The sequence below is a fragment of the Martes martes genome (genome assembly GCF_963455335.1).
Source record: "Martes martes genome assembly, chromosome: 11".
NCBI classification, from domain to species: Eukaryota; Metazoa; Chordata; class Mammalia; order Carnivora; family Mustelidae; genus Martes; species Martes martes.
In genome coordinates this window covers 16,957,368-17,024,505 of record NC_137899.1, presented here as the reverse complement: position 1 = coordinate 17,024,505, position 67,138 = coordinate 16,957,368, and positions in this window count along the sequence as shown.

Genomic DNA, 67,138 nt, shown 5'->3' with positions numbered 1-67,138 from the left:
GCCGTCTGCGCAGAGGGGCCACCCCGGGCGACACACGCTGCTGCAAGGAGGAGGCCGCGTCTCCCGACATCGGCGAGGCCCTGGGAGCCCAGGGTCCGCACCGGGGCCCCGGGAAGCGAGGCCCCAGAAGCACCGACTCTCCCGCAACACTTCTCCCCTGTCGCGAGAGAGCGAACGCCCAAAGCCGGAGCCAGGAAGCAGCAGCGAGGCGCGGTCCGCTTCGTGCGAAAAACCTAGGCGAAAGCTCTGCCTTCGCTGGGGAATCAGGGTCGTGTCTGTGAGCTGCTGCTGGGTGCCGCAGCCGAGTGCTCAGCAGCGCTCTGGCAGAAACTACCCCGGAGTGAACGCCTCCTTGCCGGGACATCCCGCCTGCCCCAGACAGGAGCCCGGTCGCGCCTGGGGGACCGGCCTTCAGAAAAGGGACACGCCTGTCCCCTCGGTCCCCAGGAGCATGTCTGGGGAGAGCGCAGCACGCCAACCCGGCAGGGCAGCAGAGCCGTTGGCATTGCGCTGGGGCAAGTGAGGCCAAGCAGGAGAGCCTGCCGTCTGAGCCCGAGTGGGTCGGGGGGTGGGGACAAGTGTCACCCACTCACGGGGCCTGGCGCCGGAAGCCTGGCTGCCAAGGAGACACGGGGGGATGATGAGGGCAGGGGCGCGTGCTCCGGTCTGAGCCAGCAGTCTGGGCAGAAGGCAGGCCCGTCCTGGGCCTCGAGGCCCAGGGCGACAGCAGGGCCTCGGCCAGCAGTCCCTGGGGCAGCCTTGGGGGGGCTCCCAGGCGCCAGCCCCTGAAAGCGCAGAAACCACTCCCTGGAGCAGCGGGCCGTCGGCCCCCGTCTCCCTCCAGGGTGGGGCAGCGTTCTGGGTGGCAGGGGCGGCCGGGGAAGGCGCGGGGACAGTCCCCCCACAGGCTCCCCGTCCCAGGGCCCGGGCGGTGCGCAGTGCTCCTGGAGCCTCTCCTCTCTGCGCGGGAAGCCCCAGGCCTCTTCCCGAGTCGGCCTGAACGCGAGAGGAAGAGGCCAGGCCCCGGCGAGCCCGGGAGAAGGCCGTCTGCGCAGAGGGGCCACCCCGGGCGACACACGCTGCTGCACGGAGGAGGCCGCGTCTCCCGACATCGGCGAGGCCCTGGGAGCCCAGGGTCCGCACCTGGGCCCCGGGAAGCGAGGCCCCAGAAGCACCGACTCTCCCGCAGCACTTCTCCCCTGACGCGAGAGAGCGAACGCCCAAAGCCGGAGCGAGGAAGCAGCAGCGAGGCGCGGTCCGCTTCGTGCCGAAAACCTCGGGGAAAGCTCTTCCTTCGCTGGGGAATCAGGGTCGGGCCTGTGGTCTGCTGCTGGTTGCCGCAGCCGAGCGCTCTGCAGCGCTCTGGCAGAAACTACCCCGGAGTGAACGCCTCCTTGCCGGGACATCCCGCCTGCCCCAGACTGGAGCCCGGCCGCGCCTAGGGTATCAGCCTTCAGAAAAGGGACACGCCTGTCCCCTCGGTCCCCAGGAGCCTGTCCGGGGAGAGCGCAGCACGCCGCCCCGGCAGGGCAGCCGAGCCGTTGGCATTGCGCTGGGGCAAGTGAGGCCAAGCAGGAGAGCCTGCCGTCTGAGCCCGAGTGGGTCGGGGGGTGGGGACAAGTGTCACCCACTCACGGGGCCCGGCGCCGGAAGCCTGGCTGCTAAGGAGACACGGGGGGACGACGAGGGCAGGGGCGCGTGCTCCGGTCTGAGCCAGCAGTCTGGGCAGAAGGCAGGCCCGTCCTGGGCCTCGAGGCCCAGGGCGACAGCAGGGCCTCGGCCAGCAGTCCCTGGGGCAGCCTTGGGGGGGCTCCCAGGCGCCAGCACCTGAACGCGCAGAAACCGCTCCCTGGAGCAGCGGGCCGTCGGCCCCCGTCTCCCTCCAGGGTGGGGCAGCTTTCTGGGTGGCAGGGGCGGCCGGGGAAGGCGCGGGGACAGTCCCCCCACACGCTCCCCGTCCCAGGGCCCGGGCGGTGCGCAGTGCTCCTGGAGCCTCTCCTCTCTGCGCGGGAAGACGCGGGCCTCTTCCCGAGTCGGCCTGAACGCGAGAGGAAGAGGCCAGGCCCCGGCGAGCCCGGGAGAAGGCCGTCTGCGCAGTGGGGCCACCCCGGGCGACACACGCTGCTGCAAGGAGGAGGCCGCGTCTCCCGACATCGGCGAGGCCCTGGGAGCCCAGGGTCCGCACCTGGGCCCCGGGAAGCGAGGCCCCAGAAGCACCGACTCTCCCGCAACACTTCTCCCCTGTCGCGAGAGAGCGAACGCCCAAAGCCGGAGCGAGGAAGCAGCAGCGAGGCGCGGTCCGCTTCGTGCGGAAAACCTAGGCGAAAGCTCTGCCTTCGCTGGGGAATCAGGGTCGTGTCTGTGAGCTGCTGCTGGGTGCCGCAGCCGAGTGCTCAGCAGCGCTCTGGCAGAAACTACCCCGGAGTGAACGCCTCCTTGCCGGGACATCCCGCCTGCCCCAGACAGGAGCCCGGTCGCGCCTGGGGGACCGGCCTTCAGAAAAGGGACACGCCTGTCCCCTCGGTCCCCAGGAGCATGTCTGGGGAGAGCGCAGCACGCCGCCCCGGCAGGGCAGCCGAGCCGTTGGCATTGCGCTGGGGCAAGTGAGGCCAAGCAGGAGAGCCTGCCGTCTGAGCCCGAGTGGGTCGGGGAGTTGGGACAAGTGTCACCCACTCACGGGGCCCGGCGCCAGAAGCCTGGCTGCTAAGGAGACACGGGGGGACGACGAGGGCAGGGGCGCGTGCTCCGGTCTGAGCCAGCAGTCTGGGCAGAAGGCAGGCCCGTCCTGGGCCTCGAGGCCCAGGGCGACAGCAGGGCCTCGGCCACCAGTCCCTGGGGCAGCCTTGGGGGGGCTCCAAGGCGCCAGCCCCTGAACGCGCAGAAACCGCTCCCTGGAGCAGCCGGCCGTCGGCCCCCGTCTCCCTCCAGGGTGGGGCAGCGTTCTGGGTGGCAGGCGTGGCCGGGGACGGCGCGGGGACAGTCCCCCCACAGGCTCCCCGTCCCAGGGCCCGGGCGGTGCGCAGTGCTCCTGGAGCCTCTCCTCGCTGCGCGGGAAGCCGCAGGCCTCTTCCCGAGTCGGCCTGAACGCGAGAGGAAGAGGCCAGGCCCCGGCGAGCCCGGGAGAAGGCCGTCTGCGCAGAGGGGCCACCCCGGGCGACACACGCTGCTGCAAGGAGGAGGCCGCGTCTCCCGACATCGGCGAGGCCCTGGGAGCCCAGGGTCCGCACCGGGGCCCCGGGAAGCGAGGCCCCAGAAGCACCGACTCTCCCGCCACACATCTCCCCTGACGCGAGAGAGCGAACGCCCAAAGCCGGAGCCAGGAAGCAGCAGCGAGGCGCGGTCCGCTTCGTGCAGAAAACCTAGGCGAAAGCTCTGCCTTCGCTGGGGAATCAGGGTCGTGTCTGTGAGCTGCTGCTGGGTGCCGCAGCCGAGTGCTCAGCAGCGCTCTGGCAGAAACTACCCCGGAGTGAACGCCTCCTTGCCGGGACATCCCGCCTGCCCCAGACAGGAGCCCGGTCGCGCCTGGGGGACCGGCCTTCAGAAAAGGGACACGCCTGTCCCCTCGGTCCCCAGGAGCATGTCTGGGGAGAGCGCAGCACGCCGCCCCGGCAGGGCAGCCGAGCCGTTGGCATTGCGCTGGGGCAAGTGAGGCCAAGCAGGAGAGCCTGCCGTCTGAGCCCGAGTGGGTCGGGGGGTGGGGACAAGTGTCACCCACTCACGGGGCCCGGCGCCAGAAGCCTGGCTGCTAAGGAGACACGGGAGGACGACGTGGGCAGGGGCGCGGGCCCCGGTCTGAGCCAGCAGTCTGGGAAGAAGGCAGGCCTGTCCTGGGCCTCGAGGCCCAGGACGACAGCAGGGCCTCGGCCACCAGTCCCTGGGGCAGCCTTGGGGGGGCTCCCAGGCGCCAGCCCCTGAACGCGCAGAAACCGCTCCTTGGAGCAGCGGGCCGTCGGCCCCTGTCTCCCTCCAGGGTGGGGCAGCATTCTGGGTGGCAGGGGCGGCCGGGGAAGACACGGGGACAGTCCCCCCACAGGCTCCCCGTCCCAGGGCCCGGGCGGTGCGCAGTGCTCCTGGAGCCTCTCCTCTCTGCGCGGGAAGACGCGGGCCTCTTCCCGAGTCGGCCTGAACGCGAGAGGAAGAGGCCAGGCCCCGGCGAGCCTGGTAGAAGGCCGTCTGCGCAGAGGGGCCACCCCGGGCGACACACGCTGCTGCACGGGGGAGGCCGCGTCTCCCGACATGGCGAGGCCCTGGGAGCCCAGGGTCCGCACCTGGGCCCCGGGAAGCGAGGCCCCAGAAGCACCGACTCTCCCGCAGCACTTCTCCCCTGACGCGAGAGAGCGAACGCCCAAAGTCAGAGCGAGGAAACAGCAGCGAGGCGCGGTCCGCTTCGTGCCGAAAACCTCGGGGAAAGCTCTGCCTTCACTGGGGAATCAGGGTCGGGCCTGTGGTCTGCTGCTGGTTGCCGCAGCCGAGCGCTCTGCAGCGCTCTGGCAGAAACTACCCCGGAGTGAACGCCTCCTTGCCGGGACATCCCGCCTCCCCCAGACTGGAGCCCGGTCGCGCCTGGGGGACCAGCCTGCAGAAAAGGGACACGCCTGTCCCCTTGGTCCCCAGGAGCCTGTCTGGGTAGAGCGCAGCACCTTGCCCCGGCAGGGCAGCCGAGCCGTTGGCATGGCGCTGGGGCAAGTGAAGCCAAGCAGGAGAGCCTGCCGTCTGAGCCCGAGTGGGTCGGGGGGTGGGGACAAGTGTCACCCACTCACGGGGCCCGGCGCCGGAAGCCTGGCTGCTAAGGAGACACGGGGGGACGACGAGGGCAGGGGCGCGTGCTCCGGTCTGAGCCAGCAGTCTGGGCAGAAGGCAGGTCTGTCCTGGGCCTCGAGGCCCAGGGCGACAGCAGGGCCTCGGCCACCAGTCCCTGGGGGAGCCTTGCGGGGGCTCCCAGGCGCCAGCCCCTGAACGCGCAGAAACCGCTCCTTTGAGCAGCGGGCCGTCGGCCCCCGTGTCCCTCCAGGGTGGGGCAGCTTTCTGGGTGGCAGGGGCGGCCGGGGAAGGCGCGGGGACAGTCCCCCCACAGGATCCCCGTCCCAGGGCCCGGGCGGTGCGCAGTGCTCCTGGAGCCTCTCCTCTCTGCACGGGAAGACGCGGGCCTCTTCCCGAGTCGGCCTGAACGCGAGAGGAAGAGGCCAGGCCCCGGCGAGCCCGGGAGAAGGCCGTCTGCTCAGAGGGGCCACCCCGGGCGACACACGCTGCTGCACGGAGGAGGCCGCGTCTCCCGATATCGGCGAGGCCCTGGGAGCCCAGGGTCCGCACCTGGGCCCCGGGAAGCGAGGCCCCAGAAGCACCGACTCTCCCGCAACACTTCTCCCCTGACGCGAGAGAGCGAACGCCCAAAGCCGGAGCGAGGAAGCAGCAGCGAGGCGCGGTCCGCTTCGTGCGGAAAACCTCCGGGAAAGCTCTTCCTTCGCTGGGGAATCAGGGTCGGGCCTGTGGTCTGCTGCTGGTTGCCGCAGCCGAGCGCTCTGCAGCGCTCTGGCAGAAACTACCCCGGAGTGAACGCCTCCTTGCCGGGACATCCCGCCTGCCCCAGACTGGAGCCCGGCACGCCTAGGGGATCAGCCTTCAGAAACGGGACACGCCTGTCCCCTCGGTCCCCAGGAGCCTGTCCGGGGAGAGCGCAGCACGCCGCCCCGGCAGGGCAGCCGAGCCGTTGGCATTGCGCTGGGGCAAGTGAGGCCAAGCAGGAGAGCCTGCCGTCTGAGCCCGAGTGGGTCGGGGGGTGGGGACAAGTGTCACCCACTCACGGGGCGCGGTGCCGGAAGCCTGCCTGCTAAGGAGACACGGGAGGACGACGTGGGCAGGGGCGCGGGCCCCGGTCTGAGCCAGCAGGCTGGGCAGAAGGCCGGCCTGTCCTGGGCTTCGAGGCCCAGGGCGACAGCAGGGCCTCGGCCACCAGTCCCTGGGGCAGCCTTGGGGGGGCTCCCAGGCGCCAGCACCTGAACGCGCAGAAACCGCTCCCTGGAGCAGCGGGCCGTCGGCCCCCGTCACCCTCCAGGGTGGGGCAGCTTTCTGGGTGGCAGGGGCGGCCGGGGAAGGCGCGGGGACAGTCCCCCCACACGCTCCCCGTCCCAGGGCCCGGGCGGTGCGCAGTGCTCCTGGAGCCTCTCCTCTCTGCGCGGGAAGACGCGGGCCTCTTCCCGAGTCGGCCTGAACGCGAGAGGAAGAGGCCAGGCCCCGGCGAGCCCGGGAGAAGGCCGTCTGCGCAGTGGGGCCACCCCGGGCGACACACGCTGCTGCAAGGAGGAGGCCGCGTCTCCCGACATCGGCGAGGCCCTGGGAGCCCAGGGTCCGCACCTGGGCCCCGGGAAGCGAGGCCCCAGAAGCACCGACTCTCCCGCAACACTTCTCCCCTGTCGCGAGAGAGCGAACGCCCAAAGCCGGAGCGAGGAAGCAGCAGCGAGGCGCGGTCCGCTTCGTGCGGAAAACCTAGGCGAAAGCTCTGCCTTCGCTGGGGAATCAGGGTCGTGTCTGTGAGCTGCTGCTGGGTGCCGCAGCCGAGTGCTCAGCAGCGCTCTGGCAGAAACTACCCCGGAGTGAACGCCTCCTTGCCGGGACATCCCGCCTGCCCCAGACAGGAGCCCGGTCGCGCCTGGGGGACCGGCCTTCAGAAAAGGGACACGCCTGTCCCCTCGGTCCCCAGGAGCATGTCTGGGGAGAGCGCAGCACGCCGCCCCGGCAGGGCAGCCGAGCCGTTGGCATTGCGCTGGGGCAAGTGAGGCCAAGCAGGAGAGCCTGCCGTCTGAGCCCGAGTGGGTCGGGGGGTGGGGACAAGTGTCACCCACTCACGGGGCCCGGCGCCAGAAGCCTGGCTGCTAAGGAGACACGGGGGGACGACGAGGGCAGGGGCGCGTGCTCCGGTCTGAGCCAGCAGTCTGGGCAGAAGGCAGGCCCGTCCTGGGCCTCGAGGCCCAGGGCGACAGCAGGGCCTCGGCCACCAGTCCCTGGGGCAGCCTTGGGGGGGCTCCAAGGCGCCAGCCCCTGAACGCGCAGAAACCGCTCCCTGGAGCAGCCGGCCGTCGGCCCCCGTCTCCCTCCAGGGTGGGGCAGCGTTCTGGGTGGCAGGCGTGGCCGGGGACGGCGCGGGGACAGTCCCCCCACAGGCTCCCCGTCCCAGGGCCCGGGCGGTGCGCAGTGCTCCTGGAGCCTCTCCTCGCTGCGCGGGAAGCCGCAGGCCTCTTCCCGAGTCGGCCTGAACGCGAGAGGAAGAGGCCAGGCCCCGGCGAGCCCGGGAGAAGGCCGTCTGCGCAGAGGGGCCACCCCGGGCGACACACGCTGCTGCAAGGAGGAGGCCGCGTCTCCCGACATCGGCGAGGCCCTGGGAGCCCAGGGTCCGCACCGGGGCCCCGGGAAGCGAGGCCCCAGAAGCACCGACTCTCCCGCCACACATCTCCCCTGACGCGAGAGAGCGAACGCCCAAAGCCGGAGCGAGGAAGCAGCAGCGAGGCGCGGTCCGCTTCGTGCGGAAAACCTAGGCGAAAGCTATGCCTTCGCTGGGGAATCAGGGTCGGGTCTGTGGGCTGCTGCTGGTTGCCGCAGCCGAGCGCTCTGCAGCGCTCTGGCAGAAACTACCCCGGAGTGAACGCCTCCTTGCCGGGACATCCCGCCTGCCCCAGACAGGAGCCCGGTCGCGCCTGGGGGACCGGCCTTCAGAAAAGGGACACGCCTGTCCCCTCGGTCCCCAGGAGCATGTCTGGGGAGAGCGCAGCACGCCGCCCCGGCAGGGCAGCCGAGCCGTTGGCATTGCGCTGGGGCAAGTGAGGCCAAGCAGGAGAGCCTGCCGTCTGAGCCCGAGTGGGTCGGGGGGTGGGGACAAGTGTCACCCACTCACGGGGCCCGGCGCCAGAAGCCTGGCTGCTAAGGAGACACGGGAGGACGACGTGGGCAGGGGCGCGGGCCCCGGTCTGAGCCAGCAGTCTGGGAAGAAGGCAGGCCTGTCCTGGGCCTCGAGGCCCAGGACGACAGCAGGGCCTCGGCCACCAGTCCCTGGGGCAGCCTTGGGGGGGCTCCCAGGCGCCAGCCCCTGAACGCGCAGAAACCGCTCCTTGGAGCAGCGGGCCGTCGGCCCCTGTCTCCCTCCAGGGTGGGGCAGCATTCTGGGTGGCAGGGGCGGCCGGGGAAGACACGGGGACAGTCCCCCCACAGGCTCCCCGTCCCAGGGCCCGGGCGGTGCGCAGTGCTCCTGGAGCCTCTCCTCTCTGCGCGGGAAGACGCGGGCCTCTTCCCGAGTCGGCCTGAACGCGAGAGGAAGAGGCCAGGCCCCGGCGAGCCTGGGAGAAGGCCGTCTGCGCAGAGGGGCCACCCCGGGCGACACACGCTGCTGCACGGGGGAGGCCGCGTCTCCCGACATGGCGAGGCCCTGGGAGCCCAGGGTCCGCACCTGGGCCCCGGGAAGCGAGGCCCCAGAAGCACCGACTCTCCCGCAGCACTTCTCCCCTGACGCGAGAGAGCGAACGCCCAAAGTCAGAGCGAGGAAACAGCAGCGAGGCGCGGTCCGCTTCGTGCCGAAAACCTCGGGGAAAGCTCTGCCTTCACTGGGGAATCAGGGTCGGGCCTGTGGTCTGCTGCTGGTTGCCGCAGCCGAGCGCTCTGCAGCGCTCTGGCAGAAACTACCCCGGAGTGAACGCCTCCTTGCCGGGACATCCCGCCTCCCCCAGACTGGAGCCCGGTCGCGCCTGGGGGACCAGCCTGCAGAAAAGGGACACGCCTGTCCCCTTGGTCCCCAGGAGCCTGTCTGGGTAGAGCGCAGCACCTTGCCCCGGCAGGGCAGCCGAGCCGTTGGCATGGCGCTGGGGCAAGTGAAGCCAAGCAGGAGAGCCTGCCGTCTGAGCCCGAGTGGGTCGGGGGGTGGGGACAAGTGTCACCCACTCACGGGGCCCGGCGCCGGAAGCCTGGCTGCTAAGGAGACACGGGGGGACGACGAGGGCAGGGGCGCGTGCTCCGGTCTGAGCCAGCAGTCTGGGCAGAAGGCAGGTCTGTCCTGGGCCTCGAGGCCCAGGGCGACAGCAGGGCCTCGGCCACCAGTCCCTGGGGGAGCCTTGCGGGGGCTCCCAGGCGCCAGCCCCTGAACGCGCAGAAACCGCTCCTTTGAGCAGCGGGCCGTCGGCCCCCGTGTCCCTCCAGGGTGGGGCAGCTTTCTGGGTGGCAGGGGCGGCCGGGGAAGGCGCGGGGACAGTCCCCCCACAGGATCCCCGTCCCAGGGCCCGGGCGGTGCGCAGTGCTCCTGGAGCCTCTCCTCTCTGCACGGGAAGACGCGGGCCTCTTCCCGAGTCGGCCTGAACGCGAGAGGAAGAGGCCAGGCCCCGGCGAGCCCGGGAGAAGGCCGTCTGCTCAGAGGGGCCACCCCGGGCGACACACGCTGCTGCACGGAGGAGGCCGCGTCTCCCGATATCGGCGAGGCCCTGGGAGCCCAGGGTCCGCACCTGGGCCCCGGGAAGCGAGGCCCCAGAAGCACCGACTCTCCCGCAACACTTCTCCCCTGACGCGAGAGAGCGAACGCCCAAAGCCGGAGCGAGGAAGCAGCAGCGAGGCGCGGTCCGCTTCGTGCGGAAAACCTCCGGGTAAGCTCTTCCTTCGCTGGGGAATCAGGGTCGGGCCTGTGGTCTGCTGCTGGTTGCCGCAGCCGAGCGCTCTGCAGCGCTCTGGCAGAAACTACCCCGGAGTGAACGCCTCCTTGCCGGGACATCCCGCCTGCCCCAGACTGGAGCCCGGCACGCCTAGGGGATCAGCCTTCAGAAACGGGACACGCCTGTCCCCTCGGTCCCCAGGAGCCTGTCCGGGGAGAGCGCAGCACGCCGCCCCGGCAGGGCAGCCGAGCCGTTGGCATTGCGCTGGGGCAAGTGAGGCCAAGCAGGAGAGCCTGCCGTCTGAGCCCGAGTGGGTCGGGGGGTGGGGACAAGTGTCACCCACTCACGGGGCGCGGCGCCGGAAGCCTGCCTGCTAAGGAGACACGGGAGGACGACGTGGGCAGGGGCGCGGGCCCCGGTCTGAGCCAGCAGGCTGGGCAGAAGGCCGGCCTGTCCTGGGCTTCGAGGCCCAGGGCGACAGCAGGGCCTCGGCCACCAGTCCCTGGGGCAGCCTTGGGGGGGCTCCCAGGCGCCAGCACCTGAACGCGCAGAAACCGCTCCCTGGAGCAGCGGGCCGTCGGCCCCCGTCTCCCTCCAGGGTGGGGCAGCTTTCTGGGTGGCAGGGGCGGCCGGGGAAGGCGCGGGGACAGTCCCCCCACACGCTCCCCGTCCCAGGGCCCGGGCGGTGCGCAGTGCTCCTGGAGCCTCTCCTCTCTGCGCGGGAAGACGCGGGCCTCTTCCCGACTCGGCCTGAACGCGAGAGGAAGAGGCCAGGCCCCGGCGAGCCCGGGAGAAGGCCGTCTGCGCAGTGGGGCCACCCCGGGCGACACACGCTGCTGCAAGGAGGAGGCCGCGTCTCCCGACATCGGCGAGGCCCTGGGAGCCCAGGGTCCGCACCTGGGCCCCGGGAAGCGAGGCCCCAGAAGCACCGACTCTCCCGCAACACTTCTCCCCTGTCGCGAGAGAGCGAACGCCCAAAGCCGGAGCGAGGAAGCAGCAGCGAGGCGCGGTCCGCTTCGTGCGGAAAACCTAGGCGAAAGCTCTGCCTTCGCTGGGGAATCAGGGTCGTGTCTGTGAGCTGCTGCTGGGTGCCGCAGCCGAGTGCTCAGCAGCGCTCTGGCAGAAACTACCCCGGAGTGAACGCCTCCTTGCCGGGACATCCCGCCTGCCCCAGACAGGAGCCCGGTCGCGCCTGGGGGACCGGCCTTCAGAAAAGGGACACGCCTGTCCCCTCGGTCCCCAGGAGCATGTCTGGGGAGAGCGCAGCACGCCGCCCCGGCAGGGCAGCCGAGCCGTTGGCATTGCGCTGGGGCAAGTGAGGCCAAGCAGGAGAGCCTGCCGTCTGAGCCCGAGTGGGTCGGGGGGTGGGGACAAGTGTCACCCACTCACGGGGCCCGGCGCCAGAAGCCTGGCTGCTAAGGAGACACGGGGGGACGACGAGGGCAGGGGCGCGTGCTCCGGTCTGAGCCAGCAGTCTGGGCAGAAGGCAGGCCCGTCCTGGGCCTCGAGGCCCAGGGCGACAGCAGGGCCTCGGCCACCAGTCCCTGGGGCAGCCTTGGGGGGGCTCCCAGGCGCCAGCCCCTGAACGCGCAGAAACCGCTCCCTGGAGCAGCCGGCCGTCGGCCCCCGTCTCCCTCCAGGGTGGGGCAGCGTTCTGGGTGGCAGGCGTGGCCGGGGACGGCGCGGGGACAGTCCCCCCACAGGCTCCCCGTCCCAGGGCCCGGGCGGTGCGCAGTGCTCCTGGAGCCTCTCCTCGCTGCGCGGGAAGCCGCAGGCCTCTTCCCGAGTCGGCCTGAACGCGAGAGGAAGAGGCCAGGCCCCGGCGAGCCCGGGAGAAGGCCGTCTGCGCAGAGGGGCCACCCCGGGCGACACACGCTGCTGCAAGGAGGAGGCCGCGTCTCCCGACATCGGCGAGGCCCTGGGAGCCCAGGGTCCGCACCGGGGCCCCGGGAAGCGAGGACCCAGAAGCACCGACTCTCCCGCCACACATCTCCCCTGACGCGAGAGAGCGAACGCCCAAAGCCGGAGCGAGGAAGCAGCAGCGAGGCGCGGTCCGCTTCGTGCGGAAAACCTAGGCGAAAGCTATGCCTTCGCTGGGGAATCAGGGTCGGGTCTGTGGGCTGCTGCTGGTTGCCGCAGCCGAGCGCTCTGCAGCGCTCTGGCAGAAACTACCCCGGAGTGAACGCCTCCTTGCCGGGACATCCCGCCTGCCCCAGACAGGAGCCCGGTCGCGCCTGGGGGACCGGCCTTCAGAAAAGGGACACGCCTGTCCCCTCGGTCCCCAGGAGCATGTCTGGGGAGAGCGCAGCACGCCGCCCCGGCAGGGCAGCCGAGCCGTTGGCATTGCGCTGGGGCAAGTGAGGCCAAGCAGGAGAGCCTGCCGTCTGAGCCCGAGTGGGTCGGGGGGTGGGGACAAGTGTCACCCACTCACGGGGCCCGGCGCCAGAAGCCTGGCTGCTAAGGAGACACGGGAGGACGACGTGGGCAGGGGCGCGGGCCCCGGTCTGAGCCAGCAGTCTGGGAAGAAGGCAGGCCTGTCCTGGGCCTCGAGGCCCAGGACGACAGCAGGGCCTCGGCCACCAGTCCCTGGGGCAGCCTTGGGGGGGCTCCCAGGCGCCAGCCCCTGAACGCGCAGAAACCGCTCCTTGGAGCAGCGGGCCGTCGGCCCCTGTCTCCCTCCAGGGTGGGGCAGCATTCTGGGTGGCAGGGGCGGCCGGGGAAGACACGGGGACAGTCCCCCCACAGGCTCCCCGTCCCAGGGCCCGGGCGGTGCGCAGTGCTCCTGGAGCCTCTCCTCTCTGCGCGGGAAGACGCGGGCCTCTTCCCGAGTCGGCCTGAACGCGAGAGGAAGAGGCCAGGCCCCGGCGAGCCTGGGAGAAGGCCGTCTGCGCAGAGGGGCCACCCCGGGCGACACACGCTGCTGCACGGGGGAGGCCGCGTCTCCCGACATGGCGAGGCCCTGGGAGCCCAGGGTCCGCACCTGGGCCCCGGGAAGCGAGGCCCCAGAAGCACCGACTCTCCCGCAGCACTTCTCCCCTGACGCGAGAGAGCGAACGCCCAAAGTCAGAGCGAGGAAACAGCAGCGAGGCGCGGTCCGCTTCGTGCCGAAAACCTCGGGGAAAGCTCTGCCTTCACTGGGGAATCAGGGTCGGGCCTGTGGTCTGCTGCTGGTTGCCGCAGCCGAGCGCTCTGCAGCGCTCTGGCAGAAACTACCCCGGAGTGAACGCCTCCTTGCCGGGACATCCCGCCTCCCCCAGACTGGAGCCCGGTCGCGCCTGGGGGACCAGCCTGCAGAAAAGGGACACGCCTGTCCCCTTGGTCCCCAGGAGCCTGTCTGGGTAGAGCGCAGCACCTTGCCCCGGCAGGGCAGCCGAGCCGTTGGCATGGCGCTGGGGCAAGTGAAGCCAAGCAGGAGAGCCTGCCGTCTGAGCCCGAGTGGGTCGGGGGGTGGGGACAAGTGTCACCCACTCACGGGGCCCGGCGCCGGAAGCCTGGCTGCTAAGGAGACACGGGGGGACGACGAGGGCAGGGGCGCGTGCTCCGGTCTGAGCCAGCAGTCTGGGCAGAAGGCAGGTCTGTCCTGGGCCTCGAGGCCCAGGGCGACAGCAGGGCCTCGGCCACCAGTCCCTGGGGGAGCCTTGCGGGGGCTCCCAGGCGCCAGCCCCTGAACGCGCAGAAACCGCTCCTTTGAGCAGCGGGCCGTCGGCCCCCGTGTCCCTCCAGGGTGGGGCAGCTTTCTGGGTGGCAGGGGCGGCCGGGGAAGGCGCGGGGACAGTCCCCCCACAGGATCCCCGTCCCAGGGCCCGGGCGGTGCGCAGTGCTCCTGGAGCCTCTCCTCTCTGCACGGGAAGACGCGGGCCTCTTCCCGAGTCGGCCTGAACGCGAGAGGAAGAGGCCAGGCCCCGGCGAGCCCGGGAGAAGGCCGTCGGCTCAGAGGGGCCACCCCGGGCGACACACGCTGCTGCACGGAGGAGGCCGCGTCTCCCGATATCGGCGAGGCCCTGGGAGCCCAGGGTCCGCACCTGGGCCCCGGGAAGCGAGGCCCCAGAAGCACCGACTCTCCCGCAACACTTCTCCCCTGACGCGAGAGAGCGAACGCCCAAAGCCGGAGCGAGGAAGCAGCAGCGAGGCGCGGTCCGCTTCGTGCCGAAAACCTAGGCGAAAGCTCTGCCTTCGCTGGGGAATCAGGGTCGGGTCTGTGGGCTGCTGCTGGGTGCCGCAGCCGAGTGCTCTGCAGCGCTCTGGCAGAAACTACCCCGGAGTGAACGCCTCCTTGACGGGACATCCCGCCTGCCCCAGACAGGAGCCCGGTCGCGCCTGGGGGACCGGCCTTCAGAAAAGGGACACGCCTGTCCCCTCGGTCCCCAGGAGCATGTCTGGGGAGAGCGCAGCACGCCGCCCCGGCAGTGCAGCCGAGCCGTTGGCATTGCGCTGGGGCAAGTGAGGCCAAGCAGGAGAGCCTGCCGTCTGAGCCCGAGTGGGTCGGGCGGTGGGGACAAGTGTCACCCACTCACGGGGCCCGGCGCCGGAAGCCTGGCTGCTAAGGAGACACGGGGGGACGACGAGGGCAGGGGCGCGTGCTCCGGTCTGAGCCAGCAGTCTGGGCAGAAGGCAGGCCTGTCCTGGGCCTCGAGGCCCAGGGCGACAGCAGGGCTCGGCCAGCAGTCCCTGGGGCAGCCTTGGGGGGGCTCCCAGGCGCCAGCCCCTGAACGTGCAGAAACCGCTCCTTGGAGCAGCGGGCCGTCGGCCCCCGTCTCCCTCCAGGGTTGGGCAGCTTTCTGGGTGGCAGGGGCGGCCGGGGAAGGCGCGGGGACATTCCCCCCAGAGGCTCCCCGTCCCAGGACCCGGGCGGTGCGCAGTGCTCCTGGAGCCTCTCCTCTCTGCGCGGGAAGACGCGGGCCTCTTCCCGAGTCGGCCTGAACGCGAGAGGAAGAGGCCAGGCCCCGGCGAGCCCGGGAGAAGGCCGTCTGCGCAGAGGGGCCACCCCGGGCGACACACGCTGCTGCACGGAGGAGGCCGCGTCTCCCGACATCGGCGAGGCCCTGGGAGCCCAGGGTCCGCACCTGGGCCCCGGGAAGCGAGGCCCCAGAAGCACCGACTCTCCCGCAGCACTTCTCCCCTGACGCGAGAGAGCGAACGCCCAAAGCCGGAGCGAGGAAGCAGCAGCGAGGCGCGGTCCGCTTCGTGACGAAAACCTCGGGGAAAGCTCTTCCTTCGCTGGGGAATCAGGGTCGGGCCTGTGGTCTGCTGCTGGTTGCCGCAGCCGAGCGCTCTGCAGCGCTCTGGCAGAAACTACCCCGGAGTGAATGCCTCCTTGCCGGGAAATCCCGCCTGCCCCAGACTGGAGCCCGGCCGCGCCTAGGGGATCAGCCTTCAGAAAAGGGACACGCCTGTCCCCTCGGTCCCCAGGAGCCTGTCCGGGGAGAGCGCAGCACGCCGCCCCGGCAGGGCAGCCGAGCCGTTGGCATTGCGCTGGGGCAAGTGAGGCCAAGCAGGAGAGCCTGCCGTCTGAGCCCGAGTGGGTCGGGGGGTGGGGACAAGTGTCACCCACTCACGGGGCCCGGCGCCGGAAGCCTGGCTGCTAAGGAGACACGGGGGGACGACGAGGGCAGGGGCGCGTGCTCCGGTCTGAGCCAGCAGTCTGGGCAGAAGGCAGGCCCGTCCTGGGCCTCGAGGCCCAGGGCGACAGCAGGGCCTCGGCCAGCAGTCCCTGGGGCAGCCTTGGGGGGGCTCCCAGGCGCCAACGCCTGAACGCGCAGAAACCGCTCCCTGGAGCAGCGGGCCGTCGGCCCCCGTCTCCCTCCAGGGTGGGGCAGCGTTCTGGGTGGCAGGGGCGGCCGGGGACGGCGCGGGGACAGTCCCCCCACAGGCTCCCCGTCCCAGGGCCCGGGCGGTGCGCAGTGCTCCTGGAGCCTCTCCTCTCTGCGCGGGAATACGCGGGCCTCTTCCCGAGTCGGCCTGAACGCGAGAGGAAGAGGCCAGGCCCCGGCGAGCCCGGGAGAAGGCCGTCTGCGCAGAGGGGCCACCCCGGGCGACACACGCTGCTGCAAGGAGGAGGCCGCGTCTCCCGACATCGGCGAGGCCCTGGGAGCCCAGGGTCCGCACCGGGGCCCCGGGAAGCGAGGCCCCAGAAGCACCGACTCTCCCGCAACACTTCTCCCCTGTCGCGAGAGAGCGAACGCCCAAAGCCGGAGCGAGGAAGCAGCAGCGAGGCGCGGTCCGCTTCGTGCGAAAAACCTAGGCGAAAGCTCTGCCTTCGCTGGGGAATCAGGGTCGTGTCTGTGAGCTGCTGCTGGGTGCCGCAGCCGAGTGCTCAGCAGCGCTCTGGCAGAAACTACCCCGGAGTGAACGCCTCCTTGCCGGGACATCCCGCCTGCCCCAGACAGGAGCCCGGTCGCGCCTGGGGGACCGGCCTTCAGAAAAGGGACACGCCTGTCCCCTCGGTCCCCAGGAGCATGTCTGGGGAGAGCGCAGCACGCCAACCCGGCAGGGCAGCCGAGCCGTTGGCATTGCGCTGGGGCAAGTGAGGCCAAGCAGGAGAGCCTGCCGTCTGAGCCCGAGTGGGTCGGGGGGTGGGGACAAGTGTCACCCACTCACGGGGCCCGGCGCCGGAAGCCTGGCTGCCAAGGAGACACGGGGGGATGATGAGGGCAGGGGCGCGTGCTCCGGTCTGAGCCAGCAGTCTGGGCAGAAGGCAGGCCCGTCCTGGGCCTCGAGGCCCAGGGCGACAGCAGGGCCTCGGCCAGCAGTCCCTGGGGCAGCCTTGGGGGGGCTCCCAGGCGCCAGCCCCTGAAAGCGCAGAAACCACTCCCTGGAGCAGCGGGCCGTCGGCCCCCGTCTCCCTCCAGGGTGGGGCAGCGTTCTGGGTGGCAGGGGCGGCCGGGGAAGGCGCGGGGACAGTCCCCCCACAGGCTCCCCGTCCCAGGGCCCGGGCGGTGCGCAGTGCTCCTGGAGCCTCTCCTCTCTGCGCGGGAAGCCCCAGGCCTCTTCCCGAGTCGGCCTGAACGCGAGAGGAAGAGGCCAGGCCCCGGCGAGCCCGGGAGAAGGCCGTCTGCGCAGAGGGGCCACCCCGGGCGACACACGCTGCTGCAAGGAGGAGGCCGCGTCTCCCGACATCGGCGAGGCCCTGGGAGCCCAGGGTCCGCACCTGGGCCCCGGGAAGCGAGGCCCCAGAAGCACCGACTCTCCCGCAACACTTCTCCCCTGTCGCGAGAGAGCGAACGCCCAAAGCCGGAGCGAGGAAGCAGCAGCGAGGCGCGGTCCGCTTCGTGCGGAAAACCTAGGCGAAAGCTCTGCCTTCGCTGGGGAATCAGGGTGGGGTCTGTGGGCTGCTGCTGGGTGCCGAAGCCGAGTGCTCTGCAGCGCTCTGGCAGAAACTACCCCGGAGTGAACGCCTCCTTGACGGGACATCCCGCCTGCCCCAGACAGGAGCCCGGTCGCGCCTGGGGGACCGGCCTTCAGAAAAGGGACACGCCTGTCCCCTCGGTCCCCAGGAGCATGTCTGGGGAGAGCGCAGCACGCCGCCCCGGCAGTGCAGCCGAGCCGTTGGCATTGCGCTGGGGCAAGTGAGGCCAAGCAGGAGAGCCTGCCGTCTGAGCCCGAGTGGGTCGGGCGGTGGGGACAAGTGTCACCCACTCACGGGGCCCGGCGCCGGAAGCCTGGCTGCTAAGGAGACACGGGGGGACGACGAGGGCAGGGGCGCGTGCTCCGGTCTGAGCCAGCAGTCTGGGCAGAAGGCAGGCCTGTCCTGGGCCTCGAGGCCCAGGGCGACAGCAGGGCTCGGCCAGCAGTCCCTGGGGCAGCCTTGGGGGGGCTCCCAGGCGCCAGCCCCTGAACGCGCAGAAACCGCTCCCTGGAGCAGCCGGCCGTCGGCCCCCGTCTCCCTCCAGGGTGGGGCAGCGTTCTGGGTGGCAGGGGCGGCCGGGGAAGGCGCGGGGACAGTCCCCCCACAGGCTCCCCGTCCCACGGCCCGGGCGGTGCGCAGTGCTCCTGGAGCCTCTCCTCGCTGCGCGGGAAGCCGCAGGCCTCTTCCCGAGTCGGCCTGAACGCGAAAGGAAGAGGCCAGGCCCCGGCGAGCCCGGGAGAAGGCCGTCTGCGCAGAGGGGCCACCCCGGGCGACACACGCTGCTGCACGGAGGACGCCACGTCTCCCGACATCGGCGAGGCCCTGGGAGCCCAGGGTCCGCACCTGGGCCCCGGGAAGCGAGGCCCCAGAAGCACCGACTCTCCCGCAACACTTCTCCCCTGTAGCGAGAGAGCGAACGCCCAAAGCCGGCGCGAGGAAGCACCAGCGAGGCGCGGTCCGCTTCGTGCGAAAAACCTAGGCGAAAGCTCTGCCTTCGCTGGGGAATCAGGGTCATGTCTGTGAGCTGCTGCTGGGTGCCGCAGCCGAGTGCTCAGCAGCGCTCTGGCAGAAACTACCCCGGAGTGAACGCCTCCTTGCCGGGACATCCCGCCTGCCCCAGACAGGAGCCCGGTCGCGCCTGGGGGACCGGCCTTCAGAAAAGGGACACGCCTGTCCCCTCGGTCCCCAGGAGCATGTCTGGGGAGAGCGCAGCACGCCGCCCCGGCAGGGCAGCCGAGCCGTTGGCATTGCACTGGGGCAAGTGAGGCCAAGCAGGAGAGCCTGCCGTCTGAGCCCGAGTGGGTCGGGGGGTGGGGACAAGTGTCACCCACTCACGGGGCCCGGCACCGGAAGCCTGGCTGCTAAGGAGACACGGGGGGACGACGAGGGCAGGGGCGCGTGCTCCGGTCTGAGCCAGCAGTCTGGGCAGAAGGCAGGCCTGTCCTGGGCCTCGAGGCCCAGGGCGACAGCAAGGCCTCGGCCACCAGTCCCTGGGGCAGCCTTGGGGGGGCTCCCAGGCGCCAGCCCCTGAACGTGCAGAAACCGCTCCTTGGAGCAGCGGGCCGTCGGCCCCCGTCTCCCTCCAGGGTGGGGCAGCTTTCTGGGTGGCAGGGGCGGCCGGGGAAGGCGCGGGGACATGCCCCCCAGAGGCTCCCCGTCCCAGGGCCCGGGCGGTGCGCAGTGCTCCTGGAGCCTCTCCTCTCTGCGCGGGAAGACGCGGGCCTCTTCCCGACTCGGCCTGAACGCGAGAGGAAGAGGCCAGGCCCCGGCGAGCCCGGGAGAAGGCCGTCTGCGCAGAGGGGCCACCCCGGGCGACACACGCTGCTGCACGGAGGAGGCCGCGTCTCCCGACATCGGCGAGGCCCTGGGAGCCCAGGGTCCGCACCTGGGCCCCGGGAAGCGAGGCCCCAGAAGCACCGACTCTCCCGCAGCACTTCTCCCCTGACGCGAGAGAGCGAACGCCCAAAGCCGGAGCGAGGAAGCAGCAGCGAGGCGCGGTCCGCTTCGTGCGGAAAACCTCGGGGAAAGCTCTTCCTTCGCTGGGGAATCAGGGTCGGGCCTGTGTTTGCTGCTGGTTGCCGCAGCCGAGCGCTCTGCAGCGCTCTGGCAGAAACTACCCCGGAGTGAACGCCTCCTTGCCGGGACATCCCGCCTGCCCCAGACTGGAGCCCGGCCGCGCCTAGGGTATCAGCCTTCAGAAAAGGGACACGCCTGTCCCCTCGGTCCCCAGGAGCCTGTCCGGGGAGAGCGCAGCACGCCGCCCCGGCAGGGCAGCCGAGCCGTTGGCATTGCGCTGGGGCAAGTGAGGCCAAGCAGGAGAGCCTGCCGTCTGAGCCCGAGTGGGTCGGGGGGTGGGGACAAGTGTCACCCACTCACGGGGCGCGGCGCCGGAAGCCTGCCTGCTAAGGAGACACGGGAGGACGACGTGGGTAGGGGCACGGGCCCCGGTCTGAGCCAGCAGTCTGGGCAGAAGGCCGGCCTGTCCTGGGCTTCGAGGCCCAGGGCGACAGCAGGGCCTCGGCCACCAGTCCCTGGGGCAGCCTTGGGGGGGCTCCCAGGCGCCAGCCCCTGAACGCGCAGAAACCGCTCCCTGGAGCAGCGGGCCGTCGGCCCCCGTCTCCCTCCAGGGTGGGGCAGCGTTCTGGGTGGCAGGGGCGGCCGGGGAAGTCGCGGGGACAGTCCCCCCACAGGCTCCCCGTCCCAGGGCCCGGGCGGTGCGCAGTGCTCCTGGAGCCTCTCCTCTCTGCGCGGGAATACGCGGGCCTCTTCCCGAGTCGGCCTGAACGCGAGAGGAAGAGGCCAGGCCCCGGCGAGCCCGGGAGAAGGCCGTCTGCGCAGAGGGGCCACCCCGGGCGACACACGCTGCTGCAAGGAGGAGGCCGCGTCTCCCGACATCGGCGAGGCCCTGGGAGCCCAGGGTCCGCACCGGGGCCCCGGGAAGCGAGGCCCCAGAAGCACCGACTCTCCCGCAACACTCCTCCCCTGTCGCGAGAGAGCGAACGCCCAAAGCCGGAGCGAGGAAGCAGCAGCGAGGCGCGGTCCGCTTCGTGCGAAAAACCTAGGCGAAAGCTCTGCCTTCGCTGGGGAATCAGGGTCGTGTCTGTGAGCTGCTGCTGGGTGCCGCAGCCGAGTGCTCAGCAGCGCTCTGGCAGAAACTACCCCGGAGTGAACGCCTCCTTGCCGGGACATCCCGCCTGCCCCAGACAGGAGCCCGGTCGCGCCTGGGGGACCGGCCTTCAGAAAAGGGACACGCCTGTCCCCTCGGTCCCCAGGAGCATGTCTGGGGAGAGCGCAGCACGCCAACCCGGCAGGGCAGCAGAGCCGTTGGCATTGCGCTGGGGCAAGTGAGGCCAAGCAGGAGAGCCTGCCGTCTGAGCCCGAGTGGGTCGGGGGGTGGGGACAAGTGTCACCCACTCACGGGGCCCGGCGCCGGAAGCCTGGCTGCCAAGGAGACACGGGGGGATGATGAGGGCAGGGGCGCGTGCTCCGGTCTGAGCCAGCAGTCTGGGCGGAAGGCAGGCCCGTCCTGGGCCTCGAGGCCCAGGGCGACAGCAGGGCCTCGGCCAGCAGTCCCTGGGGCAGCCTTGGGGGGGCTCCCAGGCGCCAGCCCCTGAAAGCGCAGAAACCACTCCCTGGAGCAGCGGGCCGTCGGCCCCAGTCTCCCTCCAGGGTGGGGCAGCGTTCTGGGTGGCAGGGGCGGCCGGGGAAGGCACGGGGACAGTCCCCCCACAGGCTCCCCGTCCCAGGGCCCGGGCGGTGCGCAGTGCTCCTGGAGCCTCTCCTCTCTGCGCGGGAAGCCCCAGGCCTCTTCCCGAGTCGGCCGGAACGCGAGAGGAAGAGGCCAGGCCCCGGCGAGCCCGGGAGAAGGCCGTCTGCGCAGAGGGGCCACCCCGGGCGACACACGCTGCTGCAAGGAGGAGGCCGCGTCTCCCGACATCGGCGAGGCCCTGGGAGCCCAGGGTTCGCACCTGGGCCCCGGGAAGCGAGGCCCCAGAAGCACCGACTCTCCCGCAACACTTCTCCCCTGTCGCGAGAGAGCGAACGCCCAAAGCCGGAGCGAGGAAGCAGCAGCGAGGCGCGGTCCGCTTCGTGCGGAAAACCTAGGCGAAAGCTCTGCCTTCGCTGGGGAATCAGGGTCGGGTCTGTGGGCTGCTGCTGGGTGCCGCAGCCGAGTGCTCTGCAGCGCTCTGGCAGAAACTACCCCGGAGTGAACGCCTCCTTGACGGGACATCCCGCCTGCCCCAGACAGGAGCCCGGTCGCGCCTGGGGGACCGGCCTTCAGAAAAGGGACACGCCTGTCCCCTCGGTCCCCAGGAGCATGTCTGGGGAGAGCGCAGCACGCCAACCCGGCAGGGCAGCCGAGCCGTTGGCATTGCGCTGGGGCAAGTGAGGCCAAGCAGGAGAGCCTGCCGTCTGAGCCCGAGTGGGTCGGGGGGTGGGGACAAGTGTCACCCACTCACGGGGCCCGGCGCCGGAAGCCTGGCTGCCAAGGAGACACGGGGGGATGATGAGGGCAGGGGCGCGTGCTCCGGTCTGAGCCAGCAGTCTGGGCAGAAGGCAGGCCCGTCCTGGGCCTCGAGGCCCAGGGCGACAGCAGGGCCTCGGCCAGCAGTCCCTGGGGCAGCCTTGGGGGGGCTCCCAGGCGCCAGCCCCTGAAAGCGCAGAAACCACTCCCTGGAGCAGCGGGCCGTCGGCCCCCGTCTCCCTCCAGGGTGGGGCAGCGTTCTGGGTGGCAGGGGCGGCCGGGGAAGGCGCGGGGACAGTCCCCCCACAGGCTCCCCGTCCCAGGGCCCGGGCGGTGCGCAGTGCTCCTGGAGCCTCTCCTCTCTGCGCGGGAAGCCCCAGGCCTCTTCCCGAGTCGGCCTGAACGCGAGAGGAAGAGGCCAGGCCCCGGCGAGCCCGGGAGAAGGCCGTCTGCGCAGAGGGGCCACCCCGGGCGACACACGCTGCTGCAAGGAGGAGGCCGCGTCTCCCGACATCGGCGAGGCCCTGGGAGCCCAGGGTCCGCACCTGGGCCCCGGGAAGCGAGGCCCCAGAAGCACCGACTCTCCCGCAACACTTCTCCCCTGTCGCGAGAGAGCGAACGCCCAAAGCCGGAGCGAGGAAGCAGCAGCGAGGCGCGGTCCGCTTCGTGCGGAAAACCTAGGCGAAAGCTCTGCCTTCGCTGGGGAATCAGGGTGGGGTCTGTGGGCTGCTGCTGGGTGCCGAAGCCGAGTGCTCTGCAGCGCTCTGGCAGAAACTACCCCGGAGTGAACGCCTCCTTGACGGGACATCCCGCCTGCCCCAGACAGGAGCCCGGTCGCGCCTGGGGGACCGGCCTTCAGAAAAGGGACACGCCTGTCCCCTCGGTCCCCAGGAGCATGTCTGGGGAGAGCGCAGCACGCCGCCCCGGCAGTGCAGCCGAGCCGTTGGCATTGCGCTGGGGCAAGTGAGGCCAAGCAGGAGAGCCTGCCGTCTGAGCCCGAGTGGGTCGGGCGGTGGGGACAAGTGTCACCCACTCACGGGGCCCGGCGCCGGAAGCCTGGCTGCTAAGGAGACACGGGGGGACGACGAGGGCAGGGGCGCGTGCTCCGGTCTGAGCCAGCAGTCTGGGCAGAAGGCAGGCCTGTCCTGGGCCTCGAGGCCCAGGGCGACAGCAGGGCTCGGCCAGCAGTCCCTGGGGCAGCCTTGGGGGGGCTCCCAGGCGCCAGCCCCTGAACGCGCAGAAACCGCTCCCTGGAGCAGCCGGCCGTCGGCCCCCGTCTCCCTCCAGGGTGGGGCAGCGTTCTGGGTGGCAGGGGCGGCCGGGGAAGGCGCGGGGACAGTCCCCCCACAGGCTCCCCGTCCCACGGCCCGGGCGGTGCGCAGTGCTCCTGGAGCCTCTCCTCGCTGCGCGGGAAGCCGCAGGCCTCTTCCCGAGTCGGCCTGAACGCGAAAGGAAGAGGCCAGGCCCCGGCGAGCCCGGGAGAAGGCCGTCTGCGCAGAGGGGCCACCCCGGGCGACACACGCTGCTGCACGGAGGACGCCACGTCTCCCGACATCGGCGAGGCCCTGGGAGCCCAGGGTCCGCACCTGGGCCCCGGGAAGCGAGGCCCCAGAAGCACCGACTCTCCCGCAACACTTCTCCCCTGTAGCGAGAGAGCGAACGCCCAAAGCCGGCGCGAGGAAGCAGCAGCGAGGCGCGGTCCGCTTCGTGCGAAAAACCTAGGCGAAAGCTCTGCCTTCGCTGGGGAATCAGGGTCATGTCTGTGAGCTGCTGCTGGGTGCCGCAGCCGAGTGCTCAGCAGCGCTCTGGCAGAAACTACCCCGGAGTGAACGCCTCCTTGCCGGGACATCCCGCCTGCCCCAGACAGGAGCCCGGTCGCGCCTGGGGGACCGGCCTTCAGAAAAGGGACACGCCTGTCCCCTCGGTCCCCAGGAGCATGTCTGGGGAGAGCGCAGCACGCCGCCCCGGCAGGGCAGCCGAGCCGTTGGCATTGCACTGGGGCAAGTGAGGCCAAGCAGGAGAGCCTGCCGTCTGAGCCCGAGTGGGTCGGGGGGTGGGGACAAGTGTCACCCACTCACGGGGCCCGGCACCGGAAGCCTGGCTGCTAAGGAGACACGGGGGGACGACGAGGGCAGGGGCGCGTGCTCCGGTCTGAGCCAGCAGTCTGGGCAGAAGGCAGGCCTGTCCTGGGCCTCGAGGCCCAGGGCGACAGCAAGGCCTCGGCCACCAGTCCCTGGGGCAGCCTTGGGGGGGCTCCCAGGCGCCAGCCCCTGAACGTGCAGAAACCGCTCCTTGGAGCAGCGGGCCGTCGGCCCCCGTCTCCCTCCAGGGTGGGGCAGCTTTCTGGGTGGCAGGGGCGGCCGGGGAAGGCGCGGGGACATGCCCCCCAGAGGCTCCCCGTCCCAGGGCCCGGGCGGTGCGCAGTGCTCCTGGAGCCTCTCCTCTCTGCGCGGGAAGACGCGGGCCTCTTCCCGAGTCGGCCTGAACGCGAGAGGAAGAGGCCAGGCCCCGGCGAGCCCGGGAGAAGGCCGTCTGCGCAGAGGGGCCACCCCGGGCGACACACGCTGCTGCACGGAGGAGGCCGCGTCTCCCGACATCGGCGAGGCCCTGGGAGCCCAGGGTCCGCACCTGGGCCCCGGGAAGCGAGGCCCCAGAAGCACCGACTCTCCCGCAGCACTTCTCCCCTGACGCGAGAGAGCGAACGCCCAAAGCCGGAGCGAGGAAGCAGCAGCGAGGCGCGGTCCGCTTCGTGCGGAAAACCTCGGGGAAAGCTCTTCCTTCGCTGGGGAATCAGGGTCGGGTCTGTGGGCTGCTGCTGGGTGCCGCAGCCGAGTGCTCTGCAGCGCTCTGGCAGAAACTACCCCGGAGTGAACGCCTCCTTGACGGGACATCCCGCCTGCCCCAGACAGGAGCCCGGTCGCGCCTGGGGGACCGGCCTTCAGAAAAGGGACACGCCTGTCCCCTCGGTCCCCAGGAGCATGTCTGGGGAGAGCGCAGCACGCCGCCCCGGCAGTGCAGCCGAGCCGTTGGCATTGCGCTGGGGCAAGTGAGGCCAAGCAGGAGAGCCTGCCGTCTGAGCCCGAGTGGGTCGGGCGGTGGGGACAAGTGTCACCCACTCACGGGGCCCGGCGCCGGAAGCCTGGCTGCTAAGGAGACACGGGGGGACGACGAGGGCAGGGGCGCGTGCTCCGGTCTGAGCCAGCAGTCTGGGCAGAAGGCAGGCCTGTCCTGGGCCTCGAGGCCCAGGGCGACAGCAGGGCTCGGCCAGCAGTCCCTGGGGCAGCCTTGGGGGGGCTCCCAGGCGCCAGCCCCTGAACGTGCAGAAACCGCTCCTTGGAGCAGCGGGCCGTCGGCCCCCGTCTCCCTCCAGGGTTGGGCAGCTTTCTGGGTGGCAGGGGCGGCCGGGGAAGGCGCGGGGACATTCCCCCCAGAGGCTCCCCGTCCCAGGGCCCGGGCGGTGCGCAGTGCTCCTGGAGCCTCTCCTCTCTGCGCGGGAAGACGCGGGCCTCTTCCCGAGTCGGCCTGAACGCGAGAGGAAGAGGCCAGGCCCCGGCGAGCCCGGGAGAAGGCCGTCTGCGCAGAGGGGCCACCCCGGGCGACACACGCTGCTGCACGGAGGAGGCCGCGTCTCCCGACATCGGCGAGGCCCTGGGAGCCCAGGGTCCGCACCTGGGCCCCGGGAAGCGAGGCCCCAGAAGCACCGACTCTCCCGCAGCACTTCTCCCCTGACGCGAGAGAGCGAACGCCCAAAGCCGGAGCGAGGAAGCAGCAGCGAGGCGCGGTCCGCTTCGTGACGAAAACCTCGGGGAAAGCTCTTCCTTCGCTGGGGAATCAGGGTCGGGCCTGTGGTCTGCTGCTGGTTGCCGCAGCCGAGCGCTCTGCAGCGCTCTGGCAGAAACTACCCCGGAGTGAATGCCTCCTTGCCGGGAAATCCCGCCTGCCCCAGACTGGAGCCCGGCCGCGCCTAGGGGATCAGCCTTCAGAAAAGGGACACGCCTGTCCCCTCGGTCCCCAGGAGCCTGTCCGGGGAGAGCGCAGCACGCCGCCCCGGCAGGGCAGCCGAGCCGTTGGCATTGCGCTGGGGCAAGTGAGGCCAAGCAGGAGAGCCTGCCGTCTGAGCCCGAGTGGGTCGGGGGGTGGGGACAAGTGTCACCCACTCACGGGGCCCGGCGCCGGAAGCCTGGCTGCTAAGGAGACACGGGGGGACGACGAGGGCAGGGGCGCGTGCTCCGGTCTGAGCCAGCAGTCTGGGCAGAAGGCAGGCCCGTCCTGGGCCTCGAGGCCCAGGGCGACAGCAGGGCCTCGGCCAGCAGTCCCTGGGGCAGCCTTGGGGGGGCTCCCAGGCGCCAACGCCTGAACGCGCAGAAACCGCTCCCTGGAGCAGCGGGCCGTCGGCCCCCGTCTCCCTCCAGGGTGGGGCAGCGTTCTGGGTGGCAGGGGCGGCCGGGGACGGCGCGGGGACAGTCCCCCCACAGGCTCCCCGTCCCAGGGCCCGGGCGGTGCGCAGTGCTCCTGGAGCCTCTCCTCTCTGCGCGGGAATACGCGGGCCTCTTCCCGAGTCGGCCTGAACGCGAGAGGAAGAGGCCAGGCCCCGGCGAGCCCGGGAGAAGGCCGTCTGCGCAGAGGGGCCACCCCGGGCGACACACGCTGCTGCAAGGAGGAGGCCGCGTCTCCCGACATCGGCGAGGCCCTGGGAGCCCAGGGTCCGCACCGGGGCCCCGGGAAGCGAGGCCCCAGAAGCACCGACTCTCCCGCAACACTTCTCCCCTGTCGCGAGAGAGCGAACGCCCAAAGCCGGAGCGAGGAAGCAGCAGCGAGGCGCGGTCCGCTTCGTGCGAAAAACCTAGGCGAAAGCTCTGCCTTCGCTGGGGAATCAGGGTCGTGTCTGTGAGCTGCTGCTGGGTGCCGCAGCCGAGTGCTCAGCAGCGCTCTGGCAGAAACTACCCCGGAGTGAACGCCTCCTTGCCGGGACATCCCGCCTGCCCCAGACAGGAGCCCGGTCGCGCCTGGGGGACCGGCCTTCAGAAAAGGGACACGCCTGTCCCCTCGGTCCCCAGGAGCATGTCTGGGGAGAGCGCAGCACGCCAACCCGGCAGGGCAGCCGAGCCGTTGGCATTGCGCTGGGGCAAGTGAGGCCAAGCAGGAGAGCCTGCCGTCTGAGCCCGAGTGGGTCGGGGGGTGGGGACAAGTGTCACCCACTCACGGGGCCCGGCGCCGGAAGCCTGGCTGCCAAGGAGACACGGGGGGATGATGAGGGCAGGGGCGCGTGCTCCGGTCTGAGCCAGCAGTCTGGGCAGAAGGCAGGCCCGTCCTGGGCCTCGAGGCCCAGGGCGACAGCAGGGCCTCGGCCAGCAGTCCCTGGGGCAGCCTTGGGGGGGCTCCCAGGCGCCAGCCCCTGAAAGCGCAGAAACCACTCCCTGGAGCAGCGGGCCGTCGGCCCCCGTCTCCCTCCAGGGTGGGGCAGCGTTCTGGGTGGCAGGGGCGGCCGGGGAAGGCGCGGGGACAGTCCCCCCACAGGCTCCCCGTCCCAGGGCCCGGGCGGTGCGCAGTGCTCCTGGAGCCTCTCCTCTCTGCGCGGGAAGCCCCAGGCCTCTTCCCGAGTCGGCCTGAACGCGAGAGGAAGAGGCCAGGCCCCGGCGAGCCCGGGAGAAGGCCGTCTGCGCAGAGGGGCCACCCCGGGCGACACACGCTGCTGCAAGGAGGAGGCCGCGTCTCCCGACATCGGCGAGGCCCTGGGAGCCCAGGGTCCGCACCTGGGCCCCGGGAAGCGAGGCCCCAGAAGCACCGACTCTCCCGCAACACTTCTCCCCTGTCGCGAGAGAGCGAACGCCCAAAGCCGGAGCGAGGAAGCAGCAGCGAGGCGCGGTCCGCTTCGTGCGGAAAACCTAGGCGAAAGCTCTGCCTTCGCTGGGGAATCAGGGTGGGGTCTGTGGGCTGCTGCTGGGTGCCGAAGCCGAGTGCTCTGCAGCGCTCTGGCAGAAACTACCCCGGAGTGAACGCCTCCTTGACGGGACATCCCGCCTGCCCCAGACAGGAGCCCGGTCGCGCCTGGGGGACCGGCCTTCAGAAAAGGGACACGCCTGTCCCCTCGGTCCCCAGGAGCATGTCTGGGGAGAGCGCAGCACGCCGCCCCGGCAGTGCAGCCGAGCCGTTGGCATTGCGCTGGGGCAAGTGAGGCCAAGCAGGAGAGCCTGCCGTCTGAGCCCGAGTGGGTCGGGCGGTGGGGACAAGTGTCACCCACTCACGGGGCCCGGCGCCGGAAGCCTGGCTGCTAAGGAGACACGGGGGGACGACGAGGGCAGGGGCGCGTGCTCCGGTCTGAGCCAGCAGTCTGGGCAGAAGGCAGGCCTGTCCTGGGCCTCGAGGCCCAGGGCGACAGCAGGGCTCGGCCAGCAGTCCCTGGGGCAGCCTTGGGGGGGCTCCCAGGCGCCAGCCCCTGAACGCGCAGAAACCGCTCCCTGGAGCAGCCGGCCGTCGGCCCCCGTCTCCCTCCAGGGTGGGGCAGCGTTCTGGGTGGCAGGGGCGGCCGGGGAAGGCGCGGGGACAGTCCCCCCACAGGCTCCCCGTCCCACGGCCCGGGCGGTGCGCAGTGCTCCTGGAGCCTCTCCTCACTGCGCGGGAAGCCGCAGGCCTCTTCCCGAGTCGGCCTGAACGCGAAAGGAAGAGGCCAGGCCCCGGAGAGCCCGGGAGAAGGCCGTCTGCGCAGAGGGGCCACCCCGGGCGACACACGCTGCTGCACGGAGGACGCCACGTCTCCCGACATCGGCGAGGCCCTGGGAGCCCAGGGTCCGCACCTGGGCCCCGGGAAGCGAGGCCCCAGAAGCACCGACTCTCCCGCAACACTTCTCCCCTGTAGCGAGAGAGCGAACGCCCAAAGCCGGCGCGAGGAAGCAGCAGCGAGGCGCGGTCCGCTTCGTGCGAAAAACCTAGGCGAAAGCTCTGCCTTCGCTGGGGAATCAGGGTCATGTCTGTGAGCTGCTGCTGGGTGCCGCAGCCGAGTGCTCAGCAGCGCTCTGGCAGAAACTACCCCGGAGTGAACGCCTCCTTGCCGGGACATCCCGCCTGCCCCAGACAGGAGCCCGGTCGCGCCTGGGGGACCGGCCTTCAGAAAAGGGACACGCCTGTCCCCTCGGTCCCCAGGAGCATGTCTGGGGAGAGCGCAGCACGCCGCCCCGGCAGGGCAGCCGAGCCGTTGGCATTGCACTGGGGCAAGTGAGGCCAAGCAGGAGAGCCTGCCGTCTGAGCCCGAGTGGGTCGGGGGGTGGGGACAAGTGTCACCCACTCACGGGGCCCGGCACCGGAAGCCTGGCTGCTAAGGAGACACGGGGGGACGACGAGGGCAGGGGCGCGTGCTCCGGTCTGAGCCAGCAGTCTGGGCAGAAGGCAGGCCTGTCCTGGGCCTCGAGGCCCAGGGCGACAGCAAGGCCTCGGCCACCAGTCCCTGGGGCAGCCTTGGGGGGGCTCCCAGGCGCCAGCCCCTGAACGTGCAGAAACCGCTCCTTGGAGCAGCGGGCCGTCGGCCCCCGTCTCCCTCCAGGGTGGGGCAGCTTTCTGGGTGGCAGGGGCGGCCGGGGAAGGCGCGGGGACATGCCCCCCAGAGGCTCCCCGTCCCAGGGCCCGGGCGGTGCGCAGTGCTCCTGGAGCCTCTCCTCTCTGCGCGGGAAGACGCGGGCCTCTTCCCGACTCGGCCTGAACGCGAGAGGAAGAGGCCAGGCCCCGGCGAGCCCGGGAGAAGGCCGTCTGCGCAGAGGGGCCACCCCGGGCGACACACGCTGCTGCACGGAGGAGGCCGCGTCTCCCGACATCGGCGAGGCCCTGGGAGCCCAGGGTCCGCACCTGGGCCCCGGGAAGCGAGGCCCCAGAAGCACCGACTCTCCCGCAGCACTTCTCCCCTGACGCGAGAGAGCGAACGCCCAAAGCCGGAGCGAGGAAGCAGCAGCGAGGCGCGGTCCGCTTCGTGCGGAAAACCTCGGGGAAAGCTCTTCCTTCGCTGGGGAATCAGGGTCGGGCCTGTGTTTGCTGCTGGTTGCCGCAGCCGAGCGCTCTGCAGCGCTCTGGCAGAAACTACCCCGGAGTGAACGCCTCCTTGCCGGGACATCCCGCCTGCCCCAGACTGGAGCCCGGCCGCGCCTAGGGTATCAGCCTTCAGAAAAGGGACACGCCTGTCCCCTCGGTCCCCAGGAGCCTGTCCGGGGAGAGCGCAGCACGCCGCCCCGGCAGGGCAGCCGAGCCGTTGGCATTGCGCTGGGGCAAGTGAGGCCAAGCAGGAGAGCCTGCCGTCTGAGCCCGAGTGGGTCGGGGGGTGGGGACAAGTGTCACCCACTCACGGGGCGCGGCGCCGGAAGCCTGCCTGCTAAGGAGACACGGGAGGACGACGTGGGCAGGGGCACGGGCCCCGGTCTGAGCCAGCAGTCTGGGCAGAAGGCCGGCCTGTCCTGGGCTTCGAGGCCCAGGGCGACAGCAGGGCCTCGGCCACCAGTCCCTGGGGCAGCCTTGGGGGGGCTCCCAGGCGCCAGCCCCTGAACGCGCAGAAACCGCTCCCTGGAGCAGCGGGCCGTCGGCCCCCGTCTCCCTCCAGGGTGGGGCAGCGTTCTGGGTGGCAGGGGCGGCCGGGGAAGTCGCGGGGACAGTCCCCCCACAGGCTCCCCGTCCCAGGGCCCGGGCGGTGCGCAGTGCTCCTGGAGCCTCTCCTCTCTGCGCGGGAATACGCGGGCCTCTTCCCGAGTCGGCCTGAACGCGAGAGGAAGAGGCCAGGCCCCGGCGAGCCCGGGAGAAGGCCGTCTGCGCAGAGGGGCCACCCCGGGCGACACACGCTGCTGCAAGGAGGAGGCCGCGTCTCCCGACATCGGCGAGGCCCTGGGAGCCCAGGGTCCGCACCGGGGCCCCGGGAAGCGAGGCCCCAGAAGCACCGACTCTCCCGCAACACTCCTCCCCTGTCGCGAGAGAGCGAACGCCCAAAGCCGGAGCGAGGAAGCAGCAGCGAGGCGCGGTCCGCTTCGTGCGAAAAACCTAGGCGAAAGCTCTGCCTTCGCTGGGGAATCAGGGTCGTGTCTGTGAGCTGCTGCTGGGTGCCGCAGCCGAGTGCTCAGCAGCGCTCTGGCAGAAACTACCCCGGAGTGAACGCCTCCTTGCCGGGACATCCCGCCTGCCCCAGACAGGAGCCCGGTCGCGCCTGGGGGACCGGCCTTCAGAAAAGGGACACGCCTGTCCCCTCGGTCCCCAGGAGCATGTCTGGGGAGAGCGCAGCACGCCAACCCGGCAGGGCAGCAGAGCCGTTGGCATTGCGCTGGGGCAAGTGAGGCCAAGCAGGAGAGCCTGCCGTCTGAGCCCGAGTGGGTCGGGGGGTGGGGACAAGTGTCACCCACTCACGGGGCCCGGCGCCGGAAGCCTGGCTGCCAAGGAGACACGGGGGGATGATGAGGGCAGGGGCGCGTGCTCCGGTCTGAGCCAGCAGTCTGGGCGGAAGGCAGGCCCGTCCTGGGCCTCGAGGCCCAGGGCGACAGCAGGGCCTCGGCCAGCAGTCCCTGGGGCAGCCTTGGGGGGGCTCCCAGGCGCCAGCCCCTGAAAGCGCAGAAACCACTCCCTGGAGCAGCGGGCCGTCGGCCCCAGTCTCCCTCCAGGGTGGGGCAGCGTTCTGGGTGGCAGGGGCGGCCGGGGAAGGCACGGGGACAGTCCCCCCACAGGCTCCCCGTCCCAGGGCCCGGGCGGTGCGCAGTGCTCCTGGAGCCTCTCCTCTCTGCGCGGGAAGCCCCAGGCCTCTTCCCGAGTCGGCCGGAACGCGAGAGGAAGAGGCCAGGCCCCGGCGAGCCCGGGAGAAGGCCGTCTGCGCAGAGGGGCCACCCCGGGCGACACACGCTGCTGCAAGGAGGAGGCCGCGTCTCCCGACATCGGCGAGGCCCTGGGAGCCCAGGGTTCGCACCTGGGCCCCGGGAAGCGAGGCCCCAGAAGCACCGACTCTCCCGCAACACTTCTCCCCTGTCGCGAGAGAGCGAACGCCCAAAGCCGGAGCGAGGAAGCAGCAGCGAGGCGCGGTCCGCTTCGTGCGGAAAACCTAGGCGAAAGCTCTGCCTTCGCTGGGGAATCAGGGTCGGGTCTGTGGGCTGCTGCTGGGTGCCGCAGCCGAGTGCTCTGCAGCGCTCTGGCAGAAACTACCCCGGAGTGAACGCCTCCTTGACGGGACATCCCGCCTGCCCCAGACAGGAGCCCGGTCGCGCCTGGGGGACCGGCCTTCAGAAAAGGGACACGCCTGTCCCCTCGGTCCCCAGGAGCATGTCTGGGGAGAGCGCAGCACGCCAACCCGGCAGGGCAGCCGAGCCGTTGGCATTGCGCTGGGGCAAGTGAGGCCAAGCAGGAGAGCCTGCCGTCTGAGCCCGAGTGGGTCGGGGGGTGGGGACAAGTGTCACCCACTCACGGGGCCCGGCGCCGGAAGCCTGGCTGCCAAGGAGACACGGGGGGATGATGAGGGCAGGGGCGCGTGCTCCGGTCTGAGCCAGCAGTCTGGGCAGAAGGCAGGCCCGTCCTGGGCCTCGAGGCCCAGGGCGACAGCAGGGCCTCGGCCAGCAGTCCCTGGGGCAGCCTTGGGGGGGCTCCCAGGCGCCAGCCCCTGAAAGCGCAGAAACCACTCCCTGGAGCAGCGGGCCGTCGGCCCCCGTCTCCCTCCAGGGTGGGGCAGCGTTCTGGGTGGCAGGGGCGGCCGGGGAAGGCGCGGGGACAGTCCCCCCACAGGCTCCCCGTCCCAGGGCCCGGGCGGTGCGCAGTGCTCCTGGAGCCTCTCCTCTCTGCGCGGGAAGCCCCAGGCCTCTTCCCGAGTCGGCCTGAACGCGAGAGGAAGAGGCCAGGCCCCGGCGAGCCCGGGAGAAGGCCGTCTGCGCAGAGGGGCCACCCCGGGCGACACACGCTGCTGCAAGGAGGAGGCCGCGTCTCCCGACATCGGCGAGGCCCTGGGAGCCCAGGGTCCGCACCTGGGCCCCGGGAAGCGAGGCCCCAGAAGCACCGACTCTCCCGCAACACTTCTCCCCTGTCGCGAGAGAGCGAACGCCCAAAGCCGGAGCGAGGAAGCAGCAGCGAGGCGCGGTCCGCTTCGTGCGGAAAACCTAGGCGAAAGCTCTGCCTTCGCTGGGGAATCAGGGTGGGGTCTGTGGGCTGCTGCTGGGTGCCGAAGCCGAGTGCTCTGCAGCGCTCTGGCAGAAACTACCCCGGAGTGAACGCCTCCTTGACGGGACATCCCGCCTGCCCCAGACAGGAGCCCGGTCGCGCCTGGGGGACCGGCCTTCAGAAAAGGGACACGCCTGTCCCCTCGGTCCCCAGGAGCATGTCTGGGGAGAGCGCAGCACGCCGCCCCGGCAGTGCAGCCGAGCCGTTGGCATTGCGCTGGGGCAAGTGAGGCCAAGCAGGAGAGCCTGCCGTCTGAGCCCGAGTGGGTCGGGCGGTGGGGACAAGTGTCACCCACTCACGGGGCCCGGCGCCGGAAGCCTGGCTGCTAAGGAGACACGGGGGGACGACGAGGGCAGGGGCGCGTGCTCCGGTCTGAGCCAGCAGTCTGGGCAGAAGGCAGGCCTGTCCTGGGCCTCGAGGCCCAGGGCGACAGCAGGGCTCGGCCAGCAGTCCCTGGGGCAGCCTTGGGGGGGCTCCCAGGCGCCAGCCCCTGAACGCGCAGAAACCGCTCCCTGGAGCAGCCGGCCGTCGGCCCCCGTCTCCCTCCAGGGTGGGGCAGCGTTCTGGGTGGCAGGGGCGGCCGGGGAAGGCGCGGGGACAGTCCCCCCACAGGCTCCCCGTCCCACGGCCCGGGCGGTGCGCAGTGCTCCTGGAGCCTCTCCTCGCTGCGCGGGAAGCCGCAGGCCTCTTCCCGAGTCGGCCTGAACGCGAAAGGAAGAGGCCAGGCCCCGGCGAGCCCGGGAGAAGGCCGTCTGCGCAGAGGGGCCACCCCGGGCGACACACGCTGCTGCACGGAGGACGCCACGTCTCCCGACATCGGCGAGGCCCTGGGAGCCCAGGGTCCGCACCTGGGCCCCGGGAAGCGAGGCCCCAGAAGCACCGACTCTCCCGCAACACTTCTCCCCTGTAGCGAGAGAGCGAACGCCCAAAGCCGGCGCGAGGAAGCAGCAGCGAGGCGCGGTCCGCTTCGTGCGAAAAACCTAGGCGAAAGCTCTGCCTTCGCTGGGGAATCAGGGTCATGTCTGTGAGCTGCTGCTGGGTGCCGCAGCCGAGTGCTCAGCAGCGCTCTGGCAGAAACTACCCCGGAGTGAACGCCTCCTTGCCGGGACATCCCGCCTGCCCCAGACAGGAGCCCGGTCGCGCCTGGGGGACCGGCCTTCAGAAAAGGGACACGCCTGTCCCCTCGGTCCCCAGGAGCATGTCTGGGGAGAGCGCAGCACGCCGCCCCGGCAGGGCAGCCGAGCCGTTGGCATTGCACTGGGGCAAGTGAGGCCAAGCAGGAGAGCCTGCCGTCTGAGCCCGAGTGGGTCGGGGGGTGGGGACAAGTGTCACCCACTCACGGGGCCCGGCACCGGAAGCCTGGCTGCTAAGGAGACACGGGGGGACGACGAGGGCAGGGGCGCGTGCTCCGGTCTGAGCCAGCAGTCTGGGCAGAAGGCAGGCCTGTCCTGGGCCTCGAGGCCCAGGGCGACAGCAAGGCCTCGGCCACCAGTCCCTGGGGCAGCCTTGGGGGGGCTCCCAGGCGCCAGCCCCTGAACGTGCAGAAACCGCTCCTTGGAGCAGCGGGCCGTCGGCCCCCGTCTCCCTCCAGGGTGGGGCAGCTTTCTGGGTGGCAGGGGCGGCCGGGGAAGGCGCGGGGACATGCCCCCCAGAGGCTCCCCGTCCCAGGGCCCGGGCGGTGCGCAGTGCTCCTGGAGCCTCTCCTCTCTGCGCGGGAAGACGCGGGCCTCTTCCCGAGTCGGCCTGAACGCGAGAGGAAGAGGCCAGGCCCCGGCGAGCCCGGGAGAAGGCCGTCTGCGCAGAGGGGCCACCCCGGGCGACACACGCTGCTGCACGGAGGAGGCCGCGTCTCCCGACATCGGCGAGGCCCTGGGAGCCCAGGGTCCGCACCTGGGCCCCGGGAAGCGAGGCCCCAGAAGCACCGACTCTCCCGCAGCACTTCTCCCCTGACGCGAGAGAGCGAACGCCCAAAGCCGGAGCGAGGAAGCAGCAGCGAGGCGCGGTCCGCTTCGTGCGGAAAACCTCGGGGAAAGCTCTTCCTTCGCTGGGGAATCAGGGTCGGGCCTGTGTTTGCTGCTGGTTGCCGCAGCCGAGCGCTCTGCAGCGCTCTGGCAGAAACTACCCCGGAGTGAACGCCTCCTTGCCGGGACATCCCGCCTGCCCCAGACTGGAGCCCGGCCGCGCCTAGGGTATCAGCCTTCAGAAAAGGGACACGCCTGTCCCCTCAGTCCCCAGGAGCCTGTCCGGGGAGAGCGCAGCACGCCGCCCCGGCAGGGCAGCCGAGCCGTTGGCATTGCGCTGGGGCAAGTGAGGCCAAGCAGGAGAGCCTGCCGTCTGAGCCCGAGTGGGTCGGGGGGTGGGGACAAGTGTCACCCACTCACGGGGCGCGGCGCCGGAAGCCTGCCTGCTAAGGAGACACGGGAGGACGACGTGGGCAGGGGCACGGGCCCCGGTCTGAGCCAGCAGTCTGGGCAGAAGGCCGGCCTGTCCTGGGCTTCGAGGCCCAGGGCGACAGCAGGGCCTCGGCCACCAGTCCCTGGGGCAGCCTTGGGGGGGCTCCCAGGCGCCAGCCCCTGAACGCGCAGAAACCGCTCCCTGGAGCAGCGGGCCGTCGGCCCCCGTCTCCCTCCAGGGTGGGGCAGCGTTCTGGGTGGCAGGGGCGGCCGGGGAAGTCGCGGGGACAGTCCCCCCACAGGCTCCCCGTCCCAGGGCCCGGGCGGTGCGCAGTGCTCCTGGAGCCTCTCCTCTCTGCGCGGGAATACGCGGGCCTCTTCCCGAGTCGGCCTGAACGCGAGAGGAAGAGGCCAGGCCCCGGCGAGCCCGGGAGAAGGCCGTCTGCGCAGAGGGGCCACCCCGGGCGACACACGCTGCTGCAAGGAGGAGGCCGCGTCTCCCGACATCGGCGAGGCCCTGGGAGCCCAGGGTCCGCACCGGGGCCCCGGGAAGCGAGGCCCCAGAAGCACCGACTCTCCCGCAACACTTCTCCCCTGTCGCGAGAGAGCGAACGCCCAAAGCCGGAGCGAGGAAGCAGCAGCGAGGCGCGGTCCGCTTCGTGCGAAAAACCTAGGCGAAAGCTCTGCCTTCGCTGGGGAATCAGGGTCGTGTCTGTGACCTGCTCCTGGGTGCCGCAGCCGAGTGCTCAGCAGCGCTCTGGCAGAAACTACCCCGGAGTGAACGCCTCCTTGCCGGGACATCCCGCCTGCCCCAGACAGGAGCCTGGTCGCGCCTGGGGGACCGGCCTTCAGAAAAGGGACACGCCTGTCCCCTCGGTCCCCAGGAGCATGTCTGGGGAGAGCGCAGCACGCCAACCCGGCAGGGCAGCAGAGCCGTTGGCATTGCGCTGGGGCAAGTGAGGCCAAGCAGGAGAGCCTGCCGTCTGAGCCCGAGTGGGTCGGGGGGTGGGGACAAGTGTCACCCACTCACGGGGCCCGGCGCCGGAAGCCTGGCTGCCAAGGAGACACGGGGGGATGATGAGGGCAGGGGCGCGTGCTCCGGTCTGAGCCAGCAGTCTGGGCGGAAGGCAGGCCCGTCCTGGGCCTCGAGGCCCAGGGCGACAGCAGGGCCTCGGCCAGCAGTCCCTGGGGCAGCCTTGGGGGGGCTCCCAGGCGCCAGCCCCTGAAAGCGCAGAAACCACTCCCTGGAGCAGCGGGCCGTCGGCCCCAGTCTCCCTCCAGGGTGGGGCAGCGTTCTGGGTGGCAGGGGCGGCCGGGGAAGGCACGGGGACAGTCCCCCCACAGGCTCCCCGTCCCAGGGCCCGGGCGGTGCGCAGTGCTCCTGGAGCCTCTCCTCTCTGCGCGGGAAGCCCCAGGCCTCTTCCCGAGTCGGCCGGAACGCGAGAGGAAGAGGCCAGGCCCCGGCGAGCCCGGGAGAAGGCCGTCTGCGCAGAGGGGCCACCCCGGGCGACACACGCTGCTGCAAGGAGGAGGCCGCGTCTCCCGACATCGGCGAGGCCCTGGGAGCCCAGGGTTCGCACCTGGGCCCCGGGAAGCGAGGCCCCAGAAGCACCGACTCTCCCGCAACACTTCTCCCCTGTCGCGAGAGAGCGAACGCCCAAAGCCGGAGCGAGGAAGCAGCAGCGAGGCGCGGTCCGCTTCGTGCGGAAAACCTAGGCGAAAGCTCTGCCTTCGCTGGGGAATCAGGGTCGGGTCTGTGGGCTGCTGCTGGGTGCCGCAGCCGAGTGCTCTGCAGCGCTCTGGCAGAAACTACCCCGGAGTGAACGCCTCCTTGACGGGACATCCCGCCTGCCCCAGACAGGAGCCCGGTCGCGCCTGGGGGACCGGCCTTCAGAAAAGGGACACGCCTGTCCCCTCGGTCCCCAGGAGCATGTCTGGGGAGAGCGCAGCACGCCGCCCCGGCAGTGCAGCCGAGCCGTTGGCATTGCGCTGGGGCAAGTGAGGCCAAGCAGGAGAGCCTGCTGTCTGAGCCCGAGTGGGTCGGGCGGTGGGGACAAGTGTCACCCACTCACGGGGCCCGGCGCCGGAAGCCTGGCTGCTAAGGAGACACGGGGGGACGACGAGGGCAGGGGCGCGTGCTCCGGTCTGAGCCAGCAGTCTGGGCAGAAGGCAGGCCTGTCCTGGGCCTCGAGGCCCAGGGCGACAGCAGGGCTCGGCCAGCAGTCCCTGGGGCAGCCTTGGGGGGGCTCCCAGGCGCCAGCCCCTGAACGCGCAGAAACCGCTCCTTGGAGCAGCGGGCCGTCGGCCCCCGTCTCCCTCCAGGGTGGGGCAGCTTTCTGGGTGGCAGGGGCGGCCGGGGAAGGCGCGGGGACATTCCCCCCAGAGGCTCCCCGTCCCAGGGCCCGGGCGGTGCGCAGTGCTCCTGGAGCCTCTCCTCTCTGCGCGGGAAGACGCGGGCCTCTTCCCGAGTCGGCCTGAACGCGAGAGGAAGAGGCCAGGCCCCGGCGAGCCCGGGAGAAGGCCGTCTGCGCAGAGGGGCCACCCCGGGCGACACACGCTGCTGCACGGAGGAGGCCGCGTCTCCCGACATCGGCGAGGCCCTGGGAGCCCAGGGTCCGCACCTGGGCCCCGGGAAGCGAGGCCCCAGAAGCACCGACTCTCCCGCAGCACTTCTCCCCTGACGCGAGAGAGCGAACGCCCAAAGCCGGAGCGAGGAAGCAGCAGCGAGGCGCGGTCCGCTTCGTGCCGAAAACCTCGGGGAAAGCTCTTCCTTCGCTGGGGAATCAGGGTCGGGCCTGTGATCTGCTGCTGGTTGCCGCAGCCGAGCGCTCTGCAGCGCTCTGGCAGAAACTACCCCGGAGTGAATGCCTCCTTGCCGGGACATCCCGCCTGCCCCAGACTGGAGCCCGGCCGCGCCTAGGGTATCAGCCTTCAGAAAAGGGACACGCCTGTCCCCTCGGTCCCCAGGAGCCTGTCCGGGGAGAGCGCAGCACGCCGCCCCGGCAGGGCAGCCGAGCCGTTGGCATTGCGCTGGGGCAAGTGAGGCCAAGCAGGAGAGCCTGCCGTCTGAGCCCGAGTGGGTCGGGGGGTGGGGACAAGTGTCACCCACTCACGGGGCCCGGCGCCGGAAGCCTGGCTGCTAAGGAGACACGAGGGGACGACGAGGGCAGGGGCGCGTGCTCCGGTCTGAGCCAGCAGTCTGGGCAGAAGGCAGGCCCGTCCTGGGCCTCGAGGCCCAGGGCGACAGCAGGGCCTCGGCCAGCAGTCCCTGGGGCAGCCTTGGGGGGGCTCCCAGGCGCCAACGCCTGAACGCGCAGAAACCGCTCCCTGGAGCAGCGGGCCGTCGGCCCCCGTCTCCCTCCAGGGTGGGGCAGCGTTCTGGGTGGCAGGGGCGGCCGGGGACGGCGCGGGGACAGTCCCCCCACAGGCTCCCCGTCCCAGGGCCCGGGCGGTGCGCAGTGCTCCTGGAGCCTCTCCTCTCTGCGCGGGACGCCGCAGGCCTCTTCCCGAGTCGGCCTGAACGCGAGAGGAAGAGGCCAGGCCCCGGCGAGCCCGGGAGAAGGCCGTCTGCGCAGAGGGGCCACCCCGGGCGACACACGCTGCTGCAAGGAGGAGGCCGCGTCTCCCGACATCGGCGAGGCCCTGGGAGCCCAGGGTCCGCACCTGGGCCCCGGGAAGCGAGGCCCCAGAAGCACCGACTCTCCCGCAACACTTCTCCCCTGTCGCGAGAGAGCGAACGCCCAAAGCCGGAGCGAGGAAGCAGCAGCGAGGCGCGGTCCGCTTCGTGCGGAAAACCTAGGCGAAAGCTCTGCCTTCGCTGGGGAATCAGGGTCGTGTCTGTGAGCTGCTGCTGGGTGCCGCAGCCGAGTGCTCAGCAGCGCTCTGGCAGAAACTACCCCGGAGTGAACGCCTCCTTGCCGGGACATCCCGCCTGCCCCAGACAGGAGCCCGGTCGCGCCTGGGGGACCGGCCTTCAGAAAAGGGACACGCCTGTCCCCTCGGTCCCCAGGAGCATGTCTGGGGAGAGCGCAGCACGCCGCCCCGGCAGGGCAGCCGAGCCGTTGGCATTGCACTGGGGCAAGTGAGGCCAAGCAGGAGAGCCTGCCGTCTGAGCCCGAGTGGGTCGGGGGGTGGGGACAAGTGTCACCCACTCACGGGGCCCGGCACCGGAAGCCTGGCTGCTAAGGAGACACGGGGGGATGACGAGGGCAGGGGCGCGTGCTCCGGTCTGAGCCAGCAGTCTGGGCAGAAGGCAGGCCTGTCCTGGGCCTCGAGGCCCAGGGCGACAGCAAGGCCTCGGCCACCAGTCCCTGGGGCAGCCTTGGGGGGGCTCCCAGGCGCCAGCCCCTGAACGCGCAGAAACCGCTCCTTGGAGCAGCGGGCCGTCGGCCCCCGTCTCCCTCCAGGGTGGGGCAGCTTTCTGGGTGGCAGGGGCGGCCGGGGAAGGCGCGGGGACATTCCCCCCAGAGGCTCCCCGTCCCAGGGCACGGGCGGTGCGCAGTGCTCCTGGAGCCTCTCCTCTCTGCGCGGGAAGACGCGGGCCTCTTCCCGAGTCGGCCTGAACGCGAGAGGAAGAGGCCAGGCCCCGGCGAGCCCGGGAGAAGGCCGTCTGCGCAGAGGGGCCACCCCGGGCGACACACGCTGCTGCACGGAGGAGGCCGCGTCTCCCGACATCGGCGAGGCCCTGGGAGCCCAGGGTCCGCACCTGGGCCCCGGGAAGCGAGGCCCCAGAAGCACCGACTCTCCCGCAGCACTTCTCCCCTGACGCGAGAGAGCGAACGCCCAAAGCCGGAGCGAGGAAGCAGCAGCGAGGCGCGGTCCGCTTCGTGCGGAAAACCTCGGGGAAAGCTCTTCCTTCGCTGGGGAATCAGGGTCGGGCCTGTGGTTGCTGCTGGTTGCCGCAGCCGAGCGCTCTGCAGCGCTCTGGCAGAAACTACCCCGGAGTGAACGCCTCCTTGCCGGGACATCCCGCCTGCCCCAGACTGGAGCCCGGCCGCGCCAAGGGTATCAGCCTTCAGAAAAGGGACACGCCTGTCCCCTCGGTCCCCAGGAGCCTGTCCGGGGAGAGCGCAGCACGCCGCCCCGGCAGGGCAGCCGAGCCGTTGGCATTGCGCTGGGGCAAGTGAGGCCAAGCAGGAGAGCCTGCCGTCTGAGCCCGAGTGGGTCGGGGGGTGGGGACAAGTGTCACCCACTCACGGGGCGCGGCGCCGGAAGCCTGCCTGCTAAGGAGACACGGGAGGACGACGTGGGCAGGGGCACGGGCCCCGGTCTGAGCCAGCAGTCTGGGCAGAAGGCCGGCCTGTCCTGGGCTTCGAGGCCCAGGGCGACAGCAGGGCCTCGGCCACCAGTCCCTGGGGCAGCCTTGGGGGGGCTCCCAGGCGCCAGCCCCTGAACGCGCAGAAACCGCTCCCTGGAGCAGCGGGCCGTCGGCCCCCGTCTCCCTCCAGGGTGGGGCAGCGTTATGGGTGGCAGGGGCGGCCGGGGAAGTCGCGGGGACAGTCCCCCCACAGGCTCCCCGTCCCAGGGCCCGGGCGGTGCGCAGTGCTCCTGGAGCCTCTCCTCTCTGCGCGGGAATACGCGGGCCTCTTCCCGAGTCGGCCTGAACGCGAGAGGAAGAGGCCAGGCCCCGGCGAGCCCGGGAGAAGGCCGTCTGCGCAGAGGGGCCACCCCGGGCGACACACGCTGCTGCAAGGAGGAGGCCGCGTCTCCCGACATCGGCGAGGCCCTGGGAGCCCAGGGTCCGCACCGGGGCCCCGGGAAGCGAGGCCCCAGAAGCACCGACTCTCCCGCAACACTTCTCCCCTGTCGCGAGAGAGCGAACGCCCAAAGCCGGAGCCAGGAAGCAGCAGCGAGGCGCGGTCCGCTTCGTGCGAAAAACCAAGGCGAAAGCTCTGCCTTCGCTGGGGAATCAGGGTCGTGTCTGTGAGCTGCTGCTGGGTGCCGCAGCCGAGTGCTCAGCAGCGCTCTGGCAGAAACTACCCCGGAGTGAACGCCTCCTTGCCGGGACATCCCGCCTGCCCCAGACAGGAGCCCGGTCGCGCCTGGGGGACCGGCCTTCAGAAAAGGGACACGCCTGTCCCCTCGGTCCCCAGGAGCATGTCTGGGGAGAGCGCAGCACGCCAACCCGGCAGGGCAGCAGAGCCGTTGGCATTGCGCTGGGGCAAGTGAGGCCAAGCAGGAGAGCCTGCCGTCTGAGCCCGAGTGGGTCGGGGGGTGGGGACAAGTGTCACCCACTCACGGGGCCCGGCACCGAAAGCCTGGCTGCCAAGGAGACACGGGGGGATGATGAGGGCAGGGGCGCGTGCTCCGGTCTGAGCCAGCAGTCTGGGCAGAAGGCAGGCCCGTCCTGGGCCTCGAGGCCCAGGGCGACAGCAGGGCCTCGGCCAGCAGTCCCTGGGGCAGCCTTGGGGGGGCTCCCAGGCGCCAGCCCCTGAAAGCGCAGAAACCACTCCCTGGAGCAGCGGGCCGTCGGCCCCCGTCTCCCTCCAGGGTGGGGCAGCGTTCTGGGTGGCAGGGGCGGCCGGGGAAGGCGCGGGGACAGTCCCCCCACAGGCTCCCCGTCCCAGGGCCCGGGCGGTGCGCAGTGCTCCTGGAGCCTCTCCTCTCTGCGCGGGAAGCCCCAGGCCTCTTCCCGAGTCGGCCGGAACGCGAGAGGAAGAGGCCAGGCCCCGGCGAGCCCGGGAGAAGGCCGTCTGCGCAGAGGGGCCACCCCGGGCGACACACGCTGCTGCAAGGAGGAGGCCGCGTCTCCCGACATCGGCGAGGCCCTGGGAGCCCAGGGTCCGCACCTGGGCCCCGGGAAGCGAGGCCCCAGAAGCACCGACTCTCCCGCAACACTTCTCCCCTGTCGCGAGAGAGCGAACGCCCAAAGCCGGAGCGAGGAAGCAGCAGCGAGGCGCGGTCCGCTTCGTGCGGAAAACCTAGGCGAAAGCTCTGCCTTCGCTGGGGAATCAGGGTCGGGTCTGTGGGCTGCTGCTGGGTGCCGCAGCCGAGTGCTCTGCAGCGCTCTGGCAGAAACTACCCCGGAGTGAACGCCTCCTTGACGGGACATCCCGCCTGCCCCAGACAGGAGCCCGGTCGCGCCTGGGGGACCGGCCTTCAGAAAAGGGACACGCCTGTCCCCTCGGTCCCCAGGAGCATGTCTGGGGAGAGCGCAGCACGCCGCCCCGGCAGTGCAGCCGAGCCGTTGGCATTGCGCTGGGGCAAGTGAGGCCAAGCAGGAGAGCCTGCCGTCTGAGCCCGAGTGGGTCAGGCGGTGGGGACAAGTGTCACCCACTCACGGGGCCCGGCGCCGGAAGCCTGGCTGCTAAGGAGACACGGGGGGACGACGAGGGCAGGGGCGCGTGCTCCGGTCTGAGCCAGCAGTCTGGGCAGAAGGCAGGCCTGTCCTGGGCCTCGAGGCCCAGGGCGACAGCAGGGCTCGGCCAGCAGTCCCTGGGGCAGCCTTGGGGGGGCTCCCAGGCGCCAGCCCCTGAACGCGCAGAAACCGCTCCTTGGAGCAGCGGGCCGTCGGCCCCCGTCTCCCTCCAGGGTGGGGCAGCTTTCTGGGTGGCAGGGGCGGCCGGGGAAGGCGCGGGGACAGTCCCCCCACAGGCTCCCCGTCCCAGGGCCCGGGCGGTGCGCAGTGCTCCTGGAGCCTCTCCTCTCTGCGCGGGAAGACGCGGGCCTCTTCCCGAGTCGGCCTGAACGCGAGAGGAAGAGGCCAGGCCCCGGCGAGCCCGGGAGAAGGCCGTCTGCGCAGAGGGGCCACCCCGGGCGACACACGCTGCTGCACGGAGGAGGCCGCGTCTCCCGACATCGGCGAGGCCCTGGGAGCCCAGGGTCCGCACCTGGGCCCCGGGAAGCGAGGCCCCAGAAGCACCGACTCTCCCGCAGCACTTCTCCCCTGACGCGAGAGAGCGAACGCCCAAAGCCGGAGCGAGGAAGCAGCAGCGAGGCGCGGTCCGCTTCGTGCCGAAAACCTCGGGGAAAGCTCTTCCTTCGCTGGGGAATCAGGGTCGGGCCTGTGGTCTGCTGCTGGTTGCCGCAGCCGAGCGCTCTGCAGCGCTCTGGCAGAAACTACCCCGGAGTGAATGCCTCCTTGCCGGGACATCCCGCCTGCCCCAGACTGGAGCCCGGCCGCGCCTAGGGTATCAGCCTTCAGAAAAGGGACACGCCTGTCCCCTCGGTCCCCAGGAGCCTGTCCGGGGAGAGCGCAGCACGCCGCCCCGGCAGGGCAGCCGAGCCGTTGGCATTGCGCTGGGGCAAGTGAGGCCAAGCAGGAGAGCCTGCCGTCTGAGCCCGAGTGGGTCGGGGGGTGGGGACAAGTGTCACCCACTCACGGGGCCCGGCGCCGGAAGCCTGGCTGCTAAGGAGACACGGGGGGACGACGAGGGCAGGGGCGCGTGCTCCGGTCTGAGCCAGCAGTCTGGGCAGAAGGCAGGCCCGTCCTGGGCCTCGAGGCCCAGGGCGACAGCAGGGCCTCGGCCACCAGTCCCTGGGGCAGCCTTGGGGGGGCTCCCAGGAGCCAACGCCTGAACGCGCAGAAACCGCTCCCTGGAGCAGCGGGCCGTCGGCCCCCGTCTCCCTCCAGGGTGGGGCAGCGTTCTGGGTGGCAGGGGCGGCCGGGGACGGCGCGGGGACAGTCCCCCCACAGGCTCCCCGTCCCAGGGCCCGGGCGGTGCGCAGTGCTCCTGGAGCCTCTCCTCTCTGCGCGGGACGCCGCAGGCCTCTTCCCGAGTCGGCCTGAACGCGAGAGGAAGAGGCCAGGCCCCGGCGAGCCCGGGAGAAGGCCGTCTGCGCAGAGGGGCCACCCCGGGCGACACACGCTGCTGCAAGGAGGAGGCCGCGTCTCCCGACATCGGCGAGGCCCTGGGAGCCCAGGGTCCGCACCTGGGCCCCGGGAAGCGAGGCCCCAGAAGCACCGACTCTCCCGCAACACTTCTCCCCTGTCGCGAGAGAGCGAACGCCCAAAGCCGGAGCGAGGAAGCAGCAGCGAGGCGCGGTCCGCTTCGTGCGGAAAACCTAGGCGAAAGCTCTGCCTTCGCTGGGGAATCAGGGTCGTGTCTGTGAGCTGCTGCTGGGTGCCGCAGCCGAGTGCTCAGCAGCGCTCTGGCAGAAACTACCCCGGAGTGAACGCCTCCTTGCCGGGACATCCCGCCTGCCCCAGACAGGAGCCCGGTCGCGCCTGGGGGACCGGCCTTCAGAAAAGGGACACGCCTGTCCCCTCGGTCCCCAGGAGCATGTCTGGGGAGAGCGCAGCACGCCGCCCCGGCAGGGCAGCCGAGCCGTTGGCATTGCACTGGGGCAAGTGAGGCCAAGCAGGAGAGCCTGCCGTCTGAGCCCGAGTGGGTCGGGGGGTGGGGACAAGTGTCACCCACTCACGGGGCCCGGCACCGGAAGCCTGGCTGCTAAGGAGACACGGGGGGATGAAGAGGGCAGGGGCGCGTGCTCCGGTCTGAGCCAGCAGTCTGGGCAGAAGGCAGGCCTGTCCTGGGCCTCGAGGCCCAGGGCGACAGCAAGGCCTCGGCCACCAGTCCCTGGGGCAGCCTTGGGGGGGCTCCCAGGCGCCAGCCCCTGAACGCGCAGAAACCGCTCCTTGGAGCAGCGGGCCGTCGGCCCCCGTCTCCCTCCAGGGTGGGGCAGCTTTCTGGGTGGCAGGGGCGGCCGGGGAAGGCGCGGGGACATTCCCCCCACAGGCTCCCCGTCCCAGGGCACGGGCGGTGCGCAGTGCTCCTGGAGCCTCTCCTCTCTGCGCGGGAAGACGCGGGCCTCTTCCCGAGTCGGCCTGAACGCGAGAGGAAGAGGCCAGGCCCCGGCGAGCCCGGGAGAAGGCCGTCTGCGCAGAGGGGCCACCCCGGGCGACACACGCTGCTGCACGGAGGAGGCCGCGTCTCCCGACATCGGCGAGGCCCTGGGAGCCCAGGGTCCGCACCTGGGCCCCGGGAAGCGAGGCCCCAGAAGCACCGACTCTCCCGCAGCACTTCTCCCCTGACGCGAGAGAGCGAACGCCCAAAGCCGGAGCGAGGAAGCAGCAGCGAGGCGCGGTCCGCTTCGTGCGGAAAACCTCGGGGAAAGCTCTTCCTTCGCTGGGGAATCAGGGTCGGGCCTGTGGTTGCTGCTGGTTGCCGCAGCCGAGCGCTCTGCAGCGCTCTGGCAGAAACTACCCCGGAGTGAACGCCTCCTTGCCGGGACATCCCGCCTGCCCCAGACTGGAGCCCGGCCGCGCCTAGGGTATCAGCCTTCAGAAAAGGGACACGCCTGTCCCCTCGGTCCCCAGGAGCCTGTCCGGGGAGAGCGCAGCACGCCGCCCCGGCAGGGCAGCCGAGCCGTTGGCATTGCGCTGGGGCAAGTGAGGCCAAGCAGGAGAGCCTGCCGTCTGAGCCCGAGTGGGTCGGGGGGTGGGGACAAGTGTCACCCACTCACGGGGCGCGGCGCCGGAAGCCTGCCTGCTAAGGAGACACGGGAGGACGACGTGGGCAGGGGCACGGGCCCCGGTCTGAGCCAGCAGTCTGGGCAGAAGGCCGGCCTGTCCTGGGCTTCGAGGCCCAGGGCGACAGCAGGGCCTCGGCCACCAGTCCCTGGGGCAGCCTTGGGGGGGCTCCCAGGCGCCAGCCCCTGAACGCGCAGAAACCGCTCCCTGGAGCAGCGGGCCGTCGGCCCCCGTCTCCCTCCAGGGTGGGGCAGCGTTATGGGTGGCAGGGGCGGCCGGGGAAGTCGCGGGGACAGTCCCCCCACAGGCTCCCCGTCCCAGGGCCCGGGCGGTGCGCAGTGCTCCTGGAGCCTCTCCTCTCTGCGCGGGAATACGCGGGCCTCTTCCCGAGTCGGCCTGAACGCGAGAGGAAGAGGCCAGGCCCCGGCGAGCCCGGGAGAAGGCCGTCTGCGCAGAGGGGCCACCCCGGGCGACACACGCTGCTGCAAGGAGGAGGCCGCGTCTCCCGACATCGGCGAGGCCCTGGGAGCCCAGGGTCCGCACCGGGGCCCCGGGAAGCGAGGCCCCAGAAGCACCGACTCTCCCGCAACACTTCTCCCCTGTCGCGAGAGAGCGAACGCCCAAAGCCGGAGCCAGGAAGCAGCAGCGAGGCGCGGTCCGCTTCGTGCGAAAAACCAAGGCGAAAGCTCTGCCTTCGCTGGGGAATCAGGGTCGTGTCTGTGAGCTGCTGCTGGGTGCCGCAGCCGAGTGCTCAGCAGCGCTCTGGCAGAAACTACCCCGGAGTGAACGCCTCCTTGCCGGGACATCCCGCCTGCCCCAGACAGGAGCCCGGTCGCGCCTGGGGGACCGGCCTTCAGAAAAGGGACACGCCTGTCCCCTCGGTCCCCAGGAGCATGTCTGGGGAGAGCGCAGCACGCCAACCCGGCAGGGCAGCAGAGCCGTTGGCATTGCGCTGGGGCAAGTGAGGCCAAGCAGGAGAGCCTGCCGTCTGAGCCCGAGTGGGTCGGGGGGTGGGGACAAGTGTCACCCACTCACGGGGCCCGGCACCGGAAGCCTGGCTGCCAAGGAGACACGGGGGGATGATGAGGGCAGGGGCGCGTGCTCCGGTCTGAGCCAGCAGTCTGGGCAGAAGGCAGGCCCGTCCTGGGCCTCGAGGCCCAGGGCGACAGCAGGGCCTCGGCCAGCAGTCCCTGGGGCAGCCTTGGGGGGCTCCCAGGCGCCAGCCCCTGAAAGCGCAGAAACCACTCCCTGGAGCAGCGGGCCGTCGGCCCCCGTCTCCCTCCAGGGTGGGGCAGCGTTCTGGGTGGCAGGGGCGGCCGGGGAAGGCGCGGGGACAGTCCCCCCACAGGCTCCCCGTCCCAGGGCCCGGGCGGTGCGCAGTGCTCCTGGAGCCTCTCCTCTCTGCGCGGGAAGCCCCAGGCCTCTTCCCGAGTCGGCCGGAACGCGAGAGGAAGAGGCCAGGCCCCGGCGAGCCCGGGAGAAGGCCGTCTGCGCAGAGGGGCCACCCCGGGCGACACACGCTGCTGCAAGGAGGAGGCCGCGTCTCCCGACATCGGCGAGGCCCTGGGAGCCCAGGGTCCGCACCTGGGCCCCGGGAAGCGAGGCCCCAGAAGCACCGACTCTCCCGCAACACTTCTCCCCTGTCGCGAGAGAGCGAACGCCCAAAGCCGGAGCGAGGAAGCAGCAGCGAGGCGCGGTCCGCTTCGTGCGGAAAACCTAGGCGAAAGCTCTGCCTTCGCTGGGGAATCAGGGTCGGGTCTGTGGGCTGCTGCTGGGTGCCGCAGCCGAGTGCTCTGCAGCGCTCTGGCAGAAACTACCCCGGAGTGAACGCCTCCTTGACGGGACATCCCGCCTGCCCCAGACAGGAGCCCGGTCGCGCCTGGGGGACCGGCCTTCAGAAAAGGGACACGCCTGTCCCCTCGGTCCCCAGGAGCATGTCTGGGGAGAGCGCAGCACGCCGCCCCGGCAGTGCAGCCGAGCCGTTGGCATTGCGCTGGGGCAAGTGAGGCCAAGCAGGAGAGCCTGCCGTCTGAGCCCGAGTGGGTCGGGCGGTGGGGACAAGTGTCACCCACTCACGGGGCCCGGCGCCGGAAGCCTGGCTGCTAAGGAGACACGGGGGGACGACGAGGGCAGGGGCGCGTGCTCCGGTCTGAGCCAGCAGTCTGGGCAGAAGGCAGGCCTGTCCTGGGCCTCGAGGCCCAGGGCGACAGCAGGGCTCGGCCAGCAGTCCCTGGGGCAGCCTTGGGGGGGCTCCCAGGCGCCAGCCCCTGAACGCGCAGAAACCGCTCCTTGGAGCAGCGGGCCGTCGGCCCCCGTCTCCCTCCAGGGTGGGGCAGCTTTCTGGGTGGCAGGGGCGGCCGGGGAAGGCGCGGGGACATTCCCCCCAGAGGCTCCCCGTCCCAGGGCCCGGGCGGTGCGCAGTGCTCCTGGAGCCTCTCCTCTCTGCGCGGGAAGACGCGGGCCTCTTCCCGAGTCGGCCTGAACGCGAGAGGAAGAGGCCAGGCCCCGGCGAGCCCGGGAGAAGGCCGTCTGCGCAGAGGGGCCACCCCGGGCGACACACGCTGCTGCACGGAGGAGGCCGCGTCTCCCGACATCGGCGAGGCCCTGGGAGCCCAGGGTCCGCACCTGGGCCCCGGGAAGCGAGGCCCCAGAAGCACCGACTCTCCCGCAGCACTTCTCCCCTGACGCGAGAGAGCGAACGCCCAAAGCCGGAGCGAGGAAGCAGCAGCGAGGCGCGGTCCGCTTCGTGCCGAAAACCTCGGGGAAAGCTCTTCCTTCGCTGGGGAATCAGGGTCGGGCCTGTGGTCTGCTGCTGGTTGCCGCAGCCGAGCGCTCTGCAGCGCTCTGGCAGAAACTACCCCGGAGTGAATGCCTCCTTGCCGGGACATCCCGCCTGCCCCAGACTGGAGCCCGGCCGCGCCTAGGGTATCAGCCTTCAGAAAAGGGACACGCCTGTCCCCTCGGTCCCCAGGAGCCTGTCCGGGGAGAGCGCAGCACGCCGCCCCGGCAGGGCAGCCGAGCCGTTGGCATTGCGCTGGGGCAAGTGAGGCCAAGCAGGAGAGCCTGCCGTCTGAGCCCGAGTGGGTCGGGGGGTGGGGACAAGTGTCACCCACTCACGGGGCCCGGCGCCGGAAGCCTGGCTGCTAAGGAGACACGGGGGGACGACGAGGGCAGGGGCGCGTGCTCCGGTCTGAGCCAGCAGTCTGGGCAGAAGGCAGGCCCGTCCTGGGCCTCGAGGCCCAGGGCGACAGCAGGGCCTCGGCCAGCAGTCCCTGGGGCAGCCTTGGGGGGGCTCCCAGGCGCCAACGCCTGAACGCGCAGAAACCGCTCCCTGGAGCAGCGGGCCGTCGGCCCCCGTCTCCCTCCAGGGTGGGGCAGCGTTCTGGGTGGCAGGGGCGGCCGGGGACGGCGCGGGGACAGTCCCCCCACAGGCTCCCCGTCCCAGGGCCCGGGCGGTGCGCAGTGCTCCTGGAGCCTCTCCTCTCTGCGCGGGACGCCGCAGGCCTCTTCCCGAGTCGGCCTGAACGCGAGAGGAAGAGGCCAGGCCCCGGCGAGCCCGGGAGAAGGCCGTCTGCGCAGAGGGGCCACCCCGGGCGACACACGCTGCTGCAAGGAGGAGGCCGCGTCTCCCGACATCGGCGAGGCCCTGGGAGCCCAGGGTCCGCACCTGGGCCCCGGGAAGCGAGGCCCCAGAAGCACCGACTCTCCCGCAACACTTCTCCCCTGTCGCGAGAGAGCGAACGCCCAAAGCCGGAGCGAGGAAGCAGCAGCGAGGCGCGGTCCGCTTCGTGCGGAAAACCTAGGCGAAAGCTCTGCCTTCGCTGGGGAATCAGGGTCGTGTCTGTGAGCTGCTGCTGGGTGCCGCAGCCGAGTGCTCAGCAGCGCTCTGGCAGAAACTACCCCGGAGTGAACGCCTCCTTGCCGGGACATCCCGCCTGCCCCAGACAGGAGCCCGGTCGCGCCTGGGGGACCGGCCTTCAGAAAAGGGACACGCCTGTCCCCTCGGTCCCCAGGAGCATGTCTGGGGAGAGCGCAGCACGCCGCCCCGGCAGGGCAGCCGAGCCGTTGGCATTGCGCTGGGGCAAGTGAGGCCAAGCAGGAGAGCCTGCCGTCTGAGCCCGAGTGGGTCGGGGGGTGGGGACAAGTGTCACCCACTCACGGGGCCCGGCGCCAGAAGCCTGGCTGCTAAGGAGACACGGGGGGACGACGAGGGCAGGGGCGCGTGCTCCGGTCTGAGCCAGCAGTCTGGGCAGAAGGCAGGCCCGTCCTGGGCCTCGAGGCCCAGGGCGACAGCAGGGCCTCGGCCACCAGTCCCTGGGGCAGCCTTGGGGGGGCTCCCAGGCGCCAGCCCCTGAACGCGCAGAAACCGCTCCCTGGAGCAGCCGGCCGTCGGCCCCCGTCTCCCTCCAGGGTGGGGCAGCGTTCTGGGTGGCAGGCGTGGCCGGGGACGGCGCGGGGACAGTCCCCCCACAGGCTCCCCGTCCCAGGGCCCGGGCGGTGCGCAGTGCTCCTGGAGCCTCTCCTCGCTGCGCGGGAAGCCGCAGGCCTCTTCCCGAGTCGGCCTGAACGCGAGAGGAAGAGGCCAGGCCCCGGCGAGCCCGGGAGAAGGCCGTCTGCGCAGAGGGGCCACCCCGGGCGACACACGCTGCTGCAAGGAGGAGGCCGCGTCTCCCGACATCGGCGAGGCCCTGGGAGCCCAGGGTCCGCACCGGGGCCCCGGGAAGCGAGGCCCCAGAAGCACCGACTCTCCCGCCACACATCTCCCCTGACGCGAGAGAGCGAACGCCCAAAGCCGGAGCGAGGAAGCAGCAGCGAGGCGCGGTCCGCTTCGTGCGGAAAACCTAGGCGAAAGCTATGCCTTCGCTGGGGAATCAGGGTCGGGTCTGTGGGCTGCTGCTGGTTGCCGCAGCCGAGCGCTCTGCAGCGCTCTGGCAGAAACTACCCCGGAGTGAACGCCTCCTTGCCGGGACATCCCGCCTGCCCCAGACAGGAGCCCGGTCGCGCCTGGGGGACCGGCCTTCAGAAAAGGGACACGCCTGTCCCCTCGGTCCCCAGGAGCATGTCTGGGGAGAGCGCAGCACGCCGCCCCGGCAGGGCAGCCGAGCCGTTGGCATTGCGCTGGGGCAAGTGAGGCCAAGCAGGAGAGCCTGCCGTCTGAGCCCGAGTGGGTCGGGGGGTGGGGACAAGTGTCACCCACTCACGGGGCCCGGCGCCAGAAGCCTGGCTGCTAAGGAGACACGGGAGGACGACGTGGGCAGGGGCGCGGGCCCCGGTCTGAGCCAGCAGTCTGGGAAGAAGGCAGGCCTGTCCTGGGCCTCGAGGCCCAGGACGACAGCAGGGCCTCGGCCACCAGTCCCTGGGGCAGCCTTGGGGGGGCTCCCAGGCGCCAGCCCCTGAACGCGCAGAAACCGCTCCTTGGAGCAGCGGGCCGTCGGCCCCTGTCTCCCTCCAGGGTGGGGCAGCATTCTGGGTGGCAGGGGCGGCCGGGGAAGACACGGGGACAGTCCCCCCACAGGCTCCCCGTCCCAGGGCCCGGGCGGTGCGCAGTGCTCCTGGAGCCTCTCCTCTCTGCGCGGGAAGACGCGGGCCTCTTCCCGAGTCGGCCTGAACGCGAGAGGAAGAGGCCAGGCCCCGGCGAGCCTGGTAGAAGGCCGTCTGCGCAGAGGGGCCACCCCGGGCGACACACGCTGCTGCACGGGGGAGGCCGCGTCTCCCGACATGGCGAGGCCCTGGGAGCCCAGGGTCCGCACCTGGGCCCCGGGAAGCGAGGCCCCAGAAGCACCGACTCTCCCGCAGCACTTCTCCCCTGACGCGAGAGAGCGAACGCCCAAAGTCAGAGCGAGGAAACAGCAGCGAGGCGCGGTCCGCTTCGTGCCGAAAACCTCGGGGAAAGCTCTGCCTTCACTGGGGAATCAGGGTCGGGCCTGTGGTCTGCTGCTGGTTGCCGCAGCCGAGCGCTCTGCAGCGCTCTGGCAGAAACTACCCCGGAGTGAACGCCTCCTTGCCGGGACATCCCGCCTCCCCCAGACTGGAGCCCGGTCGCGCCTGGGGGACCAGCCTGCAGAAAAGGGACACGCCTGTCCCCTTGGTCCCCAGGAGCCTGTCTGGGTAGAGCGCAGCACCTTGCCCCGGCAGGGCAGCCGAGCCGTTGGCATGGCGCTGGGGCAAGTGAAGCCAAGCAGGAGAGCCTGCCGTCTGAGCCCGAGTGGGTCGGGGGGTGGGGACAAGTGTCACCCACTCACGGGGCCCGGCGCCGGAAGCCTGGCTGCTAAGGAGACACGGGGGGACGACGAGGGCAGGGGCGCGTGCTCCGGTCTGAGCCAGCAGTCTGGGCAGAAGGCAGGTCTGTCCTGGGCCTCGAGGCCCAGGGCGACAGCAGGGCCTCGGCCACCAGTCCCTGGGGGAGCCTTGCGGGGGCTCCCAGGCGCCAGCCCCTGAACGCGCAGAAACCGCTCCTTGGAGCAGCGGGCCGTCGGCCCCCGTCTCCCTCCAGGGTGGGGCAGCTTTCTGGGTGGCAGGGGCGGCCGGGGAAGGCGCGGGGACATGCCCCCCAGAGGCTCCCCGTCCCAGGGCCCGGGCGGTGCGCAGTGCTCCTGGAGCCTCTCCTCTCTGCGCGGGAAGACGCGGGCCTCTTCCCGAGTCGGCCTGAACGCGAGAGGAAGAGGCCAGGCCCCGGCGAGCCCGGGAGAAGGCCGTCTGCGCAGAGGGGCCACCCCGGGCGACACACGCTGCTGCATGGAGGAGGCCGCGTCTCCCGACATCGGCGAGGCCCTGGGAGCCCAGGGTCCGCACCTGGGCCCCGGGAAGCGAGGCCCCAGAAGCACCGACTCTCCCGCAGCACTTCTCCCCTGACGCGAGAGAGCGAACGCCCAAAGCCGGAGCGAGGAAGCAGCAGCGAGGCGCGGTCCGCTTCGTGCCGAAAACCTCGGGGAAAGCTCTTCCTTCGCTGGGGAATCAGGGTCGGGCCTGTGGTCTGCTGCTGGTTGCCGCAGCCGAGCGCTCTGCAGCGCTCTGGCAGAAACTACCCCGGAGTGAATGCCTCCTTGCCGGGACATCCCGCCTGCCCCAGACTGGAGCCCGGCCGCGCCTAGGGTATCAGCCTTCAGAAAAGGGACACGCCTGTCCCCTCGGTCCCCAGGAGCCTGTCCGGGGAGAGCGCAGCACGCCGCCCCGGCAGGGCAGCCGAGCCGTTGGCATTGCGCTGGGGCAAGTGAGGCCAAGCAGGAGAGCCTGCCGTCTGAGCCCGAGTGGGTCGGGGGGTGGGGACAAGTGTCACCCACTCACGGGGCCCGGCGCCGGAAGCCTGGCTGCTAAGGAGACACGGGGGGACGACGAGGGCAGGGGCGCGTGCTCCGGTCTGAGCCAGCAGTCTGGGCAGAAGGCAGGCCCGTCCTGGGCCTCGAGGCCCAGGGCGACAGCAGGGCCTCGGCCAGCAGTCCCTGGGGCAGCCTTGGGGGGGCTCCCAGGCGCCAACGCCTGAACGCGCAGAAACCGCTCCCTGGAGCAGCGGGCCGTCGGCCCCCGTCTCCCTCCAGGGTGGGGCAGCGTTCTGGGTGGCAGGGGCGGCCGGGGACGGCGCGGGGACAGTCCCCCCACAGGCTCCCCGTCCCAGGGCCCGGGCGGTGCGCAGTGCTCCTGGAGCCTCTCCTCTCTGCGCGGGACGCCGCAGGCCTCTTCCCGAGTCGGCCTGAACGCGAGAGGAAGAGGCCAGGCCCCGGCGAGCCCGGGAGAAGGCCGTCTGCGCAGAGGGGCCACCCCGGGCGACACACGCTGCTGCAAGGAGGAGGCCGCGTCTCCCGACATCGGCGAGGCCCTGGGAGCCCAGGGTCCGCACCTGGGCCCCGGGAAGCGAGGCCCCAGAAGCACCGACTCTCCCGCAACACTTCTCCCCTGTCGCGAGAGAGCGAACGCCCAAAGCCGGAGCGAGGAAGCAGCAGCGAGGCGCGGTCCGCTTCGTGCGGAAAACCTAGGCGAAAGCTCTGCCTTCGCTGGGGAATCAGGGTCGTGTCTGTGAGCTGCTGCTGGGTGCCGCAGCCGAGTGCTCAGCAGCGCTCTGGCAGAAACTACCCCGGAGTGAACGCCTCCTTGCCGGGACATCCCGCCTGCCCCAGACAGGAGCCCGGTCGCGCCTGGGGGACCGGCCTTCAGAAAAGGGACACGCCTGTCCCCTCGGTCCCCAGGAGCATGTCTGGGGAGAGCGCAGCACGCCGCCCCGGCAGGGCAGCCGAGCCGTTGGCATTGCACTGGGGCAAGTGAGGCCAAGCAGGAGAGCCTGCCGTCTGAGCCCGAGTGGGTCGGGGGGTGGGGACAAGTGTCACCCACTCACGGGGCCCGGCACCGGAAGCCTGGCTGCTAAGGAGACACGGGGGGACGACGAGGGCAGGGGCGCGTGCTCCGGTCTGAGCCAGCAGTCTGGGCAGAAGGCAGGCCTGTCCTGGGCCTCGAGGCCCAGGGCGACAGCAAGGCCTCGGCCACCAGTCCCTGGGGCAGCCTTGGGGGGGCTCCCAGGCGCCAGCCCCTGAACGCGCAGAAACCGCTCCTTGGAGCAGCGGGCCGTCGGCCCCCGTCTCCCTCCAGGGTGGGGCAGCTTTCTGGGTGGCAGGGGCGGCCGGGGAAGGCGCGGGGACATTCCCCACAGAGGCTCCCCGTCCCAGGGCCCGGGCGGTGCGCAGTGCTCCTGGAGCCTCTCCTCTCTGCGCGGGAAGACGCGGGCCTCTTCCCGAGTCGGCCTGAACGCGAGAGGAAGAGGCCAGGCCCCGGCGAGCCCGGGAGAAGGCCGTCTGCGCAGAGGGGCCACCCCGGGCGACACACGCTGCTGCACGGAGGAGGCCGCGTCTCCCGACATCGGCGAGGCCCTGGGAGCCCAGGGTCCGCACCTGGGCCCCGGGAAGTGAGGCCCCAGAAGCACCGACTCTCCCGCAGCACTTCTCCCCTGACGCGAGAGAGCGAACGCCCAAAGCCGGAGCGAGGAAGCAGCAGCGAGGCGCGGTCCGCTTCGTGCGGAAAACCTCGGGGAAAGCTCTTCCTTCGCTGGGGAATCAGGGTCGGGCCTGTGGTTGCTGCTGGTTGCCGCAGCCGAGCGCTCTGCAGCGCTCTGGCAGAAACTACCCCGGAGTGAACGCCTCCTTGCCGGGACATCCCGCCTGCCCCAGACTGGAGCCCGGCCGCGCCTAGGGTATCAGCCTTCAGAAAAGGGACACGCCTGTCCCCTCGGTCCCCAGGAGCCTGTCCGGGGAGAGCGCAGCACGCCGCCCCGGCAGGGCAGCCGAGCCGTTGGCATTGCGCTGGGGCAAGTGAGGCCAAGCAGGAGAGCCTGCCGTCTGAGCCCGAGTGGGTCGGGGGGTGGGGACAAGTGTCACCCACTCACGGGGCGCGGCGCCGGAAGCCTGCCTGCTAAGGAGACACGGGAGGACGACGTGGGCAGGGGCACGGGCCCCGGTCTGAGCCAGCAGTCTGGGCAGAAGGCCGGCCTGTCCTGGGCTTCGAGGCCCAGGGCGACAGCAGGGCCTCGGCCACCAGTCCCTGGGGCAGCCTTGGGGGGGCTCCCAGGCGCCAGCCCCTGAACGCGCAGAAACCGCTCCCTGGAGCAGCGGGCCGTCGGCCCCCGTCTCCCTCCAGGGTGGGGCAGCGTTCTGGGTGGCAGGGGCGGCCGGGGAAGTCGCGGGGACAGTCCCCCCACAGGCTCCCCGTCCCAGGGCCCGGGCGGTGCGCAGTGCTCCTGGAGCCTCTCCTCTCTGCGCGGGAAGACGCGGGCCTCTTCCCGAGTCGGCCTGAACGCGAGAGGAAGAGGCCAGGCCCCGGCGAGCCCGGGAGAAGGCCGTCTGCGCAGAGGGGCCACCCCGGGCGACACACGCTGCTGCAAGGAGGAGGCCGCGTCTCCCGACATCGGCGAGGCCCTGGGAGCCCAGGGTCCGCACCGGGGCCCCGGGAAGCGAGGCCCCAGAAGCACCGACTCTCCCGCAACACTTCTCCCCTGTCGCGAGAGAGCGAACGCCCAAAGCCGGAGCCAGGAAGCAGCAGCGAGGCGCGGTCCGCTTCGTGCGAAAAACCTAGGCGAAAGCTCTGCCTTCGCTGGGGAATCAGGGTCGTGTCTGTGAGCTGCTGCTGGGTGCCGCAGCCGAGTGCTCAGCAGCGCTCTGGCAGAAACTACCCCGGAGTGAACGCCTCCTTGCCGGGACATCCCGCCTGCCCCAGACAGGAGCCCGGTCGCGCCTGGGGGACCGGCCTTCAGAAAAGGGACACGCCTGTCCCCTCGGTCCCCAGGAGCATGTCTGGGGAGAGCGCAGCACGCCAACCCGGCAGGGCAGCAGAGCCGTTGGCATTGCGCTGGGGCAAGTGAGGCCAAGCAGGAGAGCCTGCCGTCTGAGCCCGAGTGGGTCGGGGGGTGGGGACAAGTGTCACCCACTCACGGGGCCCGGCGCCGGAAGCCTGGCTGCCAAGGAGACACGGGGGGATGATGAGGGCAGGGGCGCGTGCTCCGGTCTGAGCCAGCAGTCTGGGCAGAAGGCAGGCCCGTCCTGGGCCTCGAGGCCCAGGGCGACAGCAGGGCCTCGGCCAGCAGTCCCTGGGGCAGCCTTGGGGGGGCTCCCAGGCGCCAGCCCCTGAAAGCGCAGAAACCACTCCCTGGAGCAGCGGGCCGTCGGCCCCCGTCTCCCTCCAGGGTGGGGCAGCGTTCTGGGTGGCAGGGGCGGCCGGGGAAGGCGCGGGGACAGTCCCCCCACAGGCTCCCCGTCCCAGGGCTCGGGCGGTGCGCAGTGCTCCTGGAGCCTCTCCTCTCTGCGCGGGAAGCCCCAGGCCTCTTCCCGAGTCGGCCTGAACGCGAGAGGAAGAGGCCAGGCCCCGGCGAGCCCGGGAGAAGGCCGTCTGCGCAGAGGGGCCACCCCGGGCGACACACGCTGCTGCACGGAGGAGGCCGCGTCTCCCGACATCGGCGAGGCCCTGGGAGCCCAGGGTCCGCACCTGGGCCCCGGGAAGCGAGGCCCCAGAAGCACCGACTCTCCCGCAGCACTTCTCCCCTGACGCGAGAGAGCGAACGCCCAAAGCCGGAGCGAGGAAGCAGCAGCGAGGCGCGGTCCGCTTCGTGCCGAAAACCTCGGGGAAAGCTCTTCCTTCGCTGGGGAATCAGGGTCGGGCCTGTGGTCTGCTGCTGGTTGCCGCAGCCGAGCGCTCTGCAGCGCTCTGGCAGAAACTACCCCGGAGTGAATGCCTCCTTGCCGGGACATCCCGCCTGCCCCAGACTGGAGCCCGGCCGCGCCTAGGGTATCAGCCTTCAGAAAAGGGACACGCCTGTCCCCTCGGTCCCCAGGAGCCTGTCCGGGGAGAGCGCAGCACGCCGCCCCGGCAGGGCAGCCGAGCCGTTGGCATTGCGCTGGGGCAAGTGAGGCCAAGCAGGAGAGCCTGCCGTCTGAGCCCGAGTGGGTCGGGGGGTGGGGACAAGTGTCACCCACTCACGGGGCCCGGCGCCGGAAGCCTGGCTGCTAAGGAGACACGGGGGGACGACGAGGGCAGGGGCGCGTGCTCCGGTCTGAGCCAGCAGTCTGGGCAGAAGGCAGGCCCGTCCTGGGCCTCGAGGCCCAGGGCGACAGCAGGGCCTCGGCCAGCAGTCCCTGGGGCAGCCTTGGGGGGGCTCCTAGGCGCCAACGCCTGAACGCGCAGAAACCGCTCCCTGGAGCAGCGGGCCGTCGGCCCCCGTCTCCCTCCAGGGTGGGGCAGCGTTCTGGGTGGCAGGGGCGGCCGGGGACGGCGCGGGGACAGTCCCCCCACAGGCTCCCCGTCCCAGGGCCCGGGCGGTGCGCAGTGCTCCTGGAGCCTCTCCTCTCTGCGCGGGACGCCGCAGGCCTCTTCCCGAGTCGGCCTGAACGCGAGAGGAAGAGGCCAGGCCCCGGCGAGCCCGGGAGAAGGCCGTCTGCGCAGAGGGGCCACCCCGGGCGACACACGCTGCTGCAAGGAGGAGGCCGCGTCTCCCGACATCGGCGAGGCCCTGGGAGCCCAGGGTCCGCACCTGGGCCCCGGGAAGCGAGGCCCCAGAAGCACCGACTCTCCCGCAACACTTCTCCCCTGTCGCGAGAGAGCGAACGCCCAAAGCCGGAGCGAGGAAGCAGCAGCGAGGCGCGGTCCGCTTCGTGCGGAAAACCTAGGCGAAAGCTCTGCCTTCGCTGGGGAATCAGGGTCGTGTCTGTGAGCTGCTGCTGGGTGCCGCAGCCGAGTGCTCAGCAGCGCTCTGGCAGAAACTACCCCGGAGTGAACGCCTCCTTGCCGGGACATCCCGCCTGCCCCAGACAGGAGCCCGGTCGCGCCTGGGGGACCGGCCTTCAGAAAAGGGACACGCCTGTCCCCTCGGTCCCCAGGAGCATGTCTGGGGAGAGCGCAGCACGCCGCCCCGGCAGGGCAGCCGAGCCGTTGGCATTGCGCTGGGGCAAGTGAGGCCAAGCAGGAGAGCCTGCCGTCTGAGCCCGAGTGGGTCGGGGGGTGGGGACAAGTGTCACCCACTCACGGGGCCCGGCGCCAGAAGCCTGGCTGCTAAGGAGACACGGGGGGACGACGAGGGCAGGGGCGCGTGCTCCGGTCTGAGCCAGCAGTCTGGGCAGAAGGCAGGCCCGTCCTGGGCCTCGAGGCCCAGGGCGACAGCAGGGCCTCGGCCACCAGTCCCTGGGGCAGCCTTGGGGGGGCTCCCAGGCGCCAGCCCCTGAACGCGCAGAAACCGCTCCCTGGAGCAGCCGGCCGTCGGCCCCCGTCTCCCTCCAGGGTGGGGCAGCGTTCTGGGTGGCAGGCGTGGCCGGGGACGGCGCGGGGACAGTCCCCCCACAGGCTCCCCGTCCCAGGGCCCGGGCGGTGCGCAGTGCTCCTGGAGCCTCTCCTCGCTGCGCGGGAAGCCGCAGGCCTCTTCCCGAGTCGGCCTGAACGCGAGAGGAAGAGGCCAGGCCCCGGCGAGCCCGGGAGAAGGCCGTCTGCGCAGAGGGGCCACCCCGGGCGACACACGCTGCTGCAAGGAGGAGGCCGCGTCTCCCGACATCGGCGAGGCCCTGGGAGCCCAGGGTCCGCACCGGGGCCCCGGGAAGCGAGGCCCCAGAAGCACCGACTCTCCCGCCACACATCTCCCCTGACGCGAGAGAGCGAACGCCCAAAGCCGGAGCGAGGAAGCAGCAGCGAGGCGCGGTCCGCTTCGTGCGGAAAACCTAGGCGAAAGCTATGCCTTCGCTGGGGAATCAGGGTCGGGTCTGTGGGCTGCTGCTGGTTGCCGCAGCCGAGCGCTCTGCAGCGCTCTGGCAGAAACTACCCCGGAGTGAACGCCTCCTTGCCGGGACATCCCGCCTGCCCCAGACAGGAGCCCGGTCCGCCTGGGGGACCGGCCTTCAGAAAAGGGACACGCCTGTCCCCTCGGTCCCCAGGAGCATGTCTGGGGAGAGCGCAGCACGCCGCCCCGGCAGGGCAGCCGAGCCGTTGGCATTGCGCTGGGGCAAGTGAGGCCAAGCAGGAGAGCCTGCCGTCTGAGCCCGAGTGGGTCGGGGGGTGGGGACAAGTGTCACCCACTCACGGGGCCCGGCGCCAGAAGCCTGGCTGCTAAGGAGACACGGGAGGACGACGTGGGCAGGGGCGCGGGCCCCGGTCTGAGCCAGCAGTCTGGGAAGAAGGCAGGCCTGTCCTGGGCCTCGAGGCCCAGGACGACAGCAGGGCCTCGGCCACCAGTCCCTGGGGCAGCCTTGGGGGGGCTCCCAGGCGCCAGCCCCTGAACGCGCAGAAACCGCTCCTTGGAGCAGCGGGCCGTCGGCCCCTGTCTCCCTCCAGGGTGGGGCAGCATTCTGGGTGGCAGGGGCGGCCGGGGAAGACACGGGGACAGTCCCCCCACAGGCTCCCCGTCCCAGGGCCCGGGCGGTGCGCAGTGCTCCTGGAGCCTCTCCTCTCTGCGCGGGAAGACGCGGGCCTCTTCCCGAGTCGGCCTGAACGCGAGAGGAAGAGGCCAGGCCCCGGCGAGCCTGGGAGAAGGCCGTCTGCGCAGAGGGGCCACCCCGGGCGACACACGCTGCTGCATGGGGGAGGCCGCGTCTCCCGACATGGCGAGGCCCTGGGAGCCCAGGGTCCGCACCTGGGCCCCGGGAAGCGAGGCCCCAGAAGCACCGACTCTCCCGCAGCACTTCTCCCCTGACGCGAGAGAGCGAACGCCCAAAGTCAGAGCGAGGAAACAGCAGCGAGGCGCGGTCCGCTTCGTGCCGAAAACCTCGGGGAAAGCTCTGCCTTCACTGGGGAATCAGGGTCGGGCCTGTGGTCTGCTGCTGGTTGCCGCAGCCGAGCGCTCTGCAGCGCTCTGGCAGAAACTACCCCGGAGTGAACGCCTCCTTGCCGGGACATCCCGCCTCCCCCAGACTGGAGCCCGGTCGCGCCTGGGGGACCAGCCTGCAGAAAAGGGACACGCCTGTCCCCTTGGTCCCCAGGAGCCTGTGTGGGTAGAGCGCAGCACCTTGCCCCGGCAGGGCAGCCGAGCCGTTGGCATGGCGCTGGGGCAAGTGAAGCCAAGCAGGAGAGCCTGCCGTCTGAGCCCGAGTGGGTCGGGGGGTGGGGACAAGTGTCACCCACTCACGGGGCCCGGCGCCGGAAGCCTGGCTGCTAAGGAGACACGGGGGGACGACGAGGGCAGGGGCGCGTGCTCCGGTCTGAGCCAGCAGTCTGGGCAGAAGGCAGGTCTGTCCTGGGCCTCGAGGCCCAGGGCGACAGCAGGGCCTCGGCCACCAGTCCCTGGGGGAGCCTTGCGGGGGCTCCCAGGCGCCAGCCCCTGAACGCGCAGAAACCGCTCCTTTGAGCAGCGGGCCGTCGGCCCCCGTGTCCCTCCAGGGTGGGGCAGCTTTCTGGGTGGCAGGGGCGGCCGGGGAAGGCGCGGGGACAGTCCCCCCACAGGATCCCCGTCCCAGGGCCCGGGCGGTGCGCAGTGCTCCTGGAGCCTCTCCTCTCTGCACGGGAAGACGCGGGCCTCTTCCCGAGTCGGCCTGAACGCGAGAGGAAGAGGCCAGGCCCCGGCGAGCCCGGGAGAAGGCCGTCTGCTCAGAGGGGCCACCCCAGGCGACACACGCTGCTGCACGGAGGAGGCCGCGTCTCCCGATATCGGCGAGGCCCTGGGAGCCCAGGGTCCGCACCTGGGCCCCGGGAAGCGAGGCCCCAGAAGCACCGACTCTCCCGCAACACTTCTCCCCTGACGCGAGAGAGCGAACGCCCAAAGCCGGAGCGAGGAAGCAGCAGCGAGGCGCGGTCCGCTTCGTGCCGAAAACCTCGGGGAAAGCTCTTCCTTCGCTGGGGAATCAGGGTCGGGCCTGTGGTCTGCTGCTGGTTGCCGCAGCCGAGCGCTCTGCAGCGCTCTGGCAGAAACTACCCCGGAGTGAATGCCTCCTTGCCGGGACATCCCGCCTGCCCCAGACTGGAGCCCGGCCGCGCCTAGGGTATCAGCCTTCAGAAAAGGGACACGCCTGTCCCCTCGGTCCCCAGGAGCCTGTCCGGGGAGAGCGCAGCACGCCGCCCCGGCAGGGCAGCCGAGCCGTTGGCATTGCGCTGGGGCAAGTGAGGCCAAGCAGGAGAGCCTGCCGTCTGAGCCCGAGTGGGTCGGGGGGTGGGGACAAGTGTCACCCACTCACGGGGCCCGGCGCCGGAAGCCTGGCTGCTAAGGAGACACGGGGGGACGACGAGGGCAGGGGCGCGTGCTCCGGTCTGAGCCAGCAGTCTGGGCAGAAGGCAGGCCCGTCCTGGGCCTCGAGGCCCAGGGCGACAGCAGGGCCTCGGCCAGCAGTCCCTGGGGCAGCCTTGGGGGGGCTCCCAGGCGCCAACGCCTGAACGCGCAGAAACCGCTCCCTGGAGCAGCGGGCCGTCGGCCCCCGTCTCCCTCCAGGGTGGGGCAGCGTTCTGGGTGGCAGGGGCGGCCGGGGACGGCGCGGGGACAGTCCCCCCACAGGCTCCCCGTCCCAGGGCCCGGGCGGTGCGCAGTGCTCCTGGAGCCTCTCCTCTCTGCGCGGGACGCCGCAGGCCTCTTCCCGAGTCGGCCTGAACGCGAGAGGAAGAGGCCAGGCCCCGGCGAGCCCGGGAGAAGGCCGTCTGCGCAGAGGGGCCACCCCGGGCGACACACGCTGCTGCAAGGAGGAGGCCGCGTCTCCCGACATCGGCGAGGCCCTGGGAGCCCAGGGTCCGCACCTGGGCCCCGGGAAGCGAGGCCCCAGAAGCACCGACTCTCCCGCAACACTTCTCCCCTGTCGCGAGAGAGCGAACGCCCAAAGCCGGAGCGAGGAAGCAGCAGCGAGGCGCGGTCCGCTTCGTGCGGAAAACCTAGGCGAAAGCTCTGCCTTCGCTGGGGAATCAGGGTCGTGTCTGTGAGCTGCTGCTGGGTGCCGCAGCCGAGTGCTCAGCAGCGCTCTGGCAGAAACTACCCCGGAGTGAACGCCTCCTTGCCGGGACATCCCGCCTGCCCCAGACAGGAGCCCGGTCGCGCCTGGGGGACCGGCCTTCAGAAAAGGGACACGCCTGTCCCCTCGGTCCCCAGGAGCATGTCTGGGGAGAGCGCAGCACGCCGCCCCGGCAGGGCAGCCGAGCCGTTGGCATTGCACTGGGGCAAGTGAGGCCAAGCAGGAGAGCCTGCCGTCTGAGCCCGAGTGGGTCGGGGGGTGGGGACAAGTGTCACCCACTCACGGGGCCCGGCACCGGAAGCCTGGCTGCTAAGGAGACACGGGGGGACGACGAGGGCAGGGGCGCGTGCTCCGGTCTGAGCCAGCAGTCTGGGCAGAAGGCAGGCCTGTCCTGGGCCTCGAGGCCCAGGGCGACAGCAAGGCCTCGGCCACCAGTCCCTGGGGCAGCCTTGGGGGGGCTCCCAGGCGCCAGCCCCTGAACGCGCAGAAACCGCTCCTTGGAGCAGCGGGCCGTCGGCCCCCGTCTCCCTCCAGGGTGGGGCAGCTTTCTGGGTGGCAGGGGCGGCCGGGGAAGGCGCGGGGACATTCCCCCCAGAGGCTCCCCGTCCCAGGGCCCGGGCGGTGCGCAGTGCTCCTGGAGCCTCTCCTCTCTGCGCGGGAAGACGCGGGCCTCTTCCCGAGTCGGCCTGAACGCGAGAGGAAGAGGCCAGGCCCCGGCGAGCCCGGGAGAAGGCCGTCTGCGCAGAGGGGCCACCCCGGGCGACACACGCTGCTGCACGGAGGAGGCCGCGTCTCCCGACATCGGCGAGGCCCTGGGAGCCCAGGGTCCGCACCTGGGCCCCGGGAAGTGAGGCCCCAGAAGCACCGACTCTCCCGCAGCACTTCTCCCCTGACGCGAGAGAGCGAACGCCCAAAGCCGGAGCGAGGAAGCAGCAGCGAGGCGCGGTCCGCTTCGTGCGGAAAACCTCGGGGAAAGCTCTTCCTTCGCTGGGGAATCAGGGTCGGGCCTGTGGTTGCTGCTGGTTGCCGCAGCCGAGCGCTCTGCAGCGCTCTGGCAGAAACTACCCCGGAGTGAACGCCTCCTTGCCGGGACATCCCGCCTGCCCCAGACTGGAGCCCGGCCGCGCCTAGGGTATCAGCCTTCAGAAAAGGGACACGCCTGTCCCCTCGGTCCCCAGGAGCCTGTCCGGGGAGAGCGCAGCACGCCGCCCCGGCAGGGCAGCCGAGCCGTTGGCATTGCGCTGGGGCAAGTGAGGCCAAGCAGGAGAGCCTGCCGTCTGAGCCCGAGTGGGTCGGGGGGTGGGGACAAGTGTCACCCACTCACGGGGCGCGGCGCCGGAAGCCTGCCTGCTAAGGAGACACGGGAGGACGACGTGGGCAGGGGCACGGGCCCCGGTCTGAGCCAGCAGTCTGGGCAGAAGGCCGGCCTGTCCTGGGCTTCGAGGCCCAGGGCGACAGCAGGGCCTCGGCCACCAGTCCCTGGGGCAGCCTTGGGGGGGCTCCCAGGCGCCAGCCCCTGAACGCGCAGAAACCGCTCCCTGGAGCAGCGGGCCGTCGGCCCCCGTCTCCCTCCAGGGTGGGGCAGCGTTCTGGGTGGCAGGGGCGGCCGGGGAAGTCGCGGGGACAGTCCCCCCACAGGCTCCCCGTCCCAGGGCCCGGGCGGTGCGCAGTGCTCCTGGAGCCTCTCCTCTCTGCGCGGGAAGACGCGGGCCTCTTCCCGAGTCGGCCTGAACGCGAGAGGAAGAGGCCAGGCCCCGGCGAGCCCGGGAGAAGGCCGTCTGCGCAGAGGGGCCACCCCGGGCGACACACGCTGCTGCAAGGAGGAGGCCGCGTCTCCCGACATCGGCGAGGCCCTGGGAGCCCAGGGTCCGCACCGGGGCCCCGGGAAGCGAGGCCCCAGAAGCACCGACTCTCCCGCAACACTTCTCCCCTGTCGCGAGAGAGCGAACGCCCAAAGCCGGAGCCAGGAAGCAGCAGCGAGGCGCGGTCCGCTTCGTGCGAAAAACCTAGGCGAAAGCTCTGCCTTCGCTGGGGAATCAGGGTCGTGTCTGTGAGCTGCTGCTGGGTGCCGCAGCCGAGTGCTCAGCAGCGCTCTGGCAGAAACTACCCCGGAGTGAACGCCTCCTTGCCGGGACATCCCGCCTGCCCCAGACAGGAGCCCGGTCGCGCCTGGGGGACCGGCCTTCAGAAAAGGGACACGCCTGTCCCCTCGGTCCCCAGGAGCATGTCTGGGGAGAGCGCAGCACGCCAACCCGGCAGGGCAGCAGAGCCGTTGGCATTGCGCTGGGGCAAGTGAGGCCAAGCAGGAGAGCCTGCCGTCTGAGCCCGAGTGGGTCGGGGGGTGGGGACAAGTGTCACCCACTCACGGGGCCCGGCGCCGGAAGCCTGGCTGCCAAGGAGACACGGGGGGATGATGAGGGCAGGGGCGCGTGCTCCGGTCTGAGCCAGCAGTCTGGGCAGAAGGCAGGCCCGTCCTGGGCCTCGAGGCCCAGGGCGACAGCAGGGCCTCGGCCAGCAGTCCCTGGGGCAGCCTTGGGGGGGCTCCCAGGCGCCAGCCCCTGAAAGCGCAGAAACCACTCCCTGGAGCAGCGGGCCGTCGGCCCCCGTCTCCCTCCAGGGTGGGGCAGCGTTCTGGGTGGCAGGGGCGGCCGGGGAAGGCGCGGGGACAGTCCCCCCACAGGCTCCCCGTCCCAGGGCCCGGGCGGTGCGCAGTGCTCCTGGAGCCTCTCCTCTCTGCGCGGGAAGCCCCAGGCCTCTTCCCGAGTCGGCCTGAACGCGAGAGGAAGAGGCCAGGCCCCGGCGAGCCCGGGAGAAGGCCGTCTGCGCAGAGGGGCCACCCCGGGCGACACACGCTGCTGCACGGAGGAGGCCGCGTCTCCCGACATCGGCGAGGCCCTGGGAGCCCAGGGTCCGCACCTGGGCCCCGGGAAGCGAGGCCCCAGAAGCACCGACTCTCCCGCAGCACTTCTCCCCTGACGCGAGAGAGCGAACGCCCAAAGCCGGAGCGAGGAAGCAGCAGCGAGGCGCGGTCCGCTTCGTGCCGAAAACCTCGGGGAAAGCTCTTCCTTCGCTGGGGAATCAGGGTCGGGCCTGTGGTCTGCTGCTGGTTGCCGCAGCCGAGCGCTCTGCAGCGCTCTGGCAGAAACTACCCCGGAGTGAATGCCTCCTTGCCGGGACATCCCGCCTGCCCCAGACTGGAGCCCGGCCGCGCCTAGGGTATCAGCCTTCAGAAAAGGGACACGCCTGTCCCCTCGGTCCCCAGGAGCCTGTCCGGGGAGAGCGCAGCACGCCGCCCCGGCAGGGCAGCCGAGCCGTTGGCATTGCGCTGGGGCAAGTGAGGCCAAGCAGGAGAGCCTGCCGTCTGAGCCCGAGTGGGTCGGGGGGTGGGGACAAGTGTCACCCACTCACGGGGCCCGGCGCCGGAAGCCTGGCTGCTAAGGAGACACGGGGGGACGACGAGGGCAGGGGCGCGTGCTCCGGTCTGAGCCAGCAGTCTGGGCAGAAGGCAGGCCCGTCCTGGGCCTCGAGGCCCAGGGCGACAGCAGGGCCTCGGCCAGCAGTCCCTGGGGCAGCCTTGGGGGGGCTCCTAGGCGCCAACGCCTGAACGCGCAGAAACCGCTCCCTGGAGCAGCGGGCCGTCGGCCCCCGTCTCCCTCCAGGGTGGGGCAGCGTTCTGGGTGGCAGGGGCGGCCGGGGACGGCGCGGGGACAGTCCCCCCACAGGCTCCCCGTCCCAGGGCCCGGGCGGTGCGCAGTGCTCCTGGAGCCTCTCCTCTCTGCGCGGGACGCCGCAGGCCTCTTCCCGAGTCGGCCTGAACGCGAGAGGAAGAGGCCAGGCCCCGGCGAGCCCGGGAGAAGGCCGTCTGCGCAGAGGGGCCACCCCGGGCGACACACGCTGCTGCAAGGAGGAGGCCGCGTCTCCCGACATCGGCGAGGCCCTGGGAGCCCAGGGTCCGCACCTGGGCCCCGGGAAGCGAGGCCCCAGAAGCACCGACTCTCCCGCAACACTTCTCCCCTGTCGCGAGAGAGCGAACGCCCAAAGCCGGAGCGAGGAAGCAGCAGCGAGGCGCGGTCCGCTTCGTGCGGAAAACCTAGGCGAAAGCTCTGCCTTCGCTGGGGAATCAGGGTCGTGTCTGTGAGCTGCTGCTGGGTGCCGCAGCCGAGTGCTCAGCAGCGCTCTGGCAGAAACTACCCCGGAGTGAACGCCTCCTTGCCGGGACATCCCGCCTGCCCCAGACAGGAGCCCGGTCGCGCCTGGGGGACCGGCCTTCAGAAAAGGGACACGCCTGTCCCCTCGGTCCCCAGGAGCATGTCTGGGGAGAGCGCAGCACGCCGCCCCGGCAGGGCAGCCGAGCCGTTGGCATTGCGCTGGGGCAAGTGAGGCCAAGCAGGAGAGCCTGCCGTCTGAGCCCGAGTGGGTCGGGGGGTGGGGACAAGTGTCACCCACTCACGGGGCCCGGCGCCAGAAGCCTGGCTGCTAAGGAGACACGGGGGGACGACGAGGGCAGGGGCGCGTGCTCCGGTCTGAGCCAGCAGTCTGGGCAGAAGGCAGGCCCGTCCTGGGCCTCGAGGCCCAGGGCGACAGCAGGGCCTCGGCCACCAGTCCCTGGGGCAGCCTTGGGGGGGCTCCCAGGCGCCAGCCCCTGAACGCGCAGAAACCGCTCCCTGGAGCAGCCGGCCGTCGGCCCCCGTCTCCCTCCAGGGTGGGGCAGCGTTCTGGGTGGCAGGCGTGGCCGGGGACGGCGCGGGGACAGTCCCCCCACAGGCTCCCCGTCCCAGGGCCCGGGCGGTGCGCAGTGCTCCTGGAGCCTCTCCTCGCTGCGCGGGAAGCCGCAGGCCTCTTCCCGAGTCGGCCTGAACGCGAGAGGAAGAGGCCAGGCCCCGGCGAGCCCGGGAGAAGGCCGTCTGCGCAGAGGGGCCACCCCGGGCGACACACGCTGCTGCAAGGAGGAGGCCGCGTCTCCCGACATCGGCGAGGCCCTGGGAGCCCAGGGTCCGCACCGGGGCCCCGGGAAGCGAGGCCCCAGAAGCACCGACTCTCCCGCCACACATCTCCCCTGACGCGAGAGAGCGAACGCCCAAAGCCGGAGCGAGGAAGCAGCAGCGAGGCGCGGTCCGCTTCGTGCGGAAAACCTAGGCGAAAGCTATGCCTTCGCTGGGGAATCAGGGTCGGGTCTGTGGGCTGCTGCTGGTTGCCGCAGCCGAGCGCTCTGCAGCGCTCTGGCAGAAACTACCCCGGAGTGAACGCCTCCTTGCCGGGACATCCCGCCTGCCCCAGACAGGAGCCCGGTCCGCCTGGGGGACCGGCCTTCAGAAAAGGGACACGCCTGTCCCCTCGGTCCCCAGGAGCATGTCTGGGGAGAGCGCAGCACGCC